At 37.5% G+C, this 72089-nt stretch overlaps 1 protein-coding gene across 1 annotated transcript; it reads right to left on the reverse strand.

The window, feature by feature from the left end:
- Nucleotides 1–40329: 40329 nt before the first annotated feature.
- Nucleotides 40330–41925, reverse strand: LOC126603245 (homeobox-leucine zipper protein HAT22-like). The gene is made up of 3 exons (XM_050270023.1): nucleotides 41212–41925; nucleotides 40874–40953; nucleotides 40330–40754 (listed from the first exon to the last, which is right to left on the reverse strand). The coding sequence occupies exons 1-3, from the start codon at nucleotides 41716–41718 to the stop codon at nucleotides 40472–40474; spliced, it is 870 nt and encodes a 289-aa protein (XP_050125980.1). The 5' UTR covers nucleotides 41719–41925; the 3' UTR covers nucleotides 40330–40471.
- Between the last annotated feature and the right edge of the window lie 30164 nt (nucleotides 41926–72089).

Here is a 72089-nt window from a genome sequence, read left to right on the forward strand (position 1 = left end):
GTTTGTATTATTTATTTGTTACCTAATAATTTGATTATTATTATTTGTTTGTATTATTTATTTGTTACCTAATAATTTCATTATTATTCATTTGTAGCAACTTCAAGCATAAGCATGGTATGCTGCCAAAATCAAATTAAGAAACAAATCATTCAACCAGTGGGAATGTTGGAATATTGTTAAAGATTGTCCTAAATTCAAAGTTGTGCATGTTCGTCTAGAAGTATGCATGAACAGCACCCCTCCACACTCTACACTCGATCATGGCTCCCATGTTGATGAAGAAGAAGGAGAAGAAGTGCCTGAAACGCCCATTCCTGAACAAGCGTCGGGGTCGACCCGTTATGCAATTAGGCCTCAAGGTAAGAAGGCTTTAAAGAGGAAAGGGAGTGCTTTCAAGAATGATTATGGAAAGTACATTTAAGAACTTGCTCGTCAAGGTGAATTGACGTTGGCGCGGGAATTGGCGAAATATGAGGCTGAAAAGGCTAGAGATGAGGCAAAAGCTGCAGCTATTCAACAAGCATTTCAAGCTGAACAGAGGGAAAGAGAGCTACTTAGGCAAGAAAGGGAGTAGCTTAGAGAAGAAAGAATTGCACAATGAGATCGTGACATTATGAACACGCGTTTAGAAGGGATGTCTCCAAATTCTAAATATTTTTGGCAGTTGGAGAAAGCGGATGTGGTGCAAAGGAGGCGTGAAAGAGAAGCGAGATCAAGACAAGATGGTCCTAGCACAACAAGACAAGATGATCCTAGCACCACATATTGGTTAAGTGATGATGAATAGGGTACTTTTTGTAATCGGAGCCCATAGTTTTCCAATCACTTTGGGTTGTTATTTATTATTTATGTTGTTTCCAATTTATTGAAGTTAGTACTTTATTTAAAGTAAGAGTACATTTATTTAATTTCGTAATATATTTATCCTAATAATAGAATCTTTATTCATCAAATTGTTCACGTATAATGAAATTATAAAACACACCAAATAAAACTAAAAAACTCACCAAATGGAATTACATAAACACACCAAATAAAATTACATAAACATAGCAAATAATAAAAAACTCACTACAAAAAACACACCAAATAAAATTACATAAACATACCAAATAATTCACACCAAATAAAATTACATAAACATAGCAAATAATAAAAAACTCACTACAAAAAACACACCAAATAAAATTAAATAAACACACCAAATACAAACAAACATACTAAATAAACTTAAGTATCTTCAGTTTGTTTCAATGCCCACTGGTGCTCTATAAAGTCAATTTGCGATCATTGTGCATAGATGACCTTTGAAGTGCAAACCAATTCATTGTAACGTCCATCCCTTTCTAATGGCTCGTGTTGCACGGGTTCTTCGGTGGCATCATGCGCACAATATATCCGTGTTCTTGAATTGTTCATCGTGTCTGCCTTTGGCTCATATTCATCAACCGCATCATAATCGAACTTATCTTCCACAATCATGTTGTGAAGAATGACGCACGTCATCATGATGGATCGAAGTGACTCTACATCGAACATTCTGGCAGCACCCTTGACGATCACCCAACGAGCTTGAAGGATACCAAAACAACTCTCCACATCCTTCCTGCAGCCTTCTTGACAGCTTGCAAAGTGTTTTTCCTTTGCACTTCGCGGACGTGGCACTGTTTTGACAAATGTTTCCCACCGTGGGTAAATGCCGTCAGCTAGGTAGTATGGCCCGTCGTACTTACGTCCGTTGACGACGTACATGACTTTTGGTGCCTTTCCTTGTAGGACGTCGTTGAACACTGGGGATTGGGCAAGAACGTTGAGATCATTTTGAGCCCTCGGAACCCCAAAAAAGGCGTGCCATAACCATTTATTAAAAGATGCCACTGCCTTCAAAATGATAGATTTTGCTCATTTTCTGTCCCCATATGCGCCTTGCCATGCACTTGGACAGTTTTTCCACGTCCAGTGCAACAATCGATGCTTCCTATCATCCCAGGAAAACCTCGCATCTTGCCCTTCTTCAGAAGCCTTTGCAAGTCCATGTGCGTAGGTTTTCGGAGGTATTCTGCGGTGTACAAAGATTCGACTGCTCTGCAAAACCTCATCAGGGCCTCAAGAATGGTTGATTTCCCCATCCTCGTTATCTCATCCACTTGGTCTGCAAATGCTCCATACGCAAGCATCCGCAACGTATCAGTGATTTTTTACTGAGGCAGGAGACCCATAACACCACAAGCATCCTTTTTTTTGCACAAAGTAAGAATCATGGTTGCAAACATCAGTCATGATTATGTTGAACAAATGTCGTTCCATTCTAAAACGGCGTCTGAAGTACGTATCAAGAAATGCACTGTTATGGACAAAGTAATCGTCCAACAGCTCTTCACACCGTCGTTGCCTGCTTCTAGATAGAGATGTTGAGAAAATTGGTGTGAGATTTGTGAGGATGGATGGTGGATTATATGGACGATTCAGAAAGGATTGGATTGTAGATAAGGCCACGTGGCATGCCGTCATTCGTTAAAAATCTGATCGAAATCTATCCTCAAAGATTTTGAAAATATAATGACACGTGGTACGATCGTATTGGATAAAAATCTTATCGAAATCGATCTCCAATAATTATCTTTTCGGACAATGACACATGGCATAATTTTGAACGAGTTAAAATCTGATCGAAATGTTTAGACAAGATTCTCAAAAGATAACGACACGTGGCACGATGACATTGGATAAAAATCTTATCGAAATCCATCGCTAAATAATTGTTTTTTTTATAAAATGACACGTGGCGCAACGAGAACGATTTAAAAAATCTTATCCGAAATTACAAATAATTTTATTTTGTATTATTTAAACAAACAAAAAAAACTAATATTTTATTGCCTATTACCAGGGGGGAGGGCTCCAAGGGTGGAGATGCAAATGGCAATTATTGTTCATTAAGGGCAGTTACTATTCATTAAAGGCAGTTACTGTTCAATAGGGTGGATTCAATAGTGGATTGCCAGGGGGAAGGCTCCATGGGTGGAGTTGCTCTAAGGGTGAGAATCCTATGAGCAAGCCCATCGGGCCGTTCAAATTTTATCCAACAGCTACAAATAAGAGGCTCTCGAAAAATTACAATAATTGTAGCCGTTGGATAAAATTTGAACGACCCGATAGACTTGCTCAGGAGGATCCTCACCCTTAGCTCAAGAGAGGATCATCCTCGCTTCAGGACCTCTAGGTGGGTGAGACATTTGGTGAGACATTTAATGAGATATTTTTCAATGTGATAACAACACAGCCTGCTACACTGGTTGTCAGAAGACAACTGTTATATTATGAAACTTGGTGTCCTGTGTTGTATTTCTGACACACTGAAGAATTTCTTCAGGTGTTTGCTAGAGCAACACAATGTAAAAGCGATGGGGAAATTTAGAGTTTGATCAAGGGTGATTGTCCAGTAGGAAGATCTTATTGAGTCATTTTTTTGAGATTTTCTAGTTGATTTTGGTGTACCTAAATCGATTAATTTTTTAAAGTCCAGTATGTAAATAGGCATTTCAAATGTCGTAAATAAATAGAGAGACAAAAATATATATCATTTTCTCCACTTGAATTATAACATGCAGAGAATTGCTTATATATTCGATACTTAAAAAAATCTCTCCCAAACATTGGGCTTTGACCATTAGATTCTTGTTCAAAGGTTCAATCATCAAGATGTAATGGAAAAAATTTATAGGATATTAGAGTATATTAGAATTTTTGGTCATTGTGCTAGAAATTAGTTTTCAATATGTCACAGGAATAATAAGATATTAGGATTATAAATTCAATAAACCGAGTTACAATAAACCAATTACATTTAACTTATCTGTAGAAGAGAAATCATTGCATGCATAAGAATGTCTTCTACTCACTCCAAACTAAATGTTCTTGCTATGAATAGGGTTTAGCACATAATAAAATGATTATTGTGAGAGCATGGCAATCCTTCTATAGTTGCTAGGATATCTTTCAATCAAGTCTATTATCAAATGAGAGATACTCATAACCACAATTCCAGAATTTGTCCCACCATAATAAGTCTTACCAAATAGGGATTACGTAATGGTTAATCAGAGGTTAAGACTCTACTATTTTAACCATATTAGGCCATAAGATCACTTTGAAAATCAAGTTACTTAAATAATAAGTTATTCAAGAATCAAGTGATTTGATTGACAAGTAATTAATACTCACAATTATGTTTACATGCTTATACTCGAATGTCAAGCTCAATTTTATTGTATTAGTACTCTATAATCACATACACACTCAAAATAATAATACATGTTGCCGATGAAGAGAAAGATCAGTGCCCATCGAATAAACCTACACTCAACATTAATTGCATCAACGGAGAATAGGAGCACCAGGACAATATTGAGGCGCTTGAAGATAGCAAGGCTTGCATCCTTGCATAGAGGAAGGGAACTTGGATCACCATGAGATGGAATGTCATCAAGCACCAATAGTATCACTAAAAATCCTTGAACAAACTACATGTGGTTTTATTCTTCCTCATCATAAGAATATATGTAGGCCGTCCATTACGATTGACCTTAAGACTATTGTCTACGCATAAACTGGGATAAGCTTTTCTAAAGCTTGCCTAAGTTAAGGCACATTTGTCAAAGATGGACCTCAATCAATGTAAAACACATTGTTTCATCGTTTATTAGAACTACACCAACAATTTGATTCTCCTTCTTGGAGATATGTAGGTAGTCCCATACAGATTCAATAAAAAAATCCCATCAAACTCTCATTCTTTTATAATAAGAATTTAGTTTGATTTTCGCGTGACTTTTGTTTGTTTGTTCTTTCTTTTTTTCTTTTTATGCTATAAGGGAACCCCCAGTATCTCAAATATCACACATCTTTGAAACTTTGCAAAAATCCAAGTCTAAAAGTTTAAAAGTATTAGTGTTAAAATAGTATATTACAGCTCATTCCATAGTCTATTAGCAACTTGAGATGCTCGAGCTATATCAAACGTGGTTATGAAAGGCTACTATGACATAGGAACATAACATCTTGATCTGAAAGTTTCACCATCTAGCCTCCGTAAAGTTTATGCAACCTAAGGGTGATAGGTTTAACATTCAAACCTAGGCTATGGCTATTTGAGAGAATAAGCGAAAAGGCTATCCAGAAATCATTCGAGTGGTGGCTCTAAACTCCAACCCTAAGTACTTCTATCATGGACTAACATATTAAGTTAAATACGTTCTGCAATGATCTTGTGCCTAAACAGGTTTGAATGAGGCATATAGACTAGGAAATCCTCAAGAGGAATTTTATTCTAGTGGAACTCCGATACGTGGAAATACCTTAGCTAAGTCAACTAAGCCTAGTCCAATTGAAAATGCTCAGGTCCGATGCATATAGGGTGTGATAAAAGGATTTCAAAGGTGTTTTCAATCTATATGAAAGAGACCAAGTCCCTAACTAACTTTTGTTTAAGATTCACTAGGAATGAACATGCAATTCGGATTGAAAAGAAAGCCCCTTCTTGATGACACGATGTTATTATTAAAATCCTTAGACCCAAAATGAGGCAAGGTGAACGAGCAAGTGGACAGAAAGTCATGCTTAAAAGAAGAACTCATCGCAAACACTAAACTTAATCTTCCACAAGTGTTAGAAATTACTTTTACTTGGCCAACATGGCAATCTGATATGTCAGTCGGACATTAAGATCTAGAGACTATACTAGACACGAATCTCCAGTTTTCATTCATACTCCATTCTCCATTCTCTTACACATTGCTTGGGTCTCATATATTTTGCTTACTAACTTGACCATTAGAGAGCTATGGCTGGTACCTCACGTTGCCATGGTTGTTTTATGTGTAATTACTCTTTCACAGGTTGTCGAGTGTGTGCATCTCTTCCGCACATAATGGTGCACGAATTTGGTTCCAACAAGCTTGGTTTGGGTGATTTACTTAAGCTATGAAAAAGTTTAGGTATCGACAAGGGAATACAGATCACACTGTGTTTTTCAAACGCAAGGGTAGTAAGGGGACCTTGTTGATTATCTATGTTGATTATATAGTAGTTATTGAAAATGATATGGAGGAGATTGACAAGCTACAAGGGTATTTGAATTTTGAGTTTGAGATGAAGGATTTGGGTGCGCTTAAATACTTTTTGAGGATTAAGGTGGCTCGGTTGAAGGGAGGAATCTACTTGTTCTAGCATAAGTATGTGCTGGATTTGCTATCAGAAATGTGTAGTTAAGATATACACCTGCAAAAACTCCTATCATCCAAAACCATCGTCTAGGTATACATCCTAACCAATTTCCAATGGATAAAGGGAGATATCAAAGGTTGGTTGGTTGTTTGATTTACTTGTCTTTTACTCGTCTCGAGATTGCATATGCTTTAGTGTTGTAAGTTAATTTATGCATGCTCCTAGTAAGGATCATATAGCAGTTATGATAAGGATTTTGAGTTACTTGAAGTCTTTTCCTATAAGAGGTTTAATTTTTTGGAAGCACGTGGACATATGGAGGTTAAAAGGGATACTGATGCCGATTGAGTCGGCATTATAACTAATAGGCATTTGATATTTGATTATTTCATTTGGTTGGTGGAATTTTGGTTACTTGGCATAGTAAGAAGCAAAATGTCATTGCTCGGTCCATTGCAAAGGTTGAATTCAGGGGAGTGGCTCATGGTAGTTGTGAGCTTTTATGGCTTCGGATTTTGCTGGCAGAATCCAGTTCAACATGACCCTATGAACCATGTTGAAGTTGATATACATTTTACCAAGGAAAAATTGGACATCGAGTTTATTGATACTCCGTATGTAAGATTTGAGGAACAATTAGTGGATCTCTTAATGCATGCAATGTTCGCATGTTTTTCATGACTCACTTGACAAGTTGGGCTTAGGAGATACTTATGCACCAACTTGAGACGGTGTTGAAGTGAGTCAAAAGTCAACTATTGTAATTGTTGTTTAATTGTAACTCTTTATTACTTGAGATTTCCTTCTTGTTGGTATTTTCTTATATCACTAGTCAATTATGTAATATATATATATATATATATATATATATATATATATATATATATATGTTGTAGGCATATTTTACTGAACAATTATGGAGGCCATAAAGAGAGGGAAGGTGCGGCATAGAGAGAGAAGATAGAGATGTGTAATTGTGAGGTGTATTCTATTCCACCCCATTGTGCCTTTATTTATAGTAGTAGGGAAGGTTAATTCCTTAGCCTTTTAGGATTACAACTCTTAATAGGTAATCAACTCCTAATAGGAATATAAGAGATATTCCTAGATATACTAGGATTTACACAATCACATTTCTAACCTAATAGGATTGCAACACTCCCCCTTGGGTGTGTAAATACTCAAGTAAATGGCGCTGTAAACACGAAATTTTCCTGAAACAAGAGAGACAAGAATACGTGTACAAAATAATATTTGTATTTGATGATTTTGGGTTACAATCTCTCTCAAATTTGATCATCTGATTCAATCTCTGTAAGGTGTGTATTTGTGGATGTGCAATTGATCCAAAGGGCCGTTGGGCTTAATCTAAGGATGAACGTTCTTTAAGGGCAGTGGGCTTGATATTTGAAGGTGGATTTGAGCAGATCTTCAAGGAGCCGTTGGGGCTTGATCTTGAGGATGAGTGTTTCTTCAAGGGCCGTGGAGGCTTGATCTTGAATAATGGTGATGAATGGATCTTCAAGGGCTTTTGGGCTTGATCTTGAAGAACAGTGATGAATGGATCTTCAACGGCTTTTGGGCTTGATCTTGAAGAACGGTTGGATGTATGGATTTGTCGACGTTGTTGATCCAAAGGGCCGTTGGGGCTTGATCTTAGGATGAACGGATGATGAACGATGAACACTTTCTTCAAGGGCCGTCGGGGCTTGATCTTGAATTGGTGGAAGTTCTTCAAGGGCCTTTGGGGCTTGATCTTGAATTGGTGGAAGTTCTTCAAAGGGGCTGTCGAGGCTTAATCTCGAAGGTGGATGATTGTTGATCCAAGGGCCGTTGGGGCTTAATCTTGGAAGAACGATGAACGAAGAACGAAGAAGGCTTTCTTGATTCTTCGGGAACCCGGATGCTTGAGAGCTTTGGAGTTTCAGGGCTTTAGAGCTTCAAGGTGTAATATCTCTTGGTTCATTGAAATGAATGAAATTGGCTTCTATTTATAGAATTTTCCAAGGCCTAATTTTGAATATAATATTCCAGATGAAATAAGTCGTTTCTGCCAGGTGTTGACATGTGTCCTGTTTGATGACTTTTCCGACTCATTTCAATTTTTCGTCGAGTCACACGCTACGTGTAAAATTTATGTAATACATGAGCGTTGAAACTTTGATTTATCGGTCAACATTTATTTACCAAAATTTTGATGTCTACAAATGCCCCCACTTCAAGGTGCGTCGTACACATGTGTTTGTCACGTGTAGGAGATGCGTTTTGAAGTCCCTTAGTGTAGATGTCGATCCAAGGGCCGTTAGGGCTTGATCTTGAATTGGGCTGGAAATTTCTTCAAAGGCCGTTGAGGCTTGTTCTTGAACTTTGTTTGAAATTTGTTTAAGGGTCGTCGAGGCTTGATCTTGAAGGTTGAAATTGTACCACAAGGAGCTTCATGTGGTAGATGATCTTTGGCTTTGGTAGTGGATGAATTGGCACGTATTTGTTTTTGCGCTTGTTGACTTTCCACAGCTTGATTTTGAACTGGGTTGGAGGATTTTTTGGATTTCTCCAATTGTTGGCTTTCCACAGCTTATTCTTGAACTAGATTTGATTCAAGGGTGGTGGACGCTTGATCTTGAATCGGACTTGTGATTTCCTCAAGGGCCATCGAGGCTTGATCTTGAATTTGGCTGGAGATTTCTTCAAGGGCCGTTGAGGCTTGATTCTTGAAGGTTGACTCGAACACATGGCAAGCAGGCACGAGGTGAAGGTGACGACTTGTTGCTTTGTTCAATCTTTCTAATTCACACCTGAGCAGTTTGGTCAACGGTATGATCTTCAAGATTGATGGGCTCTTCTTCCAGTTGGTGATTTGATCTTTAAGGATGTGATTCAAGGGTGGTGAATCGACACGTGCAGCACACAACGCTTAGCGAGTCGACCCAAGAATTTGAGGGTCAAAATGAGTCCGCCACCTAGAGTGATCGCAACCCTGATGATATGAGATATTTTTGATTTTGAAGAAGTAGCGGATGAATCGGCACGTGCTTTGTTGTGCTTGTCTCCACATACTTCAATGTATCATTTTCCCTTCCTTATATGTTCTCCAGGCAAATGTGGCATCTTCTCGAGTTCCTCAGCTCAGACTCCTTCTGCTGAGTTGACTGTGCAGGCTGCATTCTTCTCTGCTTGTTTCTTCTGCACATTGTCTCCACATGCTGTAAGGTATCATTTTCAATTGCCTTATCTGTTCTCCAGGCAGATGTGGCAGCTTCTTTGGAAGTACAGCAGCAGTGGAAGATGAGTACTTGAGAGCAATGCCAGGTAAGCAACCAGGCAAAGGTTCTAGGTAGTCGATTCCTTACCCGAGTTTGAGTGGAGGTTCTGGCATATTGCTTTCTTTATCCTTGTCTTTGTAGGTAAGAACAAAGACAAAGGAAAGGACATGGAGGAAGCATGATATGAGATACTCTTGCTTTCTACCCTGGTGATATGAGATACTTTTCCTTTGGTGTCATTTGCTTGCAGAGGTACCCCAAGGAATAAGGAACACTGAGTGACTCGAGAGGTTTCGTTAAGAAGACATTCTCGAAGATGAAGAAAGGTTCTGTATGTCTGCCTTGCTATGGAGGGTGAAGGTGGATAGTTATAGGAAGTTCTTTAATACTTGTAGATGTACTATTCTTTCACTCGTGTCGGCAACTATTGAGTGATTGATCAGTATGGCTTCACGTGCTTTCTTCTTCATCAGAAATCTTCAACAAATTGTCCGTAATTTCCGCCAAGCTGAGTATGCATGTGACAGGTGTTGACGAGGCTGAAAAAGACTGGCGCATTTTCGATATCTAGGATCGGCGCTTCGACAAATTGCCCGTGATTTTCGCAAAGCTGAGTGTGCATGTGACAGATGCTGACACGTCTGGAAAAGCAGATGGCTCTCCGATTTCTGACCTTGCCTCTTCGAGTTTTGAGCTCGCCTTTTCGAGTTCTGAGCTCCGTCGAGTGCAGAGGTTGCATGTGACAAGTGCGGACAAATCTGGAAAAGAAGATTGGCCCGTGGTTTCTGAGCAAGCCCAGCTTTTGAGAAAGCTAGCGCCTCTTCATTTTTTGAATTGGCCTTTTCAATTTCTAAGCTTGCCTCTTCGATCTCTGAAATCCCGTCGAGTACTGATTTTTATAGAGGCACGCAGTACGTTTCAAAGAACACTTGAATTTCTGCTTGTAGAAACTCCCTTCTCGCACTTCTACGATCTTGACTTGTCAGACCTCTTCTTTCTTCAACACTTTTGAAAATGTCTGGCCCTTCCGACCGTCGTTTTGACTTAAACCTTGGTGAAGAAGCAGCCATGCCTTCTCCAGACAACATATGGCGCCCATCATTCACATCCCTACTGGTCATCTTACCATTGGGGATTCGGTGTTGAAGAATGATATGACCGCTGCGGTGGTGGCCAGGAACCTTGTCACTCCCAATGATAACAGACTACTTTCCAAACGGTCTGATGAGTTGGCTATTAAGGATTCTCTGGCTCTCAGTGTGCAGTGTGCAGGTTCTGTGTCTAATATGGCCCAACGCCTATGTGCTTGAACCCGTCAAGTTGAATCATTGGCGGCTGAAGTGATGAGTCTCAAATAGGAGATTAGAGGGCTCAAGCATGAGAATAAACAGTTGCACAGGCTCGCACATAACTATGCTACAAACATGAAGATGAAGATTGACCAGATGCAGGAATCTGATGGTCAGATTTTACTTGATCATCAGAGGTTTGTGGGTTTGTTCCAACAGCATTTGCCTTCGTCTTCTAGGCCTGTACCGCGTAATGAAACTCCAAATGATCAACCTCCGGCTCCTCTTTTTCCTGGAGTTCCGTCGAGTGATGAGGCGCCACCTGATCATCCTTGAAGATCCCCTCCTGTAAATTTGATTTGACTTTTTTTTTTAAAGGTATGTATAATGCAAATTTATGTAAAATTTTTAGAAATAAATAAAATGGACTTTATTTCTCTTAATGCATTTGTTTCTTTCTTCTTTTATTTTTTTTGTATACATACATATATTATGTGTGTACACACACACACATATATATATATATATATATATATATATATATTTTTTTTTTTTTCTTTCACGTGGACTGATCCACCATTCCAAAACCCTTTCCCCTTTTTTTGCATGGTGCTAGCCACCAAGAATCCACTTTCTTCTTTTCTTTTTTTTTTCCTTTTTTTATATATTTTTTTCTTCTTTTCCGTCTGCTTTCGATGCCAGATGCACCCCCTATTTTTTTCACGTGGTGCCAGCACCACTTTGCTCCACTATCCCTTTTTTATTATATATTTTTTTATGTATAAATTTGGGTGATGGGTAGAGGAATTTGCAGGGAGCGGAGCAAGGAAGCCGAGAAGATGGTGCTTCAAGCTTCACGACCGGCTAGTCATTTGACGGCGATCGTTGAAGTTCTTTGCTATCATGGTGGTCATAGTGACGAGCTTGAGGTAGTGCAAAGCGTCGAGCTTCGCGACCGGCTAGTCGTTTGACGGCGGTCACTGAAGTTGGTGGATGCTGAGGAGGAAGGCTGAGCTCAGAAGATGGAGCAGATCTTTGGAGCATCGAGGGAAGAGCTGAGGGGTATGACAACTTGGGCAATAAGGAGTTCCATGGCAGCTTGGGCGAGGAGGAATGCCACATTGTCAACATCTTCAACTTCTCTGCAATCTTTCACCAAAGTTTACCACGCCTGCAACCTCTTCACTGGGTATAGTGATGAGTTTGAAGTGGAGGAGTTGCAGCGGAGGTGCAGCACTAGGCGATGAGCAGATGGCAGATCATGGAGGAGAACTTCGTGCAGGTTCTGAAGTCCCAGGGCTTAGAGTGTGTCAAGATCTTCAATTCCAACCCGGCTATGTTCCGGCGTCGAGGTCACCGTCGACCTCTTCAACGAGCTCCTCTTTACCCAGCGAGAGCACCATCCGTGAGTCCAGAGACTCCTCATTGCTTTCTGCCCGACGAGAGTGCAGAAGAGGAGGCTGTAGATTTTCTTGCAGTACAACTGGAACAAAATCAGAGACCACGAAATCAGCTTTGATGGAGGTCAGCCACTCCACTTCCGTTTTCAAGATTGAAGCCCGAGGCACCATAGCCGTCTCCGAATACTTCGCCAAGGAAGCAAGACGATCAACTGTTAAGGCATCTGCCTGAATAGCTTCACAGTCCAGAAGAAACATTCGAATGAAAAGGCGGGGCGCTTGAATCTCGAAAGTGAAGACGAAGTCTGGAGTTCCAGTGACGACGTAGACATCGCTGCTGCGTACAGGGATTTGGATGAGCTTCAGAGATTGATCAATCTCCTAACACACCATCATTGCTCTCATTACGTGAGCTGGGACATGTTGCTGCTGACGCTGTAGAGAGAGACAGGCAGTGGTGACGTTTTATAGTGGAGATGAGGAATTCGGTTGTTCGTAAAAGTCTAAAGCGGAATCGAGCCACCATCGATGGTCCAGAGCTCTTCTCCAGTGGAAGATAATCGTTTCCAAAACCTCTATCTTCTTCAATCCTCTTGCGTTCGTCTTCTCTATCCAACTTCTGATCGACAATTAAGGGAATTGTTTCAGCTTATCATCAAAGAAGAGCCCTAGAGTCACCACAATTAGGTGCGATAATCTACCAACCACATAGAACATTAACAACTGCAGTTGATCCAACCATCTCTCCGGCTTGCACTCTACCCAGATCTCCTGGTCGATGCCGCAGAACGGCAAGGAAGTGACCGGGGCAGGTGAACTCAGATCTGGAACCGACACTTTGTCATTCAATACGGGTCGAGCCATCTGGTTTGAAATCGCTGCTGCGAGAAGGAGTGTCATCGGAGTTGTCCAAACCCAAATAAGTAGTCAGGCACTTCGGAAACGATAGAGGAAGACGTCGGGGAGGATGACGTGGCAGTTTGTGGGCTTCTTCTGGTGTCAATAACAGAAGTGGGCTCAGAAATGTAAGATTTGGGAATCTGGGATGGATGGGGAGGAGATCCGATTGGGCGTTGAGGGAGAAACGATGACGGTTCTGTCCCTCGATCCTTAATCGCCGTCGGTAAACCAGATAGCAACATTTCCGGTCATCGGCCCCGAGAGACTGGAATATGCAGGCCAAGCACTCGTCGGGAAGATCGGAGATGAAATCAGACACCAGGTCGACGATCTCAGAACGTTCCTCATCGGGCTGCAACATCAGGGAGATCGCAGCCGTTGCTTTGGACTTGGATCGATGGCTGTGGTTGTTGCTGTCACGGCTTTCCTTCTTCTGCTCGATGGAGGAGATGATGCGCCAGAAGGCACGAGCTCATGGAGTCTAGAGGGTCCAAGAGGCCATCCCAGTTGTTTGGGCCGAGAAGGAAAATATGCACTCATATATATATATATATATATATTTTTTTTTTTTTTGAAAATTGTATCTTTCTTCTTTGTTTATTTTTTTTATATTTTATTTTTAAAGAAACTGTAATTTAATTTTGTACAAAGAAAATTGCAAATAAATTTGTAATAAAATTGACCTTCATCAATGAGACTTTAATAAAGCCTTTTTTTTTTTTTTAAAAATGTGCCGTACGCAATTTATGCTTTTGCGGGCCAGGAGCATTGGTGTTGCCTTTTATGCTTTTGCAGACCAGGAGTTTTGGTTGGTTCGTCAAGCGATCTGGGAGAGTTGTTCCTCGCAATCTTCATAACAAGGAGCCTTGACTGAGTAGTTGAAGAAGTCTTCTGGGAAGATGTTACACATTGTGATGGGGATGGATGATCTTCGTGTCAAAGTTTCATTATATTCAACACTTTCACATTGTTCTGGAGGTTGACAGGAGCTGCTTTGCCCCCTTTCCTATTGGTGAACTTGTGGAATAGATGGTTGCTGCCTGGAGAGGCGTTCCTCGCAATCTTTATAGCAAGGAGCCTTGACCGAGTAGCTGAATAATTTTCTGAGGAAGGAGAGATCGCGCATGGTCGATCTTTGTGTCGAAATTTCCTCATATTCAACACTTTCACATTACTTTGGAGGTTGGCTGGAGTAGGTGATGGTGCGCCTCCTGACCTTCAGTGGTCCTTTTGTGTCGACTTCCAAAGTTGCTTGACGCTTTATCCTTGAAGGAATCAAGCTTTGAACATCGTCTTTTCCTGCTAGACTGTCGAGCTTTTCTTCCTTTGGCATTGTCTTCCTGTTTCTAGAAGGCTTCTTAATTTCTTCAAGTCTGTCCGAAGCCGATAGTTGTGGAGGAGATCTAGCTGTGCCGCTTTGTTTCTTGGGTTTTGATAACCTTTCAAAGATAGATCTTTGCGGTGTTGGCGTCTTAAGCCTTTTGAAGACGGAAGTTCGGTCTCGACCACTGATGCGATCAAGCACTGAAATTCTAGGTTTTGAATGATTCAGCCTGTCGAAGATTGAAGTTCGAGGGGCGGGTTTAGGCTCATCTTTTGGCCTTGTGGCTTGTGGTCTTGGCTTCCTCGTTTTTTTGTAGGTCGCCGATGTCTACCTTTTCTTATCACCAGTAGATGCATCTTGGTTACTTGCCCTCGGTGATGGTGGTGTAGGAGGTGCCCTATGACTTAAACATTGACGGGAATGGTCATGCATGCTTCGGAGATGCACAGGATCGAGTGATCCAAACATGATAGTAATAGTATGTGCCGCAACCGTGTTTTCGAGGTCAAACTCGATTTTCCCTTGTTGTGCTAGCTTCAGGATGAGATCTTTCAGTACGAAGCACTTTTTCGTTGGATGACTGATGAAACGGTAGAATTTACAGTACCTTGGACTATCAGTACGATTCCTCTCTTCCGGCCGTCTGCACTCAGGTAGGTCGATCACCTTTTTATCAAGCGAGTCTTTCAACATGGCAACTACATCAGAGTCGAGGAATGGATAAGTTTTCTCTTCGAGCTCCTTCAAAATGCGTCTACGCATCTCTTGATCATGAAAAGCTTCGGCTTGAATCGCCTTGCCTCGTGTAGGGATTTTGACGGGAGCTGTGTTGACCGTCATTGCTTCCTTGGTAGGTTTCCACGCAGTCTTCTCCACCTTTGGCCCAACAACTTTGTCATTCTTGTAGTCGGCGATTGGTTCTTTCTTCCCATGATGGGCGATGCTTAACTCCATGTCATGGGCGCGAGTGGCCAATTCCTTGAAGGTCCGTGGTTTAATGCCTTGAAGGATGTATTGCAAACCTCATTACATGCCTTGGATGCACATCTCAATTGAAAAGGTTTCCGAGAGCCTGTCTTTACAGTCGAGGCTTAGACTGCCCCATCTGTTGATGTAGTCAATGACTGGCTCGTCCTTCTACTGCTTTGTGCTCGTTAGCTCTAGCATGCTTATAGTGCGGCGGGTGCTGTAGAAGCGGTTGAGGAATTCCTGCTCCAATTGCTCCCAACTATTGATGGACTCAGGCTCTAGGTCCATGTACCACTCAAAGGTGTTTCCTTTCAGCGAGCGCACAAACTGCTTGGCGAGGTAGTCCCTTTCGGTCCCTACGTTATTGCAAGTTTCAACAAAGTGGGCAACGTGCTATTTCGGGTTTCACTTTCCATCAAATTGCATGAATTTTGACGGTTGATAAACCCTCGGCATCCTTAAGGTGTCAATCTTCTTTGAATACGGCTTCGAGTACAACCTTGAGGCATTTGAGCTCCCTTCGTACTATGCCTTGATGGTGTTGGTGATCATCTCCTGCAGCTGCTGGATAGAAAGAGATCCCATGAGTGCCGCTGCTTAGTCTGGCTCCGGCTTCACATCGATTCTCTTCACCGGAGGCTCATCTTCTTCGCCAGCTCCTCTTTTTAGTGGATCATCTTCTGGGTTGGGGTTCTCGCCGTCCTATGGCTCCAGTTGGCTGACGAGTATAGCGATTTGCAAGTCTTTTTCTTCCACAATCTGTGTTAGCCTTGCAATCGCTTCATTCATTTGAGCCAGTTGTTCTTCGATGGAGGTAACGCCGATGGTCATGACTTGTGCAACCAATAGACGTGACTTTCCTTTAGACATCCAGGATGCTGACGAAGAACGTTGTTGGCTGCTTTGGGATGTCATCTTGTGTGCCTCAGCATTATGCTTCGGTGCCTCCAGCGAGGTTAGGTTGATGATGGACTCGCGCCTTTGATGCTCCCCTTGCTCCTTTAGCGGCACCAACTTTGAAGTGGCATGTTGAGGAGCGGTTGTGGCGCCAATGGATGCTCCGTTCATGGCGGAAGTGCTCAGGCTTCTTCCCTTTGTGAGAACGGCTTGTCCTTTGCTTGATGCCATTGATTTTGGAAGTGTGCTTGAATTTCTTGAACGGAGAAAGAGATAAGAGGTAGAGATTGTCCTACTGGGCGTGCCAAATTTGTAAACACGAAATTTTCCTGAAACAAGCGAGACAAGAACACGTGTACAAAATAATATTTGTATTTGATGATTTTGGGTTACAATCTCTCTCAAATTTGATCCTCTGATTCGATCTTCGTAAGGTGTGTATTTGTGGATGTGCGATTAATCCAAAGGGCCGTTGGGCTTAATCTAAGGATGAACGTTCTTTAAGGGCTGTGAGCTTGATCTTTGAAGGTGGATTTGAGCTGATCTTCAAGGAGCCGTTGGGGCTTGATCTTAAGGATGAATGTTTCTTCAAGGGCCGTTGAGGCTTGATCTTGAATAATGGTGATGAACGGATCTTCAAGGGCTTTTGGGCTTGATCTTGAAGAACAGTGATGAACGGATCTTCAACGACTTTTGGGCTTGATCTTGAAGAACAGTTGGATGTATGGATTTGTCGACGTTGTTGATCCAAAGGGCCGTTGGGGCTTGATCTCAGGATGAACGGATGATGAACGATGAACACTTTCTTCAAGAGCCGTCGGGGCTTGATCTTGAATTGGTGGAAGTTCTTCAAAAGGGCCGTCGGGCCTTGATCTTGAAGGTGGATGATTGTTGACCCAAGGGCCGTCGGGGCTTGATCTTGGAAGAACGATGAACGAAGAACGAAGAAGGCTTTCTTGATTCTTCGGGAACCCGGATGCTTGAGAGCTTCGGAGTTTCAGAGCTTCAGAGCTTCAAGGTGTAATATCTCTTGGTTCCTTGAAATGAATGAAATTGGCTTCTATTTATAGAATTTTCCAAGGCCTAATTTTGAATATAATATTCCAGATGAAATAAGTCGTTTCTACCAGGTGTTGACACGTGTCCTATTTGATGACTTTTCTGACTCATTTCAATTTTTCGTCGAGTCACACGCTACGTGTAAAATTTATGTAATACATGAGCGTTGAAACTTTGATTTATCGGTCAACATTTATTTACCAAAATTTCGATGTCTACAGGCGCATCAAGTCTTTAGCGATGAGGTAAGTAAAGTTGATGAAGTCGTCAACACAAGGAGCGAATGCAAGTCTCAGATCAACGGGAAGAATGCATAAAAAGCGTAAAACTCACAAAACCTTGCTATGGTAAACCCCAAGGTGGGAGAAAAACCCATAGACCAAGGTGAAAAGTAAGAAGTTGCATTAAGTCAAAACTATACGTCTTTTGGATGCAAGTAGAAGAGCTCACAAGGGTATGATCAGCCCAGGATGAGTGCCTCGTTAAAACCTCGTTAGGTAGCGAAAACCCAATGGGAAAATTGCTCATAATCATAGGGAAAAAAAGTACATTAAAATCTAGTGAGTATACTTCTAGATACTTCCCCTGAGTTTGACATAATTTCCAAATGAGAACAACAAGCATTGCATATGATAGTTAGGCATAACAATTCCTCGGAAGGTTGACTTCGACAGTGACGTCATGTAGAGGTCGGCAAGGTTGTCTAGGATCGGCTTGCATAACTTCAATCTCCTGATGCTTTGCTGATGTCGATGTAGACGCAATATGTCTTGGCGTTGACTTTGTTGATGTATCATGTCTTGGTCGGGTGAATACATGTGGCATAGTCTTCATGGATCGTTGTTGGGACTCAACGATGGATGAAAGACAACAAGTACTTCGAAATGCTCAACAAGCACTCCTAATCATGTCTCACTTGTGGCGTAGTGAAGTGAGGTAAGTCTTGGAACGATTCGAATATTTCACAACTAAGGTCATATTATAAACCTCTAAGATATTGTGATATCCTTAACTGTAAAAACATAACCATTTGGGGATTTTGCCTTGTGCTGGTTTGATAAGTAACCAGCGTCAGCATAACAAATAAGGCAAGTATTATTTCGAAGATCAGAGGGGGTTGGATCCGCTTGAGAAGCATTGGGATTTGCCCTCGTAGTACTTTTAGGGTACGTCTTTAATACTAATTCAGTGGTTGCGTGTAGGTGCGATGCTGCATCTCAACAGCGAAGAAAATGTTATGTCTAAATATAATGAGCTAAGTACAATGAAGCGTAAAGTTGAACTCAAGTATGGAATTTCGGATTCCATAACCTCTTCAAGGGTCTCATTTGCATATAACATATGGGCGATCATAGGTATACTTATAAGTAACACCTTCATGGTGTAGTTCGAGTGGTAAACCAAAATACCATCAGAACAATGCTTCAACTTTTGGTCAAGTCATAAACGAGTTTTCCTAAGATCATTCATCTCAAATTCCATCTTCAGGTGCGAGGTAGTTTTCTCAAGCTCTTCCTGAATCTTAGTGAGATTCATGTCAACGACATAAACTGTAACTCTAAGACTTTATAGTTTAACACGTAAAGGCATAAATTATCCCTGATTGATCAAATAATCACTTAGACGGGTAGACCACATCCGTCAGATAGTAAGTGAATGCCTCAAACAAGTTAAGAGGGTGTTCCGTGATTTTAGAACTATTTGAACCAGTCCATGTAATTCTTCGGGAACTTACATGTCAATCTCTGTATCTATATCCCCATGGAGCAAACACTAACCACATTTCATAATGCTGCTATCAATTATATGATGTTTGAGAGAAACCTTGCGCCGTAAAGTGTGCATCATATCACATTATTTCATTCATCTCATAACACTTCCTTTCCCACTTGTAACATAACAGGGTTACCTTGGGTAATGCAGGAACGACAGGTCCAAACACACTTTGGTAAGGAATTTGACCTAGATTGTAATTTCGGTTGTCCAATCAATTTTACATTGTCACTTGATCAACGGAACACAATTTGATATCATCACTTTTCATTTATGTCGGTAGCTACCATATAAGTGAAAACATCATCAATGGTAATCTCATTTCAATTCCATTTAGCTTATCCAAACTAGTATGCTGGACCAAGAACTTTTAAGTCTCAAGAGTAATCCGGATTAATCTTATGAGATTGAAATGACTTGAGGCAGCGATCAAGTAATTCATTATTGTGCCGTGTCTTCCTTTTTAAGGGAAGTGAATCCTATGAACCGAGTGATCTGTTGTGCTCCAGGCCAAGACAGATTGATTGGCTATCCGCCGATGTACCAGACCATCCAACAGGGGTGGCATAACTTCAAGGGATGTTGACTCAACGTTCGTTAAGTACGTCTATCCTTGCAGGCATGTTTGTAGCTGGTATATGATCTTGTCACTTTAGCTAAATCATAAGAGTCTAGAGCAACATTCTAAAAGCTAGAATTCATCGCACTTGCTTATCATACTGGTGCGGTACAGGGATCAAGATGAGACATAATGGGCAACGTCCACACAAATTAGCGCCGTTCTATAGGAACATTGACGCTTTTATCTCCCCCTAACAGTGGAAAAACTGTCTCAGTAAAGTGACAACCTGCAAATGAGCGGTAAAAAGATCGCATGCAAGGATTTGAAGAAAGCTAGTGTGAAGGAGAATCATAATCGACAATGATCTATTTCATCAAGACGGAAGTAGATTCTGCAGGGTTAAGGTTTAGGAATACTATATCTTATTCTTGAAGTTTTAGGTCTTAGGTGCCAAGGATCATGCTTCGGGCATGATGCCACACCTTGGCAGGCCCTAATTATACCATATGTTGTAAAAACAAACTCAAAATTGGATTGTGAGAGAGACAAACCCAAACTTGGGTTCGGAGGTTCCAGCCAAAGTTGGAAGTGTCTGTTCGGTAGGTCTCTACTGAAGCAGAGTACTACCTTTCGGTGAACTTCTGCCGAAGCAGAGCATGCCCTTCGATGCATCCCTGCGGAAGCAAGGCATCATCGTTTGGTAGACTTTGACTGAACTGGGTCGAGCCATTTGGTAGACTCCAGTCGAACTGGGTCCATACCCTTCTCTAACGTTTGTGGTAGTAATCAAATTCGAGAATTTGGTAAACTTTTGTTTTCTACATAAATACTTCAGGAACAAGTTAGAAATATGGAAGGACGAGAAAAGTATTCTCCAGTCAAAATTCGATCGGATTTATAAACTTCAGAATTGTACTCATTCATGGACATAATCATGTTGTGCTTTAGGCAATGTCTTTTATGATTAAATAGTCCATAGAAGCGAGCCAAAAAGCCATAGAATCCTCGTTTGGAAGGTACTTCCGTGGGTAATTCTTCGGGCATAAGTCTTCGAATGAAGAACATAGAGGAGGCTTATTCAGCTCTTTCATGCCATGGTTAGCTTAAATGGTTTCTCAACTTCTTGATAGTTAAGTGGAGATTCACGTCTTGTACCCCACATAAAGTGGTTTCTATTAGAATTGTCCAAATAAGGGAAATCGAACTTGTGACGGTTCGACAATCCACAGAATCAGAGGAAACAAGATTGTGATTGGTGCTATGGGAATGAATCATCCATAAGTATCAAAGTTAGAACATTTGAGCTATATGACATGGTTTTAATGAAAAATATCGGGTTTTCATGGGTGTATTGTTTTATGAAAACTGTGGGTTTCAAAGGCACTAAATTTGAAACTACATGTTCAATTTAGTTTATGAACGTTTAGTTCATAAAAGAGAGGTTCTTGCAAGAACACATAATGCAATATGTTGATTTAAGTGTAGTGGATTTGAGTTTCTTCGGGAACTCAGTGTGAGAGTTTTGTTACTACGAAAGTATGTCAACGGTTCAAAGTATAAAAATAAATTATTGAATCGTTAATGTCTAAAAGTGATCTTCAGGTCAATAATTTTGGATTCATTATTAGATTAATGGACTGCATGTCACTTTTAATTAATTTAATAGATTGGGACCAAACAAGGTCGATCGTAGAAGCAAAAATAATAATAACATTCAGGTTAAAATGATTTAAAATGCTAAATAATAGCATTGGGTTAAAAAAACCATAGCGCAGTGGTAGGCCTAGAGGTCTACGGGTGTGAGAGAAACCTAGCTGTAGCTGGGTGTCTGGTTTGGGTCGAAATGGGGGGCATGGGTCAGGCCCAGCGAAGTGTTGGCCTACGGGTTTGTGCGTGTAAGGACTAAGCCCAGCCCTATAGGCTAGCTGACTGAGGCACGGGCCGTGGGAAGGGACCTAGCTAACTGGGCTGGTGGAATGGTTGCGGGCTAGGGCAACAACAAGTCCCAGAAAGCACAAAGGCTTGCTGGCAGTAAGGCTATAACAGTTTGGTGGGCGCGGGGCTTCAGGCCCTGTTGAGATTGATCTCAGGTTGAGGCCTGGTTACTGTGATGGTCAGCTGGGCTTCAGGCCAACGACTTTGCCGATGGTGGTGGTGTCGTGGTGTCCAATTTTCCTTTTTATTTATTTATAATTATAATTATATATATATATATATATATATATATATATATATATATATATATTGTTAGGGTTTTACAAACCCTAGATTTGCTTCTAATTTATGAATATACTTTGACTCACATATTCCACATAGCAAATATAATTGCGTGATGCATGAAACTAATATATATATTGACAAATATATGAACATATACAATATATATATATATATATCGGAAGGAAAATATAAACGTAGGGGGTTCATGCATCATGGGGAACGTTTTCATGCTTCAAGATCGTTTCAAATATCTTCCTTTATTTTAAGCGTACCTGATTGGCAGAAAACTACAAAAGCCTTTGAATTTGTAGGAGATCTTTCTCAGAAAAGTTAGAATTTCATTTCCAATGCGTTGTATCACGTTCAACACAAAAAATTAAATTGAATCAATAGCATGTAGATAAATTCAATAAAATAATAAATTAATCATAAAAAGAATATTTAAAACTTAATACTCCCTTGATTGAAAAATAATTTCTCTTTAGGCCAGTGTCAAAAGTGTGCTGATAATGTGTTGTAGGCATAATTTACTGAACAATTATGGAGGCTATAGAGAGAGGGAAGGTGCGGTATAGAGAGAGAAGAGAGAGACGTATAAATGTGAGGTGTGTTATATTTCACCTCATTGTGCCTTTATTTATAGTAATAGGGAAGGTTAATTTCTTATTATTTTAGGATTACAACTCTTAATAGGTAATCAACTCCTAATAGGAATATAAGAGATATTCCTAAATATACTAGGATTTACACAATCACATTCTTAATCTAATAGGACTGCAACAATATATATATATATATATATATATATATATATATATATATATATGCCTCCTAGAGAGAAGAATATACACAATACAATTAAAACTCAAATATGAGTAAATTACATAAAATTACCTCAATTATGGGTTACACCACAATCTCATACCTCATGTTTTAAATATTGCAATGTCATATCCCAGCTAATGAATTCATTGCAATGCCAGACCTTCGTTAGTGATTCTGTAAGATTAGCCATTAAGTGATAATTTGGCAAATGGAGGGCCCATATATTTGCTGATGTGGCAGTTAACTTGTGGCATTAAAAATAAATAAATAGATAAATCATTTAAAAAATATATTTTTTATATTAAAAAAATAAAAAAGAGTGGGGCCCTACCCCCTTCAATTCACAAATCCATTGTCTTCTCCGACGCTCTCCGCCCTCGCCGACTTCCTTTCTCAGTCTCCGACCTCCCCAATGTGCGGTGCAAACGCCGCCTTGTATTTCTTCGTTTGCTACACCTACTACTACATCGCAATCGCCTCCCTCAGCGGCTTAAACAACCCAAAAAACAAGGTGTTCACGTACGTGAATTCGCAAACCCCCAAACTTGAATCCCCAAAACCCATTTCATCCTCAAATTCCTTGAAGTAGGTATCAGTGTTTTCTGGGTATTCGAGGATCAACGGCCATGACAAGAGGTGGGAGTTGAAGGTCTCGTGAGAAAACCCGACGGAAAGCAGGGAAAAAAGAAGGAACATTTTCAAAAACTTCATGTGGTCGATGGAGAAAGATTGCAAATTTGGGTGAATTTGAAGAAATTAAACTCTACAATGGGCTTTTCATGGTTAAGGTTTTGCTTCCACTCTTTTTCATATGTCAGATTTTGTGTAAGGCAGATTGATATCTGCAGTGGGGTTTTGGGGAGATCGGTGAGCGCAAAGGGCGTCAAAGAAGACAATGGATTTTTAATGGTTCAGGTTTTGCTTCCACTCTTTTTTATTTAATTTTTACATAAAAAATATTTTTAAATGTTTGATCTATTTATTTATTTATTTTTTAATGACACAAGTTGACTGCCACGTTAGCAAATATATAGGCTCTCCATTTGTCAAATCATCACTTAACCGGTAATTTGATAGAATCATTAACAGAGGTCTGACATTGTAACGTATTCATAAGTTGAGGTATGACATTGCAATATTTAAAACATGAGGTATGAGATTGTGGTGCGACCCATAGTTAAGGTAGCTTTGTGTAATTTACCCTAATTTTATCTGCATGCTACATAAAAAACAAGGGAGTTCTAATAAAAAAGGCTTTTCACTGTTCATTCTTAATCAAAATAACATTTTATGCATGAAAAGTCTATAATGGGTCGAGCTATTTTCTTTATTTACTCTATACCATTATTTCATTACTGTAGCGGGATCCACAATGATGTTGACATTTTTTGTCTGATTACAATACATTATTTTGATGATGCTATTCATCTTATGCTACTTTTGCTAATTTGTTGCCAGCTCTTCAAGCTTCCATCATGTTGTCAATGTTATGTAGCTCTTCTTCTGTCAAATTGTTCCAGTACTGTTCATTACCTTCTATTAGCTCTGCATCTCTTTCTCTATCTTTTTTCACCTTGTAATACATATCTTATATTTCTCCTTTGAAATTTTGAGGTTTCCAGTATGGCTGATGGCGTGCTTTTGATTTGCTGTAAATATGCATTTCTTATTCTTCTGCTACTAATATCATATCATACCTAAAATCTTCAAACTCATCTAAGGCAAACATTTGGATCCCTCGAAATTTTAGAATATTTTTTGTATGAAGGAGTCCACTTATGTGAGGAGATAGGGAATAGTCTAAATGACTCTTCATTAATCATGGCTATGTGCCTAGCTTTTTCCTTATGCATATGGACATACCAATCTGGAGGACTAATAATAAAACTTGTGCAAATTTCTTTCCACCTTTTTAGATAATCTTATGCTACTTTTATAAGCTTTTCAGGAAATGATTCTAGTTGGGAAATACGGTTAATGAATATTTTATCAAGATAGCCATACTCTAATAGTAAGGTAGGGGTAACTTCTATCACATTATGCTTTTTCTAATGCTCATAACTAAAATGTCATGGTCTAAAATCTCTTATGTTAATCCTGGCCACAACTATGCTAACATTTGGTTTATAAATACAATTCTTTGTACTATCACAAAGACATGGTGGATACATCTTTGTAATAATATTCATCCCCGGTTTTGGATCAAAGATGGACTGATACAAAGCACATTGTAATTGTAACTCTTTCACTAACTGTGATGCTTTGCTCAGGATCTCATTTTGCATATCTGGTGGCATTATCCTTAATTTTTCTTTTGAAATTTCTTCAAATAAAATATCATCTAATATTAAGTCTAAAGATATGTTCTTAAGATAACTTTCATATCTTTCTTGTTTTTCTTTGTCACTTAGGTGCTGATGCTGCTTGTTATTTTGATGCTGCTCCATTTCAATGTCTTCTTCTAAGAGCTCAATCTTAATTTCTTCTATGGGCTTATTAGCCTCATGTTCTATGGGTTCAATAACCTCTTTTTCTTTATTATGCCGATCAATTTCTAAACTAATTTTCAATTCCTTTTTCAGGGTGTGACTTGCATTTTGTTTCATTATAAGAGATTGGAGTTCTTGGTTTATTTTGGTAAACTTACCAAGTAATGACTCATGGTCTCTAGAAATGGCTTGAAGTTTGTGCTCAAGAGAATGAATATGTTGCTGGCTTTGGTGGAAATTAAAATTAAAACTATCAAACTCTTGTTCTAAGATATTCCAAAAATTATCTAAGAGAACTTGCTGCCTATCAAAAAATCCTGGTACTCATGGCCTATATCTCAGGGTTGGATTTCTGATTCATTCAACAATATTGCCATTAAAGTTAAAAGTAGGTACTGGTGGTGATGCTGGTCTACATATGCTATTTTGAAATCCATTGAATGGTGGAGGTCCATGGTGCATCATTATGCTATTGAAATGTGCTCTTCTACCTTGTGATCTTGTGCTATTTGAGGATGATGGTCCACGATATTCCATTCCTTTTCAGCAAATTAATCTTGATAAGATATCGGCTAATGTATTGTCATTACCTTTTATATGTTCAAAAATTGGTTTAAAACCATTTCCCGTAATTGAATCAACAAAATTAACCCATCTTCGGGCTGCCTGTTTATTAGCATGTATCTTGTTATAATGAGAAACTATATTTTGACAGTCTATTCTCATCGTAAATACTTCATTATGTAAAAATAAAGAAAATGCCTCTAGTGAATTAATTATTCCTAAAATTTCTAAATTTGTTGATAGTAATCTTGACTGTACATCACTAAATTTTCCTGATGAATATCTACAAACTTGTTCGTCAAACTTTGGTGACTCCTTATGCTTTTTCTGGTATAATATACCTGCCCATCCTACTGATGAAGCATTTGTTTCAACTATTTTGTAACTATCATCTAATTGTAATGTTAATGACTTAAGTTTAGTAATTTCTTCCTTTATATTTTGAACTAATTTAATATTTTCACTATTAAAATATTTTTGTCATGTTTTGCTAGTTTTACTATGTAATACTACTATTTTTCTTCCTAAATCAGGGATAAAATTTCTTTCATAATTTAACAATCCTAAAAATGCTTGTAACTGTTTCTTATCTTCTAACTTATTTGGAAATTCTAAAACCTTTTTAGCTATATGATTTTGTAATTGTATTGTACTTGACTTGATATACATTCCTAAAAATTCTATATCTTGCTTTTCTAATGCTATTTTATTTTTCTAATCACAATTCCATTATTGATAAATTCTTGTAAAACTATCTCTAAGTATTTCCTATGTTCATTTCTATTTTTACTATGTACTAAAATATCATTGACATAAAGCTACAAAATTTATCATATTTCTTGAAAATTTGGTCCATCTTTCTTTGAAAGATCGATAAAGCATTTTAAAGTCCAAATGGCATAACAAGCCACTCAAAATGTCCTTCTGGACAAGTAAAAGATGTCCACTTAACTAATTCTTCTGCTAATCGTATTTGCCAAAATCATGATTTACAATCAAATTTGCTAAAATATTTACTCTCTTGAATTTTATTTATAAGCTTATCCTTATTTGGTAGCTTATAACTATCTTCATATGTATTATCATTTAATCTCTTGTAATTATAAACTATTCTAGCCTTACCTCTCTTAAGTTCTGAATGTTTTCTCACAATAAATGTTGCTGATCTATGTCTAGACTTAGAATGTCTAATTACTTTTAAATTTAACAACTCTTTTATTTGTTGCTTAAACTCTTGTTTATCTAATAAACTACAAGACATATTAGTTGTCTTAATGGTTAAATATGGATTAATTATATCTAATTTTGCTAGTATTTTATTTTTATTCCAATGTAACTGTGGGTCTTCTCCTATAATTCTTGTTTGTTCTGCTAATTGTAATAATTCTTCTAAACTCTTTGGTTTATTTAACTGTAATATTTCCATATGGGTTCTTTCTTCTAAAATATGATATTCATGTTCAAATATGTCTTCATCAAACTCTTCTATATTATTATGCTCATCATTTTCTTTTGAGTTTTCTGAATAATAACTATCTTGGCCACTAGACTCTTTTATACTTATGCTTTTGTATGCTTCTACAGTACTACTTTGGTCAGTTATTGTAATACATCTTTTGAAAAATGTTATGTTAGGGTTCATAAATAAAAAACCTTGTAAACTTTTCAAAAAGTTTAAACCCAGAATGAATGGGTATGATTCTACTGGTGAAACAAATATTAATGGTAAATTATATTGTTGTTTTTCTACTTTAATAGACTCATTATTAATACAATGTGATAAGTAATATGGTCTCTCATAAAATTGTATTATTCTTACTGGTTTTGCTAATTTTTGTCTATATCTTTCTGTTACTAACTCTTCTCTCATAACATTCTTTGTACTTCTTGTATCTATCATAGCTATTGTTTGTATCTTATATTCTTTTGCTAATTCTATTTCACAATTTATGGTAATTAAAGAATTTTTTTTTGGCTTTTCTATACTATAAACAGTATTTCCTAATATTTTAGTACTTTCTTGTGATTCTGCTTAATTAACTTCTAATAACCTATTACTATAACATTTTTCACATAATATTGAATATGTATTATAATATTTATTTGCAACTAATTTACTACACTTATGACATTTTTTTGGCCAACCTAGATTAATGTATTTATATTCTTCTTCATGTTGCTCTTCTATGAATGCACACATATACTATTCTAAATCACTATTTGTGCTACTTGATTATTCCGAGTCTGAATCTATCATATTTATACTTTGTATACTATAAATATTCTCATTATCACTTAAATCATCTAAACTGTATATTGACTGAATATCTTCATCTTCTTCTAACTTAAACAACTCTATTAAATGTACTTTTTCTTTGGGTTATTTTCCTAATTTTGGACATTTAGATCTAATGTGTCTAACTTGTCTACATGAATAACATTTATAGCTACTCTTATCTTTTGGTGCTTTATATTTTCTAATCTAAGGTCTACCACTTCTTTTCCTAAATTGTTTTGGAATATATTTTCTCTTCCTATATGTTCTTGAAGGTCTTATGTTGAAATTCTTGTGTTGTTTGTATGGTTTGTATGACCTATATTTCTTTTTGTATAGTTTCTTATGCTTATTTCTCTTATGACAATCATACTGTTGTGGTAAATCTATATTTTTACAACTCATGTAAACTTGTTTCCTAATCTGTCTCTTATCTTTTATTTGACTACACTCTTATCTAAGTATATCATATACATGTTGAATTCTAGGTCCTGTTGCAATATCATTTTTCTTTGGATGCTTTTGCCATTCATTCCAAATCTTTTCATATATTGGTCCTTTTATTTTTGTCATATAAGTATCTAATAAATTAATATCACTAATTCTACCCGTTCTTCCTAAATATTTAAAGAAATTTGTGGTATACTTAGCTATATATTGTACATCACAAATTTGTAATTGTTCTAAGTTTCTAATTGCTCTTATTTGTTCTTGTTCGCTTCTGCTATCTAACCTATTATGATCTAAAAACTCTTGTTTAATCAAAGTAACAAAACCATCAATATTAAAATGTGTTTTAGCTGCTTGATGCTGTTTTGGATTTTGAACTTTCCATGACTGGAAATAATAAAAAACTAAACCATCTAAAGTATGCTCAAAGTAATCTAACATATTTTGTGAATTACTAAAATCTGCTGCATGTACGCAACCTTTGTCCCATCTCTCAATCGTTCTTTCCAAATCTTGTGGATCTACATTATATTAATTTAAGGGCAAAAGACTGTTTACTACCCTCATGTTTCATGGTTTTCAACATTTAGTACATCAATTTTTTTTCGTCTCAGAGTTATACCTAAAGTGTAAATTTTGAGATAGTTTCATACATCTGTTAGTCAAACTGTTAATTCTCCCATTAAGTGATGACGTGGCTCCCATGTGGACAATGACTGGGCGCCACGTGTCATTAAAAATATTAAAATATTATTATTAAAAAAAAAAAAAAAAAAAAAACCCTATCATCTTCCTCACCCCAAGCCCCCCTCCCTTCTCTCTCCCTTCTCTTCTCTGCACCTACCCAACCCCTAACCTCTGCACCTTCCCCCACCCCCTATATTCCCCCACTGCACATCCAAATCAAGTAAATTAACCCGTCTTCCACCTCCCTTCCTTCTTCCCTCTGCAACATTCTCTTCGGCTCCCCCTTTTCTCTCCCCTATTTTTATCCCCCATTCTCCACAACCACCACCTCCTCCACCATTCCTCTCCTAACCCTACCCTCTCTTCCTCCTCATTATCCTACACCCCAACCCCACCCCCTGTCCCTCTTCCCCGATCCCCCTCATTCCTCCATCTTCACCTCTCTCTCCCAAGCACCCTCCCTCTTCACCTCTCTCTCCCAAGCACAATCGATTGGAGGGTCCATCATCGAGTTTGGATCCGAGCTTCTCCATGTCCAGTAGGTGTCGAAGATTTTGTCCTCAGAGCCGCCCAGCTCCTCGAAGCTGCAGGACGGGCTTCGAACGGGTCCTAGAGTAGATCCAGGTCGTCAGGATCAGAAAATGGATCTCGGATTGGGTTTGACAGTGGTAGGAGCCCCGGCACGGGGCGCTCGGAGTTGCGTCTGGCAACGGCTACGCCATGTGTCTTGAGAGCTGGAGCTCGGATCCTGTTTCGGGTTGGCTGGATCTTGCATTTTGTTAAGTCCAGTTTCAGGGTGCAAAGAAGAGAAGGGTATTTTGTCGAGTCCAGTTTCTAAGTGGGGGAAGGTGCAGAGGTTGGGGGTTGGAGAGAGAAGGGAGGGGGGGTCGGGGTGGGGAAGACGACAGGTTTTTTTTATATATATATATTTTTTATAATAATAATAATAATATTTTAATATTTTTAATGACACGTGACGCCCAGTCATTGTCCACATGGGCGCCACGTCATCACTTAACGGGAGAATTAACAGTTTGACTAACGGATGTATGAAACTGTCCCAAAATTTACACTTTAGGTATGACTCTGGGACGAAAAAAAATTGATGTACTAAATGTTGAAAACCATGAAACATGAGGGTAGTAAACAGTCTTTTGCCCTTAATTTAATATATTACCAACTATATTAATTTGTTCTAACCCTCTCAAATATGGAATCCTATTTTTTCTCGGTGGTTTTATCATACTTTCTTTTATGTAATCTACTTTTGCTTTTTCATTATATTGTTTATTTGTTGGTCTCAAAAATTGTTGATCGGTTCTATTTGCGTGTCCTGGATTTTCTACTAATGATGTACTACTTTCTTCTGCTGGATTACATTCTTCTTTCAATTCTAATAAATTATTATATTCTTTTGATCCTAAAATATGTTCTACTCCTATTTCTAAAATTAATTTTTTCATCTCTTCATCTGAAATTCTATGTAATTCTAAATCATATATCTTATATTTTTCTAAGTACTCTTCTTCATCTAAATGATCAATATCTTCTATAAGCTATCTACTGTAACATCCCATATCGCCCAGGGGAGTGGATTCTCGAAGCCTTATATGTATATTGAAAAAAAATAATTATATATATATATATATATATATATATAAGATTTGGTTCGGTTTGGTTTTCGAACCTCAAAAACCGAAATCGAACTGGCCAGATTCGGTTCGGTTTGGTTTCGTTTTTTTGGCCTCAATCCAGTTCGGTTTTCGATTTTTGGCTTTTTGAACCCACCCCTAATCAACACACTTCCCTCCCATGTTCGTGAGAGTATTTCAGTCTCACTGACAACCTTTTTCTCCGTTTGTGTGAAGGTTATTAGTTTTTTAATGTGTTAGCCGTCAGACCTAGCTATGACCAGAGTCGGTGGTAGTCTCCTTCTTTTTATTTCTAATTTCCCTTCCTTCATTTCTGTTACGTTTTCTCCCCTGCTCTTCTTCTTGACCAGCGTGGTCTTTGCATCCCTCAAGTCGTAAATCCTACTAAACTATGTCTCCATACTTTTCTTTTCTATATTCCCTACTATCCCTTCATCTTCACGTCCCTCATCCTTCTACAATTCCTATCTCTCTTTTCACCCAAATCATTCTTTTTGACTTGGCTACGTTTTTCCTCAATTTTGGTCCAAATTTAATCCAATCTACAATTACTTTTAACCCCTTTGTTGCGGCTTATTGAGAAGATGCGTAGAGTTCCAGTGTTCACACCGACTTAGGTATTCGTATCACCATCTTCTTACAGTCTGCTTTTGTTGGCAGTGCTACTTGTGAGAATCCCACTAGCTTTATTGTTTCCTTCTACCTAGTGGCTACGATTGGAGAGGATTTCTATTCCTTCCTTCCATTTCTGAAGCATTGTTTGGTTCATTTTTTGGAGTTCGTTGGGTTGTTGTTCACGTTGATCTTGAGGTGTTACGGCTCCAGTTATAGCAGAAACCTAGGGTTTTCGTCGGTTTGCTATTTGTTTGTGGGCCTAATCTTTTGCTTAGGCTTTTGGTGTGTTGTTTGGTGTGTTACTTGTTGTTGTTAGGGGACTTTTAGGTCGAGGTGGACTTGGGCTTTGAGAATGTCCTCTTGTCTCCCTTGGTGCATATTTGTACCAAGTACTAGAATATCTCGAAAGAGTTAGCTTGTCTTAGGAAATATCCCGGTAACATCAAGGGCTCGAAGATAACATGATTGATCAAGATAATGACTTGTTCAAGTGAAGCTTGGTGTGGAAGTTAGAAGATTATTGGTTTAACATGAGAGAGAAGGGATTTGTATGGCTGCATGATTTGTATGGCTGCATGGCATTCTTGACTGGATGGTTTGGGCTTTCCTAGAGTGATAGCAAGGCTTCTAATGGCGGTGACGTTTGATGGAAGGTTGTGGAAGTTACTAAGGTTGAATGGATGATGATGCTTAAGGCTTGAATTATGTTTCTAGGTTAAATACAACTCTCTGAGCTTACTTAAGGTATGAAAGTAATGTCCTAACTCTTAAATGAGGTTAGGGCAAGGAGACTTGTATTCCATAGTCACTTAGTCCTTAAACAAAGTTCCTAGCCGTTTGGAAAGTCAACTGGACATTAACTATCTGGAAAGGTTGGGGCATATCCCATTAAGGCTAGCATGGTCTAGTGCTGCACATGTTGGAAAGGTGCTGGATATACAGGTACACGTATAGATGCTTACCACATGTCAAACGTTACAAAGCTTTTTGTTGTAGTATGCAAATAGTTCTTAGACCTGAGGCATCATATGTACCTTGTTTTTATAGATATGAACTTTGGTTTCATCACCTCAAAGCCTTCATTGTTTCGCAGGCCCAACAGTGTGATAATTGGTTTCATACATATAAGTATGAAAATACATGAATTTGAAATAAGGAATCTATGACCTTCTAGTAAATTTTCATAGAAGGAGACATCCCTCAAAGCCACTTGAAGATCCATCTTGGAAATATCTGCGGAGAGTAATTGTTGATCAAAATACATTTGTAAGAAGAGGGCTTCAACAAGAGATACATCATAGTGGTCATAGATGACTACATGTGATTAACATAAATCTTGACCGGAATATGGTGTCACTCATGGTTTATGAACTTAAATAAATTTAATTAATTTCTCTGTCTGCTTTAGTTAGAACTTAAAAGGTCAAACACCTATGATAAGTTTTAGTAACATTGTGCGGATGATGATAAGATAATTCGTTGTTAGTTTTATGGATTAATTATTTAGTCCTATTAGACATAATTTTAATTAAATAGGTTTTGACCTTTATTTAATTAAAAGGAATTCAAGTCACAAGCCTAAAGTGACCAAGTGTTTGAGCAACGTGCATGGGATAAAGCCCATGGCACCAAACACAGGCACGATATTTAATTTCATCCTGAAACTATGTGATATTTAGATTCAATTATTTAAGATCAAATATTGCCAACCCTAGCCAGTCCAGCTTTTCTTTCTCGCAGAAAACCCTTCAAAATCCCATCCTTCGTCATTGACTCCTTCCTCTAGTTGGAGTCAGCCGAATTTCTCTTGTTGCTACCCCTTTTCTTTCTACTCTCTAGCCCGTTACCCTCGCCCTTAAGTCCTCCTCCTTCCCCCTCTGCCCTTTTCCCTCTTGCCGCAACCCAACCCGTTACCCACACCCTCAAGTCCTCCCCCTTTCCCTGTAAAGCTTTCCTTCCTATGGTTTTCTCCTGTGATGCTTTATTTCTGTTTTCCTTTTGGTTTTCTTTGAGCTTTATCTCCATTTTCTTAAGCTTTGTCTCAATTCCCAGAGCTTGTCTCAGATCGGAACCTTTAGACACCTCTCTTGCTTTGATGCTTCCTTCTGTCGAGTGTCCACAACTACCAACCACTGCTACCAGGCCCCGAGTGCTTCTCCTCGGTGACGCGCTTGGGTTTTGGGTGGCTGTTAAAGTGCTTTTTGCACTATTTGGTAGGATTATGGGAGTGCTCACTGCGCTAGTGGCTCGCTCACCCCCATTTTCCGTTGATCCTGCTGCTTTGTTTAGTTCGTTTTTTGGTGGTGGTGGCCTTCCGATGGTGGTGCGTCAAATTTGGTGGTGGTTGTTGGTTTCCTCTTTAATTTTAGGGTTTTTGTTGTTTTTTAGTTATGTCTTTTGGGTTTTGTGTTGTATTTACTTTTTCTTGATGGACTTGTATTTAGGTTATGGGATGCCTTTTGGACTCTCTTTTTCTTGTATTAGTCTTTATGTTTAATGAAAAAGTAACTTAGTTTGTCCAAAAAAAAAAAAATTTATATAAGATCAAATGACGACTAGGTCGGCTTCCCATCTATAACAAGTGCCCATTCTGGTTATCCAAAGATGAAACATTTGCCAAACTCAGCAGACGAGCAGTCCTAGTCAAACAAACCTACATATTTCTGTCCTCAGATTGAGGAGCAAAAACCAAAGTCTCTACTTAGGAAATGTCAATGCCCTATACTACAGTATCTTTAGAAGTCAAAATAAAAAATTAATATATAATATTGGAATATATTGTTATGTTGTCATATAACAAATTCACACGTAATAATATATGAATAGTCAATGAGTTTATATTTTAGACTACAATATTGATAATCAATTCACGTTGTAAAACGCAAACACAAATGGAAAAATTATTTTATAGTATCTACTACAAAATAACTTCTCAAATGGAAAAATTATTTTATAGTATCTACTACCCACTAGTCAAAAGGAAGTTTAAATTATCTGTTGAAATTTGGCTAATTGTTAATGAGGCATGTTGTATTTCTTCACGCGTGTACTAACTAGTCACAAGCTGCCCAGCCCATGACTTGTGATTGATAGCCATGTTTATTTTCTTTTTCTTTTTTCTTACTGCTGACTCATGTACGATGGCCACCATAGCATACGTATTTCGTGTTGATTTATACCCATGACGCAGCCACACTCAAGTTTGAATTCAGCTTAGTTGCTTTCGAGTGACTAAATTATGTAATTGGAAGTATTAATTCTAAATAATTAGAGCCGTGGGAACATCGTCTTTAGGTGTATTTGTGTCATGTCATCTTCATGCATTAATTATCAAACAAAACCCTAAATATAAAATGTGTAGTTTCATGTTTTTCTCGGTTCTCTCCCTCTTTATGTTCTAAAAGCTACAATATTGAAATAATATTACACAAAATACAAGTTGACATAGTTCACGTAGAGATGGCAATGGGGCAGGGCATGATCAGATTTCCCCTCTCCATTTCGATCCCCAAACCCAATTTGGGAAATACAACATTCTAGGGTGAGTGTTTAGATGCACGTATTTGCCTCCACATATCCTCCTCCCCCTCTCTTATTTTCTTCTTGCATACGTTTCTCATTTGAGGCGAGTCCCAACTTAGATCATATTTAAAAAAGAAAAATCATCCCTATAATTTTACACTGTAAAATAAATTGTAAAAGGCCTCCCGTGATTCAACATTTCATCCTAATAGACACATTAGTTTTTGAAATTGGTTAGTTCAACTCTTAAACGTTGTAGAATCATTAAAAAAAAAAAAGGAACTTTAACGAAAAGCTTCCAGTACTGTTCATTTTAACGAAAAATCACATTTTTTACACTAAAAGTCAATCTTGGTACTATTCACTTTACCCTTTATTTTGTCCTTATCGTTAAAACTAAAAAATTTCAAGCCATTTTTATTAGTTTTTCTTAAAAAAAAATGATTTTCACAAAGAATGTTATCTTTGTTTTGAGATGAAAAAGACTTTTGTGATATAGAATTATATATAGACATGTGAGTTAGACCTGACATTCGTGTCGTTTTCGTGTCATACCTGATATCTTAACGGGTCGTGTTGTGTAACACCTGTTAAAATAAACAGGCAAAATGACCCGACCCAAAATCGACCTGATAATATTAACAAGTAATATGACCCAACCCGTTATCTGTTAAGGAAAATATATTTTAAACCAATAAATAATCAAATGAAAAAACATAATACTAAATAAGTATATACATACTATATTGTCACATCCAAAACATAAAAACGCAATTTTCTTTTAAGTATATTTTCACTTACCTAAAGTCTTTAATAGTTTTTTAAATAATGTAGAAGTGTAAAAAATATATAGAAAAAAATATATAAACGCTCGTAATGACAAGCTTTACAACTTTCATGAAGAGCGTAACTTCGAAATTCATCACTATAATCATATAAATCATAGATCAAAATTTAACCGTTGATTGTTGTTTACATTTACGTTTCATTGTTATCATCAAATTTTGTTTTTGTTTTTTTTGTTTTTTTTTAGATTTTCTTTCTTGAAAATTTGATCTATTAGAGGATGCAGGAAGATGAACGGTTTGGATCGTTGATATTATATTCAGAGTTTTATGGTTAGTGAAAATATTGCTTGATGTTTATAAAGTTTCTACAAATTATATGATATCGACTCATATTTCAGTTAATCGTAAATATCGAAACGTGATATCAAAGATCTGAACCGTTCATCTTCTTACATCCGCCAGATGATCATGTTTTCAAAAAAGAAAATTTTAAAAATGAAATTTAGTAAGAAGAATAAAGTGTAAATAACAATCTACAGTTAAATATAATTTAAGGTTTATGAATTATAGTGTTGGATTTCGAAGCTGACCCCTTCATGAAAGTTGTAAAGTTTGTCACTATGAGTGATTGTATATTTTTTTTTACATTTTTACACTTCTACAATAATTATTATTAATTTTGTCCTCAAATAAAAAACATTATTCATGAAGGTTTGGAGGATTTTAAAAATCTAGACGATAATGTAAGTATAACCATTATCTACTCGTGGAGGAATAATGATGAATCGCGAGTGTTTATATATTCTTTCACATTTTTTGTACTTGTATGTATGTCTTCTTAGTTCTTGCCTATACAAATACTATATTAGTTTATTTTAATTTTGGACAACAACATGTTAAGTAAAATTTATCCTAGTAATGATAAGAAGGAACTCTCATAATAAAAATAAATAATGACTAAAACTTTTTTTTTTTTAACTTATATAGAATAATAATACAAAACTATATATTTAATATCGAATATATTGTATATATTAATATGGCTATTGTATTTTATAATAAATCTTTTAGTAATTAAACTTTAAAATTATCAAAATAATTTTTTTCTTAATGGGTCGAAACGGGTTACCCACGTGTTACCCGTGTGTATACCCGTTAAGAACCCCGTTATTAACGGGTCACCCGATAATGACCCGATAAGTTATCGTGTTGACCCGAAACCCGTTATTTTCATGTCGTTTTCGTATCGTGTCAAAAATTGCCGGGTCTAATGTGAGTCTTTAGTGCATAGACATAAAGTTGCATCTTCACACTTTTTTCTTTAGATTAAAAGTTGGAGCAAATCGAATTTTTAACCTAACATATTCATAAATACATTATTTATCTCATAAGGAAAAATGAGTACTTTAAACTCAAGACTAAATTTCAATCTTCCCTTCCTGATACAAGTAAAAGTATAGTCAAGTAATATATATTTAGTTCTTTAAGAAGACGGACAAGAAAAGTAAAACAGAACAATTGATTATCATCATAATCAAGGAAAACAATGAAGGAAAAAAATCAGCATCATAAAAAGAAGAGAAAGAAAAAAAAATATAGCGTGTTTAAAAGTTTATTTCTTTTTTATAAATTAGGGTAGTACTATTTATACACGAATTTTTTTTTCTATCAAACACTTTTATTATTTTTTGTTCATTAATACACTTTAATTCTCTTGATCTGATAGTTGAAAGTTGAGAGAGAGAATATGAGAGTTAAAAATGAGTGTGTGGACACCATTCATAAATTATTATTGAACTCACTATTTGCAAGATGCTTATTGCACATACGACTTTTAACTTATAAATATAAATAAAATATCATTTTATCATTGACGTGTTTAAACTTTTCATTAAGGTAGCATGATATATGTATTTTCAGATAAAAGTTCGCAAATAAACATGTAAGAGGGAAAACAATATATAACGGGTCACTACTTTTTTTCCTCTACCTATCATTGGTAAAGTTCTAGAGCTAGTTGGTAGCTGGTCACAAACCAACCTAATAAACACACTCAAACATTAGTGTAATATAATTCCTGCGTAAAGTGATGCAGAATTTTGTGTGATTTGGTAATTTTCGAAATAATATCAACCTATTAATCACAATAGAGTGGTTTAGTAGTTGTGGATGAATTTTAAATTTATATTCTATACGGTACGTTTTAGGTTCGATTTTTAACATTTATGAATTGCATAATAATGATTATAAAAAATTAAAATGTCTTTCTGAACTTTTCCAACACTCAGAAGGATAGATTGTGGTCGTGAATCACCAACTAATCACTTTTTGAAAGAGAAAATAATATCAAACAATTCCTTGTATATAAGTCGAGAGACCGGCATATCATCCAATGGAAGACAAGTGTTTTCTGGTCCGTTTCTTTATTTACTTACGTATGCGCACACGTAGACATGGGATGCTTTTTATAAAGCATATGACCCTACGGGTTTTTGCCTTCAAATAATTTGATTATGATTTTCTTACTCTAAAACTTTTGTCCCATTACCATCCCCACGCGGTCGACAACAAGTAATCCCCTTAAAATAGCATTTAACAACCCTAAAATCTCCCGAAAAGGCAAAACCGGCAAAAACTAACCAGTGCAAACCCCCCCCGCCCCCCCGCCCCCCCGCCCCCCCGCCCCCCCGCGGCGCCCATATAGCTTCGCACAGCTTTCACACTCTTTAGCAATCAAAATATTAATTATTTCAAGCTTGGAATTTGGAAGCTTTAACAAAAAAAACTTCTAGTACTGTTTATTTTAACGAAAAATCATATTTTTACACTAAAAAGTCAATCATAGTATTATTCATTTTACCCTTTATTTTGTCCTTATCGTTAAAACTCAAAATTTTCAAATTATTTTCTTTAGTTTTTCTTTAAAATTTAAAAAGGGTTGAAGGGTTCGCATAAAATTATGATCGTGACAGAAAAACTGGGTGATGAAAGTGATGATGAGACCACAAGACAAAGAGGTTTTCCCGGAAACTGTACTCTTTTCCTAGAAAGTTCCCCTCATGATTTATTTGGTCCACACTCTACACCATCCATTATGATTGATGTGTGGACTTGTATTCAGAACAAACTTTTCTCAATATCGTTCATCATAGCGTGCCTATAACGTAAACATGTAGTAAAATTTTCTTTTTCCTAATCAATCTGAACCCTCTATTTATCTGAATATATAGCTAAGCTACTCTCAACTTATTGCGTTTGTGTGTTTCATTATTGTAAAGGTAGAATATACGTTTTTTTTTTTTCTCGTGGACTCTATGGTGTAAAAAAATAATAGTTACTTTACGTTTGATCTAGTCTAACAGATGATTTAACTTAATTTTATTTTCTTTTGCACTGCTACATTAGATCGAACTATAGGTAACCATATTTTTATTGAATTATAGGGTATATAAACGGAACTTAGAATTTTTAGAGGGGATTTAGGAATTTTAATCCATAGGAGGGGAAGGTGGATTGGATCCTTGTTAGGGTTGGGGTCCATGCATCAAATGGGGAAGTAGATTCTGACTTTGATACAAAATCTCTCGATAAGATTTTGTGAAAGAAATAAGATTAAGAGAGCCATTGGTATATCACGTGGGTTGTGACCCCATTGGTCCTTAGTAAAACCATAGCATGTCACATGACTATAATCCTTCACTAAAATTATTAATTTTTATATGTTGAATAAATTATATTTTGCACCTTCAATTTTGAATCATATAACAAACTCATACCTTATTTTTTGAACATTGTAATATTATCTATTAACTTTTGAACATTGTAATATTATCTATTAACATTGTAATATTAGATGAAAAATCATCTAAAGTGCGTTATATGCAAAAAAACATATGCATGAAGCACTTCAAATGTTTTTAGAACTCAAAAAAATGTTCTTTAAAATTTAAAGACATTTCCCAAATGAGCCCACAATATATAGTTAACTCGAATTAATGAGTTTATAGCAAATTCAAATTTTCTCAAATAATATAAGAATATACGTACATGTTTACTTCAAACTTATGGTTTGCAAGTGATTGCTATTTTCTTCTAAACCGCTTTTATCCTAAGAATTGATACTTCTGTCATATGCATTGTTTTTCTTCTTCTTATTTTTAGTTTCTTAAAGATACAAAAGGAAAAGAATTTTGTGGTGGATATTGTATTTATTCCGATAATTACGATTCTTCCAAAAACATAACCTTTGTTTGGTCGAGTGGTTCGAGATTTCAATCCTATCTGATATTTCAAACATCAATGCCAACCTCTTTCACTAAGTCATGCATGAGGATTGTGGTTTGTTTAAATTTTCATAGATTATCAGATATTTTCATGCTTCCTTACGTAAGTTATGCACGCCTGGTACAAAAATCAACTCCTCCAAGAAACCTTTTTTTAAGCATCGATTAATCAACAAATAAATAAGCAATAGTAATCCCTTCATGGATATATACCCTTCATAGATATATACCCTTCATAGATATATATTTCTTGACGATTTACAAACATATATAATTAAAAAAAAAGTATAAGTAATTGATCAGTAACAACTATTTTCTACATATTAATTACACTAGTCCTTCGTTCCACTACAAAGCCCTTAACCAAAAATATAGGGATCATGAGGGTTTGATTTCTCTTAAATCCATTTCTAACACAACAATAATTAATTTCCTAATCAACAAGCTGCTGAGGGATTGGTAAAGTGATTGTAAAAGTGAGGTTTTGGAGCCATAGAAAATGGGCTCTTGGATGATCCCTCGCTACCCACACCTCCGATTCTTTCACAAGATGGACACATAGTGAGGGTGGCTGCTGGCATGTGCATGTACAAAGGTTGGCTTAATTTCAGTGCCTTGAGTTCTATCAGCTCTTTTTGTAGCCTCCTGTTCTCATCTGTTAGTGTTTCACAGCACTTCTTCAAGAACTCACAGTCTACCTCAGTTTGCTTAAGCTTTGTCCTGCGAATTAACCAATCAAAGCCAACATAATCAATTTCTGTGTATTAATTACTTTCTGGACCTATTGGAAAATAACCCAGAAATTTTTATTTGGCCTGAAATTAATTTTTAATAGATACCTGGCTCTCCTATTTTGGAACCATACTTCCACTTGTCTTGGCCTCAAGTTTAACTGCCTGGCTAAAGCTTGCTTTTGCTTCTGTAAATAAAGCCAATGAAATTAATATATGTTTTCCTGGAGACAATATTAGTAATAAAAGATAAATGATTTTCTGACATGTTTCCTTTCTCGTGCGCATTTTGTTTATTTCTGGATTTTGAATTGAATAAAGTAAAAAAAAAATCAAGATACAAAAATAAATAGCGACCTGCAAAATCTTCCTCTGATCAAATAGCCAACAAAATGATGATTAGAGAGAGAGAGAGAGAGAGAGAGAGAGAGAGAGAGAGAAATTACAGGATTTAGAGTGCTATGTTGTTTGAAGCTTTCCTCTAAGAGAGCAGATTGTTCCTTGGTGAGCCTAAGCTTCTTTCTAGGATTAGAACCGTCTTCATCTTCATCACTCACTCTTGAGGAAACTTTCTCATCGACCTCAACCTCTTCACTGCTGATGTCTCTCTCCCTCTTGACCACTCTACCACTAGAGAAGGAGTTAGAGACTGCGCTATGACTGTGAGGAGAGGACGCTGCTGCAGCTTGCCTGTACAAATCAACTGTTTCCTCCTGAGAAGAATTACCAACCTTGTAAATATTGGAGGCTACCATTTGTTGATGATACGGCTCACCAAAAAGACCTAAAGTTAAGGATGGCTCAAAAGCACCACTCGTTGGAGCAGAATTTAGGGAAGGCTTAATATTATTCTTTGCAAACTTTATAGGGTTAGAACTCTCCAGAGAAGCAGACGATGTGAGACCTAAGCCTAATACAAGGCCTGTGTTACAAGCATGATCATCAAAACCCATTTGGCAGAAGAGGAGAAGAAGGAGGAGGAGATGTAATTGGTGGTTTGTTATGTGAAGTGGGGGGTTGGGAGAGATAATATATATGGTTAAAGTTATGGGAGTAGAAGGGTGTGCGTTATGAGTTTGAGAGAGAGAGAGAGAGAGAGAGAGAGAATTAGGAATGAGACTTTTGTGGGGGCGTTGGGCGGGTGTGGGTGGGTGGCTATGATTATTAATCAAACGAAGGAATGAGTAGAGAAACGAATGGGGCATTGGGAAATTATGAAGGTACCTCTCTTATCTATACATAGGTTGACCATTTGAGTCCCACTACCATATAATATTATACATAATATTACATAAATCTCCATTCCGCTATTACATCCCCCCCCCCCCCCCTCTCTCTCTCTCTAGAACTCATACATATGCTATTGCTTGCTGCTAGAATCCCATGGCAGTGGGAAACACATCAAAGAGGATGATTCGCTTGTGCTTCGCCACCCATTAACGTACCAATTCTAACTATTGCTAGCTACTACTTAAATTTTCTTTTCATATATGCTTCCTCTTGCGTTTGTAGGTTCTTACTTTACAAGTATATCAATTATTGGGCACACTTTTTCTGTTTGCTTTCTTACTTGTAAGGTTCTAAAAGATGCTAGACACACTAGATGCTAGTTGGGCAGCGGATTGAGGTCTATATAGTGCCTAGGAGACTAGGCAGGACCTCGGCAGATTTAAGTAAATGTGTTATATATCGTATAAACAAGTATATGCTTATACTTAAAATTACATAATTTCATTGGGATACGTAAATTACAAATAGAATGACATATATAGTATAAAGTATTAGAACATAATGAAAACATGGGGAACAATCATATAATATGTGTTCAACTAAGTATTTAATAAGTCTCTTATAATTTATTGAAAAAAAAAAAACTGTCAAACAAAAGTTATCTATTTTATGTCTAAGTGAGAGTTGCGACCGAAGTGGGAGCCTAGGCGGGTTTGGACAGGCACCTACACAGGTCTAGGCGACCTTTCTTAATTTTCAAACGCCTAGGATTAATTAGGGTGGTAGCTAGTAGCCTAACGCCTAGGCGTCATTAAGTGAGGATTTATAGAACAGGTGTGTCCTAGCAGAAGTAGTTCGTGACATGTTTTCATCAGAAAAGAAAAATGTTCTCTTATGTATGGTTTGCGCTTTTAGATTTGATATTGAAAATGTATATTAAACAAATATGTTTTTAATTTCATCATCTCAAGTCATGATATCAAATTCAACTGTGAGTGATCATATATTCTTAATTACTAGATAAGGAAACGTGACTCTAATATTTATGCCAAATTAGCTAGTGTGGGATTTGCTCATTCAAAGGTTGCTTTATCTGATTGGAAAAGGAAATAAATAAATATTGAGAAGATCATGATTGGATATTAAGAAGTTCTTTTTAGTTGTAACAGCCCACATGAACTGTCTCCCACTCCATGCTTGCTTCATTCAAATGGCTAGAGAGACGGACATGCATCACATATGTGTCACCTCTTTGAATATTGCATTCCAACTTTTTATTTAATGGGGATGGGTGGATATTATAGATAGGTAGGTGGTTTTTAATTTTTTCTTGGTTAATTATGATTTTAATTGAGAGAGATTAAAAAGAGATGTCCACTAATATAAATGTGTACACACACACACACATATATATATATATATATCTAGCATTGCATATATAATTAGTGTTGGATTAGCAGTAATTTCCTTTGTTTTCTTTGTTTGTTTTGTGAGAAAGATAAAGAGAAAGGGAAAAAAGAAAAGTAGGTCGAAAACATCCCATTGGAGGAGTACTACTGCTAATATAATTCAATTCAAAAAGTTATAATTGTGCCACGAGAATATGATTCATCAACAAGAATCCGGATTTTTGCTTAACTAGAAAGTTGATGTGGAGTGTGTGGGACCTACTCCTCTCTGTTCATACAAATACAAATACAAATAATAGTAATTAAGCACTCTCTCAATAATATTATTGCTTTGTCGGCGAACGATTTATGCTGATGAGGGGAGCTGAGTAGTTAGGTCACCTATAAAACATGATAACCCTAAAATAATACAACGCAAGACAACAGCAATACAAGCTTCTATATTGCATGCTTATTAACTCCAATTACAATGTTAATTTAAGGACAAATAATTAGGGTTTGAGAGAAGGAGGATCACTGTTTAATTATTAAGCTTAGACATTCATTGACGAGAATAGTGTGCTGGCATTAGTACTGCTCCACCGAAATATAATGTCCACATATATATATATATATATATATATATATATATATATATGGGATTAATTCTTCTTACTTTTTAGTTGTTCAAGATTGAAGCATGATACAAAGTAGTACTTTCTTAATCATCAAGAATTCAAAGGGGATTTAATTATTAAACACTTGCATTATCACATGATTTTGTTTTGAAATGCCATGCGTGCAATTCTATATATTCAATGGTGCACATGCACCTAACTCTATAAGAACTTCAAAATTTAGATCCAAATAATAAAGACTTTTAACGCGCTTCGGATTATCAAAGATACTTATGAAATATTTGATAATTTTTTTTAAATGCATTTGGATTACAAAAAAAAAATACTTGAAATGATTTCTAGAAAAAGCATCTATGATGTGTTTTTTTAAGAAACTTTTCAAGTACTTTTTAAAGAAACACTTGCATTTTCATTTAAATATTAATATTATTATGATACAAGCGTTTTTTTTTATTGAAATCGCTTCTGAATAAAAGTGCTTTTCAGAGACCCTAAGATTATTGGAATCATATACATTTCTTAACCTGTCGAATTAGCTCGAGACATTTGATTAGCAATATATGATTCACAATGTATTATTGTGGTGCTATATTCATTATTCAACTTGCTCAAAATATCAAACATGGATTGAAAACGTGGTTAAACTTATTCTTTATATTTCGGCTAAAGAATAATAACATCTTAGACAGAGGAGAAATATTGACTACATATGGTTCATTTGAGAAAACAAAAATGGTATAAAGAATATATGGGTGAACCTAAACTTTCAAAGAACGTATAAGGTTCCGTATTTTCCACTCTTGACCCATAACATCCAAGGGTCACTTTATAATTTTATATACAAATAACTAATAATTATTAGATTGAAGAAAGATCGATAAAATGATTAGAGTTCAAGAAAATTATTTAGTATTGTTGATGCACAAAATCAGTGAGAACTTTGGTACAACATAAAGTGTTGAGTTTGTAACCTTTGCTAGATTGCTTCGGTCACAAGTGTGGATAAGTATGTAAATAGATAGGGACAGGGAAGCAAACACAAGATGTACGTGGTTCACCCAGATTGGCTACGTCCACGGAGTAGAGCAGTTCTCATTAATTGTGAAGGGTTTACACAAGTACATAGGTTCAAGCTCTTCTTTAGTGAGTACTAGTGAATGATTTAGTACAAATGACATTCGGAAATATTGTGAGAGAATGATCTCTATTTATAGAAGAGAGTTTCTAGTTTCATTCTAACATTGACATGTGTCGTGTTGTGATTGGCTTCTGATGTTAACACGTGTCGCGTTATGATTGGCTTCTAATGTCGACACGTGTCGCGCTGTGATTGGCCTCCTGGTTGGAGGGAAACTCTTCTGGGTCCTTGACAGTATAACGTTGACCGGTGCTCAGTAGTTTCGGGATTGGTCAAGTATGGTACAAACAGTGCTCCCCTAAGTTCCCGAGTGAGGGAAGCTCCTCGGTTGGGGACTTGCAAGATCCAAGTCATTGAGTAATCACGAAACTTCTAAGTACCGAAGTGTGGTATCATTTTCATTTGGAGCTTACTTGTAGTTTCGGGCTTGGTCAAGTGCGATACAAACCCTATAGTAGGAGCCCCCAAGTTGTCGAGTTAGGAGATTTGCTAAAGGAGGTAACAGACAAAGTAAGCAATCAGACTTCAAAGCAAGCAACCTGGATCGGAGGTTCGACTTCGGCTTCGGGTTGATTGTTCTCTTTTTCCTTGTGTCGTAAACAGTAACAAGGATAAGGAGAAGCAAATGGAGAAGAGATGATATGAGATACTTTTGCTTTTGAAGAAGTAACTTTCCACAGGCTTATTCTTGAACTGGGCTGGAGGGTTTTCTGGTTTCCTCCAGAGTATAAGGCCGACTCAAGAATTTGAGGGTCAAAACAAGTCCATCAAATCTAGAGTACGTTCGACCTTGATGATATGGGATACTTTTGCTATCGACAAAGTAGTGGATGTATCAGCATGTGTTCTTTTACGCTTGTCTTCACATGCTTCCTTGTATCTTTTTTACTTGCCCTATATGTTCCTCAGGCAGATGTGGTATCTTCTTTGGAAGCATAAAATGTTGAAGATGAGTACTCGAGAGCAATGCCAGGTAAGTAATCAGGCAAGGGGTTCTAGGCAGTCATTTCCTGACTGGAAGCTTGATTCCAAGTGCTGACTGATTGCTCTTTTTCTCCTTGTCTTGCAGGTAAGAACAAGGCGAAAGGAAAAGACAGGGAAAAAGCATGATATGGGATACTTTTGCTTTTAACCCTGATGATATGAGATACTCTTGCTCTGGTATGGCTTGTTTACAGAGGTATTATCGAGAGGAAAAGAAGCTGAGTATTTCGAAAGACTCTGCTAAGAGTGCCCTCTCAAATGTGGAGAAAAGTTGATCATTTTTTTTATTTGCAGGTCTTCCTGGCTGTGGAGGATGGAGGTCGACATATATAGGAGTCTCCCTAACAACAAGTAGTAGTGTTATTCCTTTACCCTTCTTAGTCATAGCAATGTAGTAGAAGCTGCAAGTTTCACGTGTTTTAACTTTGTCAGAGCACTTTGAAAAAGTGGTTTGTGGTATCTGGAAAGCTAATGTTGCGTGTGAAGATTGCAGACAAGCTTTATCCGAGGAAATCTGGCTCTTGAAGTTCGGAGAGCGGTGCCTCATCAGTTTTGGAACAAGCAATCCTGTCAGGGATCTGGCTCTCGAGATTCAGAGAACGATGCCTCTTCGATTTTTGAGAAAGCAATCCTGTTGAAAGTCTGCCTCTTGAGATTCGGAGAGCAGTGTCTCTTCGATTTTTGAGAAAGTAATCCTGTTGGGAGTCTGGCTCTTGAGATTCGGAGGGCGGTGCCTTTTTGATTTTTGAGCACGTAATCCTGTTAGGAGTCTGGCTCTCGAGATTCGGAGAGCGGTGCTTCTTCGATTTATGAGCAAGCAATCTTGTTAGGAGTGTTTTCTCGAATGTAAGTAAAGGTTGGGCATTTTTGCCAGTCTGCCTTGCCACGGAGCACGGAGGTTGACGCACATTAGGACTTTCTAGTTATCAAGCAGTGGTGTTGTTCATTTACCCTTGTGGGTAATAATAGGGTAGCTGGACCTTCAAAATTTATGTGTCTAAACTTTGTCAGAGATCTTTGGCAAAGTTATATATGGTACCCGAAGAGCTGATGTTACATGTGGAAAGTGGTGTCTCTTCGGAATCCGGAGAGTGGTGCCTTTTCGATTTTTGAACCAACGACCCTGTTGCCCTTTCTTTTATAAAGGCACCAATTGTGTGTAAGAAGTACATTCAGAGAGTTATTGCTTGTAGGAATTTTCCCCTTACTTTAGAGATTTATTGCACCTCATTTCTCCTTCATCATTTCTGAGAATGTTTGGCCCATCCGATCGTCATTTTGACTTGAACTTTGGTGAAGAGGCATCCATGACTTCTCAAGACAACATATGGCGCCCATCCTTCTTATCCCCTACTGGTTCTTTTACCATTGGGGACTTTGTGATGAAGAATGATATGACCGCTGCGGTGGTGGCCAGGAACCTTCTCACTCCCAAAGATAACAAACTACTTTCCAAACGGTCTAATGAGTTGGTTGTTAAGGATTCTCTGGTTCTCAATGTTCAGTGTGCAGGTTCTGTGTCTAATATGGCCCAATGCCTATTTGCTCGAACCCGCCAAGTTGAATCATTGGTGGTTGAAGTGATAAGTCTCAAACAAGAGATTAGAGGGCTCAAGCATGAGAATAAACAGTTGCACAGGCTCGCACATGACTATGCTACAAACATGAAGATGAAGCTCGACCAACTGCAGGAATCTGATGGTCAGATTTTACTTGATCATCAGAGGTTTTTGGGTTTGTTCCAAAGGCATTTATTACCTTCGTCTTTTGGGGCTGTACCGCGTAATGAAGCTCCAAATGATCAATCTTCGGTGCCTCATCCTTCTGGGGTTCTGCCTAGTACTGAGGCTCCGAATAATCACCATCTGGTGCCTCCTCTTTCTGGGGCTCTGCCGACTGCTGAGACTTCTCCTGAGCAACCTTTGTGAAATTTCCCTCTTGTTTGTTTATTTTGATTCATGTATATGTACATATTTGTAACTTATCGGAGATATCAATAAACAAGCTTTGCTTCATTTCAACGTATTGTGTTAAATACACGAAGGCCTTCTTCACTAAGTTATTTGAATTTTTCCTTTTGTTGAAGCTTGTATGTTGAAGCTTTGTGAGTGAAGCATGTAAGTTGAGGTAGTGCTCCCTTAATTTCCCGAGTGAGGAAAACTTCTCGTTTGGAGATTTGAAAAATCCAAGTCACTAAGTGGTCGTGAGACTTCCGAGTATCAAGGTGCAGTAGCATATGGTAGGAGTCCCCCAAGTCTCCGGTCGAGGGAGTTGACGAATGAGGCATTTCCTTTCTAAGTGGTAGCCCAAAACTCCATATATATTTGTTATGAAAGTTGTTAGGCCCAAAGAAGAGGAGGCCTAGGTAATTTTTTTTTTTTCGAAATTTTTTTTTCGATTTTTTTTCGAATTTTCGAATTTTTGAATTTCCGAATTTTTGAATTTTTGAATTTTTGAATTTTTGAATTTTCGAATTTCCGAAATAAAAAATATATATGTATATTTTAAAGCTTTGTAGGTGAAGCTTTGGTGTTGAAGCTTTGTCGGTGAAGCTTTGAGGTTGAAGCTTTGTTGGGTACTATGAATTGATTTTGCTTCACACTATCTTGATCAAGATAGTGTGAAACTTCTGTAGGTGAAGCTTTTGTGTTGAAGCTTTGTAGGTGAAGTTTTTGTGGGTGAAGCTTTTATGGTGGGTGAAGCTTTTGTTGGTGAAGCTTTTATGGGTGAAGCTTTTGTGGGTGAAGCTTTTGTTGGTGAAGCTTTTATGGGTGAAGCTTTTGTGGGTGAAGCTTTTGTGGTGGGGGAAACTTTTGTGGGTGAAGCTTTTGTTGGTGAAGCTTTTGTGGTGGGGAAAACTTTTGTGGGTAAAGCTTTTGTGATGGGGGAAGCTTTTGTGGGTGAAGCTTTTGTTGGTGAAGCTTTTGTTGGTGAAGCTTTTATGGGTGAAGCTTTTGTGGTGGGTGAAGCTTTTGTGGTGGGGAAAACTTTTGTGGGTGAAACTTTTGTGGTGGGGGAAGCTTTTGTGGGTGAAGGTTTTGTGGTGGGTGAAGCTTTTGTTGGTAAAGCTTTTATGGGTGAAGCTTTTGTAGGTGAAGCTATTGTGGGTGAAGCTTTTGTAGGTGAAGCTTTGGAGTTAAAGCTTTGTAGGTGAAGCTTTGGAGTTGAAGCTTTTGTTGAGTACCATGAATTGATTTTGCTTCACACTATCTTGATCAAGATAGTGTGAAGCTTTTGAGAATTTGTGGTTGTCCTCCATTAATGAAGCTTTTGTTGGTGAAGCTTTGGAGTTGAAGCTTTTGTTGGTGAAGCTTTTATGGGTGAAGCTTTTGTTGGGTACCATGAATTGATTTTGCTTCACACTATCTTGATCAAGATAGTGCGAAGCTTTTGAGAATTTGTAGTTGTCCTCCATTGATGAAGCTTTTGTTGGTGAAGCTTTTGTGGTGAAGCTTTGTTGGGTACCACGAATTGATTTTGCTTCACACTATCTTGATCAAGATAGTGTGAAGCTTTTGAGAATTTGTAGTTGTCCTCCATTGATGAAGCTTTCTTGAATTTCCTTTTTTTTCTTTTTTTTTTGTTGGGAAACTAGAAATTTGAAAATGTGGGAGAGACAACATATACAAATTTTGTTTCCACATTGTTGAGCAAAAGATTGTGATGCAAGCCACACCTTGTAGTAGTTGAATGTTTGGATGAACCATATAAATTGAATTTGCTTCGAACAGTCTTGAATTTGCTTCGAAGGTTTGAGAATTGTTGTTGCCTTCCATTGATGAAGCTTTTGTTGGCACCATAAATTGGTTTTGCTTCACATTGTCTTGATCAAGAGTGTGTGAAGTTTTTGAGAATTGTGGTTGCCCTTTATTGATGAGGCTTTTGTTGGCACCATAAATTGGTTTTGCTTCACACTATCTTGATCAAGAGTGTGTGAAGCTTTTGAGAATTGTGGTTGCCCTCCTTTGATGAATATCTTGTTGGCACCATAAATTGGTTTTGCTTCATACTGTCTTGATCAAGAGTGTGTGAAGCTTTTGAGAATTGTGATTACCCTTTATTGATGAAGCTCTTGTTAGCACCATAAGTTGGTTTTGCTTCACACTGTCTTGATCAAGAGTGTGTGAAACTTTTGAGAATTGTGGTTACCCTCCATTGATGAAGCTCTTGTTGGCACCATAAATTGGTTTTGCTTCACACTGTCTTGATCAAGAGTGTGTGAAGTTTTTGAGAATTGTGGTTGAACTTATTTGATGAAGCTCTTGTTGGCACCATAAATTGGTTTTGCTTCACACTGTTTTGATCATGAGTGTGTGAAGCTTTCTACGAGTTGTAGTGTTTGCATTGTTACAGAGGGAAAATGTCTGAAGCAGATGCAAAGTGGCTGAATAGCTTGATCTTCGTATGCCATGCACTGAAGTTGTTGTTGGTTTGCAATAAGACTTTGTTGGTGACTATAACTCTTGTTGGGCATAAATGCTCCCCTAGTTGAGTTGTCAAGCTTGAGGGTTTTTGATTATTTGTGAATGCTAGGAGTTCACATGTACAAGTTGTACCACTCGTCTTCTGGTAGGTGGAATGAATGGTGAGTTGCTTTCATCACTTGGTTAGTGGTACGAAGGTGAGTTCCTTCATCACTTTTCATCACATTTCATCACCTGGTTGGTGGCACGATGATGAGTTCCTTCTTCACCTGGTTGGTGGCATGAATGACAAGTTGCCAAATGATATTAGAGTATGGGTTGTACATTTCATCACCTAGTTGGTGGCATGAAGGAGAGTACGGGTTGTACATTTCATCACCTGGTTGGTGGCATGAAGATGAGTTGCTTCTTCACCTAGTTGGTGGCATGAGTGGCAAGTTGCCAAATGATATTAGAGTACGGGTTGTACCTTTCATCACATGGTTGGTGAGAATAAGGGCAAAGTGTCGAGGCACATTGTAGCAAGTGTCGAAGACACAAAGTATGTTGAACCCCTTCGAAGCACAGTTGGCTTATGTATAGATGTGTTAGAATGTATGATGTTTATGTATGAATGTGTTGGAATGTATAATGTTTATGTATGAATGTGTTGGAATGTATGATGTTTATGTTGATTGATATGAGTGATGCTTATGAATGTTTTGCTATGCATGAAATGATCCATGCTTTTGATATGTGAACCATGTTGGTTGTAACCCTTAGTATCACATACTTTGTGTCAAAGTATGCATGTTGAAGCTCTGAGTTGGAGTATAAGGGTAGGTCAGTGTAGACCAAGTGTTCCAGTGCTATGAACACAAAAGACTCAGAAGAAGTTGTCTGAATTCCCTCTTCTTTAAATATTTGCCGAATGGCTTATGTGACAAAATATCTCAAGTGGTTGAAAGTCAAAACATTAGTAATATGTATGCCTTCTTATAATAGCATTTCCTTTAGTACCTAGTTCTTCACTTTGAAAGAGTGAGGCTTGGCCTCATAGTCATTATAGTCGATGGTACGTTCACCCCTGGTTGTCTTGATACGAACTTTTATCCCTCTTGTTCTAATGGGCTTGCTGAGAGTAAAAATCATTCCTCTTACTAAGAGACATATACGTTTGGTGACTTAGCGAGTAGCTAAATAAGGCAGGAGATGATGCAATGGGTGTCTGAATGGCCAATATCTCCTCACTTGGTAAAACTTGACTTCCATTTCCCACTTGTTGATAGGGGTTAATTATATAGGGGTTCCCTTGGTATGTCCTTGCTTCAGCGGAGGCATGGTTGTAAGCCTGTGCCATCACCTCAGAGTAAGTCTTCCAAGTGTTGGCATTGATCATGTACTTGAAGAAACAATCACATAGGCCTGCCGTGAAGGCCTTGAGGGCGGTCTTGTCATCTGCCTTAGCGCAGCGAGAATACTCATGGCTGAAGCGACCGACATACTCTCGTAGTGACTCGTCCGGCTTCTGGCAAATAATGTACAAGTCATCTGCAGAATGCAAACGATCGGTCTGGAAGATGTGTTGAGAGACAAACAGTTTCCTCAGTTCCTTAAATGAGTCTACTGTCTCAGGTGGAAGATGGCAATACCAGTTTAAAGCTCCGCTAGAGAGGGTGGAGGGGAAGAGAAGACATCGCTCTTCGTCGGTGTGCATCCGATATGCCATGGTGGACTCAAAGAAGTTAAGGTGTTTAATTGGGTCATCCCTTCCAGTATAGAGTTGTAAACCAAGATTTTGTTTTGTCTTCGCTTGAAAGGGGTGTCGAGGATCCTTCTTGTGAGAGGGCCTGGCCTGGGTTTGTTCCAGTCAGGTATCTCAGCCTGACGTTCGGCCTTCAACTCGTTTACTTCCTCAAGGAGCTGTAGGACAAAAGGGTCCTGAGTGGAGTCATGTACCACGGGAATTTTCTTTCTTAAGTCTCCATTGCCTCTTGGAAGTAGGAAAGTTTGAGCAAGGGCATGTGGTTTTTTCTTGGACTTGCCGTACTGACTTATAGGGCGAATCTGTCGGAATACCTCAGAGTCCCCTGTACTTTCATGTTCCTTTGGAACCTGTCGTTCTTTCCCTAGATTGGCAGCTGGCCTGGGTCGTGAGAGGGGACCGAGTCTTTCAGAAACCCTTGGGTTATTGATCTTCGAGCATATGTGGAGGGGATTCTCTCGACGTTGCTTTAGGAAGCCTCGGCAGTCATGATGAACGGCTTTCGATCCTTCCACTCATTCTATAAGGAGATGTCTTCCTCCACTTCTCCAGCTTCGGGTCGAAGCAACTGGGTTGAGAAAAGTCTCATGTTGATCAATGTTTTGATGATTAGCTCGCTCATCATCAGGGATACCCATGTCAAAGGAAGGTGACCCTCCGTGTTGGGGGGCACCCAGATGATGTTTGATGTCCACAAGGGTAACGAGCTTGCGTGTTTGAGTACGCCTAGTTTCGTGGAGCTTCTCATACTGCTCGAGGATGACCTTATTCTTCTTCGCTATCTTGTTGTTCTATGCCTCCAGCTCATCGACTTTAGCCTGAAAAGCAAACTTCTTTTGTTCATTCTTTCATTGCTTCGCACCAGGTGCAAGATGTGTGTTATTCTGTGTGCTATGGCTTCCTTCGCTCCCCATGTTGGAAAAGGATGCTGGGTCAAAAGAAAGTGTACGAATGGTGGAAACCAGCTTAACAAAGCTGAAGAGAGTGGGAATAAGTGTCTTTCCCACAGACGGCGCCAAATGTTGATGCACAAAATCAGTGAGGACTTTGGTACAACAGAAAGTGTTAAGTTTGTAACCTTCGTTAGATTGCTTTGGTCTCAAGTGTGGATAAGTATGTAAATAGATAAGGACAAGGAAGTAAACACAAGATGTACGTGGTTCACCCAGATTGACTACGTCCACGGAGTAAAGGAGTTCTCATTAATTGTGAAGGGTTTACACAAATACATAGGTTCAAGCTCTCCTTTAGTGAGTACTAGTGAATGATTTAGTACAAATGACATTAGGAAATATTGTGAGAGAATGATCTCTATTTATAGAAGAGAGTTTCTAGTTTCATTCTGACATTGACACGTGTCATGTTATGATTGGCTTATGATGTTGACACGTGTCGCACTATGATTGGCTTCTGATGTCGACATGTGACGTGCTATGATTGGCCTCTTGGTTGGAGGGAAACTCTTCTGGGTTCTTGATGGTATAACGTTGACCGGTGCTCAGTAGTTTCAGAATTGGTCAAGTATGGTACAAACAAGTATTATAATTAAAAGTAATCCTAGTCCTAGAGGCATTACCTTTTTTTTTCTTTTTGGCAAACGATTATTTATTCCAAATTCATCTAAACGGAAATAAAACTTCAAATCTATATGCATATGGTGAAAGACACTGCTTTAGCCAGTTTACTAAACTTAAGACTACATCACATTTATGGTCTGATAAAACTATTTGTACTATATAATAATTCTCCACAACTCATTCCTCCTACATACATGGCATCATCTCTATTAGTAATGCCATCCAATATGTGACCTAAAAATAGGATATAAGGAGTCTTTTATTAAAAGAAAAAAACAATGAGTCCATTACGTGTTTGTAATTAGATTACACCATGGCTCATCATGAGAGATGTCTTTGAAATGTTTCAACTTCTCCCTTAATTTCTTGTATTATATATATATATATATATTAACCTTTTTCTCGAAAAGAAACTTATAATTGAGTAGCATGGTCGTTTTCTCATTTTCAAATTATTATTATTATTATTATTATTGTCACTGTGATTGATAAAAGTAAGGATAGATATTTAGGAAAGGATAATGTAGACGGACTAAATTTTTTAAATTAAATTTGCAAGTCAAATGACATGACTGTAAATGATTGAATTATTATTTTTTAATTCTTCTATTTAAGAAAAAAGAAAATAAATGGTAGCAAGTCACGATTAACTATGTGTCGTACTTATTTTTTATTTGTGACACATTATTTTTAAATTTAATATAAAAATTTGTCTCCTTAAAATTATCTAAATCATTGTCGAAAGGCCAAAAGCTTTCGTCATCGATCTAGTGGCTTAATATCAAAATGATTTACAGCCAATATTTTTGGACCACAAGTTGATAGCCATTGACTTTGACATATTGTGAGAATATCAAACTAATTTATACGGGTCCAATATATAAGTAAAATGTACGTGTGTATCTTGCAACTTTCACTTTAAAAGCATGATTGGGGGCACATTCACAAATTAACATAAAACAAACTTTGAATTGATGAATTAGTTAAATAATTCGTACACCAAAACGAAGTGACATAAAACCAAATAAACTAGAGGTGGTTGTCGATCATGTGTCATCACCACCCTTATCCGGCCGTATTTGGATCCCAAGGAGAGGATTCTCCTGACTAAGTAGTATGAGCCGTTTGATTTTCATCCAATGACCCACACTGCTTGGACAGGAGGACCCTCTCCTTGGACTCAGGAGAGGATCCAAATCCTATCCGCCCCCCCCCCTCCGCCTCATTTTTTCTTTTTACTCTTTTAAACAAATAGCAACTGCATAACATATTGATATTAAGTTTGATATCTAGTTACTATTTAGTACTACAGTCTAGTAATATTTCTTTTAATTTGTACGTGAAATGTTACTTAATATACATATTATTTTGAACCACATCATTACTAGCATATTATGAGACAAAACCCACCCCCAGCCTCCCCTTAATATAGATGTTGTTTGTTAAAAAAAAAGTTTGATACCTGGTTATCGTCTGACTCGTTATGTTACTTAATGAATATATTATTTTGAACCACATCATTACTAGCATATTATGAGACAAAACCCACCCCCAGCCTCCCCTTAATATAGATATTGTTTGTTAAAAAAAAAGTTTGATACCTTGTTATCGTCTGACTTGTTATGTTACTTAATGAATATATTATTTTGAACCACATCATTACTAGCATATTATGAGACAAAACCCACCCCCAACCTCCCCTTAATATAGATATTATTTGTTAAAAAAAAAGTTTGATACCTTGTTATCGTCTGACTCGCTATGTTACTTAAGCATCATCTTCATTAGACTCGTCCCGTGTGATATTGTTGTATAACATAATAAATAATAATAAGAAATGTGGAGCGTAGAGGGTGACACGTGGATGGGTATAAGGGTTAGGACATGGAGGGCCCACCAATGATTTGGTATGATAGGGCATTTGATTCCATGGAGGGCAAAGGTTGATGATTGTGGAGCGTAGAAGTTGGCAATGATGGAGGGAGAGAATTTGGGATAAGGTTTTTGTGAGATGTCTCCTCTTCCTCTCCCTTTAAAGCCCAGCCGACCATGTTGCCATTTTCTGTTTGTGCGTGCGTACGGTGGAGGCTGTAAGCCTATGTATATCTTAGTGATTACACAATAAAGCAACAGATGCTTCTTTAAGAAACGGGTTAATTTACATATACGAGTTGATAATCTCGTAATATGTAATAGAAAACAATTACATACAATTAAGATTCTAAAAGGCATTAGGCCCTAGTCGGGCGGGCGCCTAGGTGAACAAGACGGATTTAAATAAGGGAAAACTTGATATAAGTCCAATTTTTTTAGCCAATAATAGGAATAGTCCAATTTATTAAAATAAGTCCAATTCCATAAATTTAATTATTCATTATCAATAATTATCTATTCAATGATAAGATTTATTATAAAAATCAAATTTCTTCATAATTATCTCTTTGATTATTTATTTTTTGTTACTTCTTGTTCTTCCTCCTGCTTTAAACCACATTTATAAATTTTATTTTTAATTTTTATAATCAACCTATATCACAGGTTAATTATTTTTATGTATCTATATGATAGATTCTTTTTTATAATCAACATGTCACAAATTAATGTGTCTTGCTTGTGTGTATATTATGTTTTTTCCTACCTTTTAGTTAGGTTTCATATCTCGCTTACAGGTATAATATATATTCATATATTTGTTACTTGAGTTAAGGTAGAATGTTTTGTAGATAATTTATGTTAGTATTAGTTTTTGTTGTTTCAAGATATTAATTAGATTTTTTGGAGTTGAAAAATGCATAATATTAGAAGATTTTAATTGATTTTTAATATTTTAAAAAATATATAAAATGAGTATAAAAGAAATAAAAACATGTAATTAGATAACTGGACTCACTCCTAAAAACCATCTATGTTTTTGAACCTAGATCTAAAAGCCCCTTTTGTGGATGAAAATTTCCGCCTTCTTCTTCTTGGATAAAATTGCACCTACAAAACAATTAACACCTTAAGTTAAGGCCAAGAGCCTCACGTGCCCACGATGAATTTGGGGGGGGGGCTTTGGCCGAAAAACCTCCGATGTCAAAGTTAAAATTTAGAGAGAAAAATATTTTGAGAGTTTTTGGGAGTTTTGCAAGAGTATGGAACTAGTCTTTCAAAGAAAATGGAGTCCTATTTATAGAGCATGGCCGGCCCTTGGATGTTTTTTGGGGTGTAATGGTGATTAATTTGGTGATTAATGGATTAATTTGGAATGAATCCATTAATTAGTCTAATTAATTTAATTTATATGGAAGGTTTTGAAGGTTATGGAATGATTTCCTTGTAGAGGATATTAAGTAAAGATGGGTGAGATAAATTTGAACTTGTTACCTATTTTGGGCACTCTTGACTCGGTTGATGGATGATTCTCCACTGCTAGCGTGTAGGAAACCTGGTATGTCTCGAGGGCAATTTTTTCTTCTTCACCTAAAAATCCACGTGTGGCCTCTTGATTATTTTTGGCTCCACAAATGCCCCCATACCTGCTGGCTACTCGTAGGAAAGGCCAGCAGGTGTAGAGATATTCTTGCTTTAGGACTGCTTCAAATTTTAATGTAGATTCCCTTTTTAATATGAAATTAGATCCTTCCAGGAAAAGGAAATAAATTTCTCTCAAAGCGTATTTAAGCCCACCTTAAGTGGGTTGTTAAATCAACTTTGGAGAGCGATTTATTCTACCCTACAAGAGAGAGAAAGCTTAGAGGATATGTGTTCCCCTCCCCTAGCAATCTTCTGCACTTGCCCGTGCAAAGAACAATCTTTCGTTGCTTTCTTCGTCTTTTCCGTGCCGCACCGATGTAAGGAAAACTTAATTCTCCTTCCCTTCTTCTTGGGAGGTGCTGCCACAGGGTAGCCATCGGGGTGGTGTGGCACGTCGGCTGGCAGGGGCCAGGAGTCGGCTTGTCATGGGCCAATGAGGTGGTGTGGCATGGGCCATTGCTTGTGCTACTCGGCTTAATGGATTAGCTCGGCATAGGCCGAGGAAGTGGATTGGCATGGGCAACGGTTTAGGCTGCCATGTCTGGGCTGCTTGCCAAAAATAAGGAAACTGCTTGAGTTTGATTTCTCAGCTGCCGTAGATGAAGCAGTTAAGGATAAAGCTGCCAAGATCAGAGCTGCTGAAGATAAAGTGTTGGATGAGTGAACTGTTAACTGCAAAAGTGGCTGCTGCCCCTGACCATTTGCTTCCTAGTTGATCTTCAAGCATTCAATCTTTTAAGCTATGTGGCTTTCTTGCACTGGAGAGCTTACCCAGATGGGTGTCGGGGAATTAGTTTACCCTCTCGCGCTGGAGAGTAATTAGTTTACCTTCTCGCGTTGGAGAGTAATTAGTTTATCCTTTCGCACTGGAGAGCAAACCCATATGGGTGTAGAGGAATTGGTTTACCCTTTCGCACTGGAGAATAATTAGTTTATCCTCTCGTACTCAAGAGTAGACCCTTTTGGGTGTCGGGGAATTGGTTTACCCTATTGTACTAGAGAGCAATTAGTTTATCCTCTCGCACTGGAGATGATACCCTTTTGGGTGTCTGGGAATTGGTTTACCCTCTCGCACTGGAGAGCAATTAGTTTATCCTCTCGCATTGGAGAGCAAACCCATATGGGTGTCGAGGAATTGGTTTACTTTCTTGCACTGGAGAGCAATTAGTTTATCCTTTCGCATTGGAGAGCATGGAAGTCGTTGTCGTGAGTGCAATTGAGGAAAGCTGGACTACTGGACAACTGAAATAATCCTCATGCTGCGAGGTCTTGTTTGGCGAACTTCTTGAGACTTCGAACTGCTTATGGAACCCACGTAAGGGTGTAAGCGCAATGAGCTGCTCCCTGAATTATTGCGCTATCATTAGGTGCTTTATCTTGTGCCCTTTTGAGGCTTGGTTGGCGCAAGAAATTGCGCAATCGCTTGGTCAAGAGCCTTTCTACTTCTTCATGAATTTTCCTTTGTTAGGGTGGCAGAGCTCTCGACTGCCTTCGATCGTGATGTGCTGGTCTAAGCTGTTCTTCTATATGTTCAGCTTGTCTATGTTATGGTTGCAGTGGGTGTGGTATGTTCCTAACATGCGAGCGTATAACTCACAGGCTACTGGTTGAACTTGAGCCGGATTGAGTGACTACTTCTTTCCGTCTGCTATGCTGTCTACTCCAATGTGATGTGAAGGATATTCCTTGCAGTCTTAGCCGCGAATGAATACTTCGCTTAGAAGGCTGCTCATGTTGATTATCAAAGTACGTCCTCAACCGTGAGTGTATGCTCGTCCGTGGGCCTAGTCGATAGTGCACGCTCCTCCGCGCACTAAGACGAGAGTATACGCTATCTCAGGGGCCCAATCAGGAGTGTACTCTGCCCAAACGCTCGGTTTGTGGATGGTCGAGTAGTTGCTTGCCGGGATACTGCTGGAGAGGTTCTTCATCTGCCCTTGTCCTACTTTGGGACACCTCGTTTGGGGCATGTTGCATCTTGGTGCGCTGCAAGAGCTGGTTCACCAAGGTCGTCTACTGTGCTAGGGCGTTTGTTAACTCTATGACTTGTCGAGACAAGTGTTGTTCGCCATTTGGATTGGAAGAGCTTGGAAGGAATATGCCTCCTTAAGCAGTGGAAAGATGGTAGACTCTGAGTGCGAGATTTAAGTTGGGAAATGTAAAATCCACGGAGAAATGTGGTGAAAATGCCCTCGGCTCAATGGTAGGTCCAAATGGTTAAGATAGTTTTGGGCCGACTTGGGCTGGTTGGAAGGCCACGGGAGCAGGCTGGGCCACGAGAACAGGCTGTGCCGCAAGAGTGGGCTGCTCTGCGGGAGCAGGTTGGGCCACGAAAGTAGGCTAGGCCACGGGAGTGGGTTGCTCGGCGTGTGATGCACGTGGGTGCGATGCTTGAGCTCTACTTGGCAACGCATTGGGCTTGGAGTGACATGGCTTGCGTCATGGCCTTGGTGCCGTGGGCCTTGGATGACACGGCTTAGGCTTGCTTTGGTGGCACGGCTCGGGCCGTGGTAGTGGTGTCATGGACCTCACCGTGGGTGGCCACCATAGTGGCCATCGCAGTGGTTCCCGTGGTGGTGGTGCCACTCCCCTTAGGATCACATTTAGTCTCGTGGATCGCCACGATCCCATATCTTGAATATTGGAATTTTCACTCATGGAGTTTTCTAAATTTCTAGCCATTGTATTTCTCTTTTTCGTTTTATCAAAGAATCTTTGCAAATAAAAAATTCTAATAATAAGAACGTACGAAAAATACAAGTGGACTAGAAAATAGAGAAAAAGCTTTTTATGCGAGAGTCTGCTACGAATGTGAATTTCAACTCTCAATGAAAGCACCAATTTATGGATGCAAATTTCCGCCTTCTTCTTCTTGGACAAAATTACACCTACAAAACAATTAACACTTTAGGTCAAGGCCAAGAGCCTCATGCGCCCACGATGAATTGGGGGGGGGGGGGCTTTGGCCGAAGAACCTCCGATGCCAAAGTTAGAATTTAGAGAGAAAAGTATTTGGAGAGTTTTTGGGAGTTTTGCAAGAGTATGAAACTAGTCTTTCAAAGAAAATGTAGTCCTATTAATAGAGCATGGCTGGCCCTTGGATTTTTTTGGGGTGTAATGGTGATTAATTTGGTGATTAATGGATTAATTTGGAATGAATCCATTAATTAGTCTAATTAATTTAATTTATATGGAAGGTTTTGAAGGTTATGGAATGATTTCCTTGTAGAGGATATGAAGTAAAGATGGATGAGATAAATTTGAACTTGTTACCTATTTTGGGCACTTTTGACTCGGTTGATGGATGATTCTCCACTGCTCGTGTGTAGGAAACCTGGTGTGTCTCGAGGGCAATTTTTTCCTCTTCACCTAAAAATCCACGTGTCACCTCTTGATTATTTTTGGTTCCACACTTTTAAATAAGGGGTGTGCTATCCACACCCCTTGATAATTTATATCCGTTGATATTCTTTAATTCATTTGATCCGACGACTGAAAATTAAAAAGGTGTGTGAGAAGAAAAATGGGGTGTGTGGATATCACACCCCTTTAAATAAATGTATTGCATTTCGTGTAAATAAGTGTCTGTTTATATTTAAAATATATGTAATGTCATCATAAACTAGAAACTAGAATGACATACATATTATGAAGTATTGAAACATAATGAAAACATGGGGAGCAAACATATAATGTGTGTTTATTTAAGTGTTCAATAGGTTTCCTACAATTTATTGGAAACAAGAAAATGCAAAATGAAAGTTATCTATTTTCTAAGTGAGTCGCAACCTAGGTAGGTGTTTATGCGTGTTTGGGCGGGCTAGGTGGGTGCTTAGGCGGGCGCCTCAGCAAGTCTAGGCACCCTTTCTTAATTTTCAAACGCCTAGGCATTAATAGGGACGGTGGCCAGCCACCTAGCGTCTAGGCGGGGAGTTTTAGAACAGTGCATACAATAAAAAAGCATACGCTTCTTAAGAAAACAAGCTAATTCACATATCCGAAAACCATTCCTCTCTTTGGTAATAATAATAAATTAAAAAAAATGTGTACTAAAATTCTTATTTTACACACAGGCCAAAACAAGGGAGGTTTAAACTCTGGCATTAGCTGATGGATATGAAGAAAAAAGTCCGTCATAATGTAGTCTTACGAGTTTTGTAGTTTTCTTGGCATATCTTGTAATGTTTCTTCGTTTTCAATAACATTCATAGTTGTGTAACTTGTTTATTCATTCGTTGTTATGTGTACTCTAATTTTCAACTATCTTCTAGAAAGAGCGATCCCTCCTTTGTCCAAATCCTTGCCTTCCTTTCTTAAACATGACATTTTATTCTTTGAGAATAGATAGTTTGATTTTCAGTTGGGACGAGAAATATCATTTGATATGTTCTTCTACTTCTTCTCTTTCCCTCTCCGCTGTTGGAAGTTTTGAGTTTCTTGTCTCATATTGGGGAAAACAAGATTCCCAAGGACCTTTATATAGATTTAGTGCTTTAGTCTAGTAATTAGAACATGGACCATTTGGAAATGGATTGAAGGCTTGGGCCTTATGGCTGTGTGGACTAGGCTTGTATAATATAGCCTAAATACAATTAATATTAATTAATCAAGACAAGGGCCTTGGGGCCTTGGAATTTAAAATTAATCTGATTCATTAATTTTAATTTTTGGATTAAGTTTTTAATTAATTTATTAATTAAAAACGTTTTGATTAAAAGATACAATTCTTAGAAAGAGTTGTGTACTTTCAAATACACTGAACAAGTATTTGAAAGGGTGTGAAACAACCTATATATTTGCAATCACAGTATCCAAGTGGGATCATCATTTCATACTCTTTTTCTTCCGTACGAATTTTCTAGAGAGTAAACACACAAAGCAAATTCGCTAGAATTCTAGAATCCAGTGCGGGTTGTAGAATTAGGTAGTTGAATCCTAGTCGAGCAGACGTTGTAGAACCACAAGCACAAGAGTGTGACGAAAATATTGTTCGAAGGACATAGCTTTTACGCTAGCCTCTACCTTCTGTAATCAAGTTAGTAACATTGATATTCTTAAATTAATTTATGTATTTATTATGTAATTTCATTTTCCACAACAAGTATTTTTGGTTAATAAAATATTAGAATTTCAAGTTTTGTTTATTTATGTTATTTTTGTTTATTTCTGAATTGTTTTCCAACAATTTTCGAACAATATGGAACAATCAGGAACTAAACCTTATTATGAGAAGCCTGAGAAATTGAAGGGCGGAGATTTCAAAAGATGGCAGTAGAAGGTGCTATTTTATTTGACAACACTGAACTTGGCTAATATTCTGCGCGAGATTGAGCCTACTGCAGATGGAGAAAATATTTTTTCTGCAGAAGCTTTAACGGCCATAGATGCCTGGAAACATAATGATTTCCTTTGCATAAACTATATTCTCAATGCATTAGATGATTCGTTGTATGATGTATATGTGGTATTCAAAACAACCAAGGAACTTTGGGAATCACTTGAGAAAAAATATAAAACCCAGGATGCTGGTTCAAAGAAATTTGTCGTGGGCAAATTTTTGGACTACAAAATGGTGGATTCCAAGTCTGTTGTCTCTCAAACGGAAGATCTCTAGAAAATCATCCATGAGATTCATGTTGAAGGGATGGTGATCAATGAGTTTTTTCAAGTGGGGTCCTTTATAGAAAAACTGCCACCTTCTTGGAAAGAGTTCAAGAGTTATCTCAAGCACAAACGTAAGGAGATGACCCTTGAGGATCTCATTTAAGGATGAGAATTGAGGAAGATAACAGAAAGAATGAGAAGAGCCTAGTTTCGAGTAGGGAAGCCAAGGCGAATGTTGTTGAAGGAAGTTCATCAAAGCAAAAGCCGAAATTCCAGAAAACTAAAAAGAAGGAAAAACACTTTATCCTTGGTGCAAAATGCAAAGACTTCAAGAAAATCAAGGGAAGTTGCTGGGTTTGTGGAAAGCAATGCCATAGGGCTCAAGAATGTCGCCATTGAAGGGATCAAGGTCTTGGAAATCAAGGCAATAACAACCGCGCAAACCTGATTGAAAAGAACGTGGATGCCTTGGCTGCAATGATTTCTGAAATCAACCTTTTATCTGACCACGCTGATTGGTGGATAGATATCGATGAAACTCGCTATGTATGTGGTGACAGAAATATGTTCTCTTTGTACCAAAAAATTGAGGGAAATGAACAACTATTTATGGGAAATGCATCTGCATTTATTGTGGCTGGAATAGGGAAGTGTGTTCTGAAATTCACTTTTGGAAAGGAATTAACCCTCCTTGACGTGTTGCATGTCCCCGATATAAGGAAGAATCTTGTTTATGGTCCTATCTTTAGTAATAAGGGATTCAAATTAGTTTTTGAGTCAAACAAGTTTGTATTAACTAAAGGGGGAATGTTTGTGGGAAAAGGGTTACCTTACTGATAGATTATTCAAACTCAATGTACCTAGTAATGCTATGAATGAAATAAATAATGCTTCTGCTTATATTGTTGATTCTTCTAATTTATGGCATTCTAGATTAGGACGTGTAAATTTCCGTTCTCTTTTTAGAATGCATAATTTAGGTTTGCTACCCAAAATTGATTAACTAGATAATGTTAAATGTGAAACTTGTACATAATCAAAATTTGCAAGTCAAAGCTTTAAATCAGTGCATGAAAAATCCAATGATTTGTTAGATTTAATTCATAGTGACTTGTGTGATTTTAGATCATATCCAACTCGTGGTGGAAAGAACTATTATGTAACATTTATAGATGATTTCAGTAAGTGTTGTTATGTTTATTTACTTCATAGCAAAGATGAGACCTTGGATATGTTTAAGACATATAAGGCAGAAGTTGAAAATCAACTTAACAAGAAGATTAAAGTCTTAAGGTCCGATAGGGGAGGAGAATATGAGTCTCATGCTTTTGCTGAATTTTGTGCCGCGCATGGCATAATTCATCAAACAACAACCCCCTACACGCTGAAGGATTATTTTGAGAAAACATGTTCATTTGAATAACATCTATAGCATGCTAATAACAATTAAAAGGCGGAATCATGCTTGCATGCATTCAAAAACAAAACATTAACCAAGAAATTCAAAGCCTAGTAGATTGGTGAACCAATAATCAACTCAAAACAAAGTGAGTTGAGATTTATACCTTTGTAGATTCCTCTTTGCATAAGCAAAGGCTAATCACCCAAAGAGAGGGCCTTCATTCCTTGCATCTAAAACCTATGGATTTGGATGGAAGAATAGGTTTCTCCAAGTTCCCAAAATTGAGAACCTCTAAGTCTCTTTACCAAGGAGAGATTGGAGAAGAAATGAGTGACCTTGGAGTAGTGGGATTGCAAGATGCACCCCCAAGGTGGCCGGCCTCTTTAGAGAGAAATGGAGAGACAAGTTCTCACCAATTTTCTCCAAAACAAACCCTAATGAATTTTGGCTATAAAGTCATATTTATACCTTTATTCATTTGAGTGGCAAACTTGTAAATAAGTCCAAGTTCACTACCCTAAACATCATGGCCGGCCTTGGGGTATTTTTGGGTTGTTTGGGCCTTTGTGAATCATTATTCATTAAGTTGTCATACAACTTAAGTTAATGGGCTTGACGTTCGAAGCCCATTGGGCCTTAGTGTCCAAAACTATCCCGAGGTCTTTAACGAACTTATTCGTTTGATTAATTAACATATTAATTAATCATTGCCATAAATAAATGATTAAACCATTTAATCATTCTTACTCATCTCCATTGTTTCTTCAATCTCCTCCTTACACGGTGTGCGATCCATTAGGTTCCTTTTAGCGAGGCAGTGGGCGATTAAAACCATTTTACATCGATTGTGAATTGAAACTTACTTTCAATTCTCCCTTTAGTGATTACACACATTTAGGGCTTCCACAAACCATGAGTGACACCTTGCAGCATATCATGGTTACCCAAGCTAATCAGAAGAGGTAGAGAAAACCTATTCAGTTTGGGATTACAAATGCAATACGGTCTTTCTCTAATACAATACTTTTGACCACATTGTTTGGTTTGATAGTTTATTTATTCATGTCTACTATCCAATGTGATTCGTGTGCTTATATGATTACCTTGAATGTGATTTGGAACGTTTTCCTAAATCTCATTCATACATTGGCCAAAGATTCTTAATCATATCATAGAGTATTCTCCCTCAAACAGTTTGAAGGTTAGAGATCCCTTGTTGCGCATTCACTTGCCTCCATGACTAAGTGGCTTAACCCCAACGATGCCGTGGACACTCCAATGGAATGACGTTTGACATAATCAAAGATCAAGGACTTAACCACAAGACAACTGTGATGCCTCAGGTCAAATGACTACTTTGCATTATCCCAACCATGAGTTCTCATGTGACATGAGTATGAGAACTCTTCGTTGATCGCGTTCAGTGAACTCATTCTCTACTGAGCACCTACGTACTTGTCTTGATGTCACACACACCAATGACTCGAGACTAGTCACTCTCCCTGAGAGAAGACATAGCACGTACCGATCTTGACAGACTGTCAATGCCCAATTGGCAATCCTATGATCAGGAACATTTAGGATGTGTCTACGAAAGAATGGTCTCATGAATCTAACTTCATTAGATTACATTCTCCCAATCACATATTCCTTGGACTTTATCGTTTAAGCATATAACATTTATATGAGACGGCTCAAACAATAATCTTTGCCTTTTATAGTTAAACTAGATTAGTTTAACATGTGAAATGTCCGTAAAGTATCATCATATGATTGGATTTAGGGCACATTTCCAACACACGCCGCAACAAAACGGTGTTGCTGAACGGAAACATATGACTTTTAAAGACATGATCAATTCTATGTTGAATAGTTCTGGGCTTCCACACAATTTGTGGGGTGAAGCTTTACTTATTGCAAATAAAATTTTGAATCGAATTCCACCTAAAATGAGAAAGGAGTTACCATATGAATTATGGAAAGGAAGAACTCCAACGTTTAAATTACTTAAAGTGTGGGGTTGCCTTGCAAAAATACATCCCCTTGCTAACAAAATTAGGTCCGAAACTATAGATTGTGTTTTTATTGGTTTTGCATCTAATAGTTCAGCTTATAAATTCTTAGTTTTTCATTCCGAAGTAAGTGATATACATATCAATACTATTATAGAATCTATAAATGCAACATTTTTTGAGGATATATTTTCATATAAAATAGGCAAGTCTAATCTCTTGAAAAAGAGATTACATGATGATGTATCTGATGTTAACGACGAACCTAGTGAACATGGTGATGGTTCATCCTTTTCTAGAGTTCAAGAAGAAGAAGAACTTGAACCTAGAAGGAGTAAAAGAACAAAAATTCGAAAGGACTTTGGGCCTGATTTTGTGACCTTATTAACTGAAACCGAACCTCAATCATTCAAGGAGGCCATGTCCACTCCTGAAGCTCCATTTTGGAAGGATGTAGTTAACAGTGAGATAGATTCCATTATGCAAAATCATACATGGGAATTAGTCGATTTGCCCCCTGGCAATAAGCCAATTGGGTACAAATGGATCTTTAAGAAGAAATTAAAACCATATGGTACAATTGACAAATATAAGGCTTGTTCGGTAGCTAAAGGATACCGTCAAAAACATGGTTTGGATTTCTTTGATACATACTCACCTGTAACGAGAATTACTTCAATAAGACTATTGATTGCTATAGCTGCACTCCACAACATGGAAAAACATCAAATGGATGTAAGGACTACGTTCTTAAATGGAGACTTAGATGAGGAAATATATATGGAACAACTCGAGGGGTTTGTAGTTAAAGGTCAAGAACACAAAGTGTGTAAACTTGTGAAATCGCTATATGGGCTTAAACAAGCTCCAAAGCAATGGCATGAAAAATCTGACCATATTATGATCACACATGGTTTTAAGATAAATAAGTGTGATAAGTGTGTTTACACAAAAACTCAAAATAATGTTGCGTTATGTTCTGTTTATATGTAGATGATATGCTTATAATGGGAACTAACAAAGAGATAATAAATTGGACCAAGAAGATATTGAAATCAAGTTTCGATATGAAAGATCTTGGTCTAGCTGATGTGATTCTTGGTATAAAAATCAAAAGAAACCAATAAGGTTATATTCTTACACAATCCCATTATATAGAAGCAACACTTAGAAAGTATGGTCATTTGGAAAGTAAAGATGCAATTACTCCTTTTGATGCCAATAGCAAACTAAAGAAAATAAGTGGTGATGTTATAAATCAACGTGAATATTCACAAGTTATTGGAAGCCTTATTTACATTATGAACTGTACAAGGCCTGATATAGCATACTCAGTGAGTAGATTGAGTAGATATACATGCAATTTTGGGCATGATCATTGAGAAGCTTTAATTCGAGTATTGAGATACTTAAAGCATACAATGAATTATGGGTTGCATTATACAAGGTATCCTCCTGTGCTTTAAGGATTTACTGATGCGAATTGGATATCGGATAGTACTGATACGAAATCCACAAGTGGATATGTATTTACTTTGGGAGGAGCAGCAATATCTTGGAAATCTTCCAAACAAACATGCATAGCCCAATCAACTATGGAATCAGAATTTATAGCTCCTGATATGGCTGGAGGAGAAGCTGAATGGCTAAGAGATTTTTTGGAAGATGTTCCCATATGGCCTAAACCTGTAATGGAAATATGTATACACTGTGATAGTTTAGCTGCACAATATCGAGCTAAAAATAGTGTATACAATGGGAAGTCTAGACAAATTACACGAAGACATAATACAATAAAGCAATGGCTTTCTAGTGGTGTAATTTCTATTGACTATGTCAAGTCAAAAGATAATATTGCAGATCCGCTTACTAAAGGCTTATCTAGAGAGCAAGTTAAGCATACATCGAGGGGAATGGGTTTAAAGCCAATAGAGTAAAATGAAACTACCAAACGGAAACCTAACCTAGTTGATTGGAGATCCCATGGTCTAGGTTCAATAGGCAAACTGGTTTGGCTAGATTCAAGAAGAAACACACTTACATACCCATTCCTATGATGGAAGAAGTGTGGTGACTGCTGATGATGTAGGATCCATTAGTTTAATGATATTGATACTTGTAAATCAAGTGGAATAGTAGCAGCCTATTCATAATCAATATCACCTATATGAGAGTAAATGTGGGGTCGCATTTATGAGAATTACATGGCTACATTCTCTAAAACTCTCATGAATCCAGGATTTGTTTAGGACCAAAATGAACACAAACGTATGAATTTGTGATGTGTTGGTGTGACATATGTTTTGCTTATTGTCTTGGTTTACTGCGGAGATGAACAATTCAAGATTTTATATTCACTGCGTCTTTTAGTAAATCCGATAAGTATATACTAAGGTAGGTTCAAGTCCAAAAGACACCTCTCCTGATGTATGTCACATCTATTGTTTACTCTCGTATCTGAGTTTCTCTAGGACCAAATAGTTGTCTCAAAATGTGGGGTATTGTTGGAAGTTTTGAGACTCTTGTCCCACATTGGAGAAAATAAAATTCCCAAGGATCTTTATATAGATTCAGTGCTTTAGTCTAGTAATTAGAACATGGACCATTTGGAAATGGATTGAAGGCTTGTGCCTTATGGTTGTGTGGATTAGTCTTGTATAATATAGCCTAAATACAATTAATATTAATTAATCAAGACAAGGGCCTTGGGGCCTTGGAATTTAAAATTAATTTGATTCATTAATTTAATTTTAATTTTTGGATTAAGTTTTTAATTAATTTATTAATTAAAAACGTTTTGATTAAAAGACACAGCTCTTAGAAAGAGTTGTGTACTTTCAAATACACTGAACAGGTGAAAGGGTGTGAAACAACCTATATATTTGCAATCACAGTATCCAAGTGGGATCATCCTTTCATACTCTTTTTCTTCCATACGAATTTTCTAGAAAGTAAACACACAAAGCAAATTCGCTAGAATTCTAGAATCCAGTGCAGGTTGTAGAATTATGTAGTTGAATCCTGGTCGACCAAACGTTGTAGAATCACAAGCACAAGAGTGGGACGAAAATACTGTTCGAAGGACATAGCTTTTACGCTAGCCTCTACCTTCTGTAATCAAGTTAGTAACATAGCTAGCCTCTACCTTCTGTAATCAAGTTAGTAACATTGATATTCTTATATTAATTTATGTATTTATTGTGTAATTTCATTCTGCACAACAAGTATTTTTGGTTAATAAAATATTAGAATTTCAAGTTTTGTTTATTTATGTTATTTTTGTTTATTTTTGAATTGTTCTCCAACATCCGCTCCTCTTGTTCTTCCTCTCCGTTGCCTTGAGAAAGATCTCCGGCAGGAAAATCGAACAGTACCGCACCTACGATAATTTTTTAAGCAAAAATGTTGCACTAGCTACTTACAAGAACATGCCGTGCATTGTTTAGTTTACCATGAAAAACAACATGCATGAGTTGCACGCTATCTGCAAAATGTATCTACGACATACCATTATATATAGGGGTGTGATATCCACACACTCTTTTTTTATTTCTCTCACATCTTTTTGGTTTTCGGCCGTCGGATCGGATGAATTAAAGAAGATCAACAGATAGAAATTAACAAGAGATGTGTGGATAGCACACCTCCTATATATATGACAACTTGACATATTTCTAAATTTGTACAACAATCATAAGCTCACAACACTATAATTTTCTCCTAGCTCTACTATTTAATATTTCTTCTTTGACCATCCAATTGCGACTACAATAATAGTCTTCGACCGTGATATAATGAGATAGAGTGTGAGAATTTGAAATGTGATCTTTTTTAGGGTTATATAATGGGTTAATATTCTCATTCCCAGTCAATCGGTGGTTTTGAATTTGAATTTATATTTGTACTAACTTGTGTGACAAGTTCTCTTCACCTTTAACACCCCAACAAAAAGAATATAATAAAGAAACTATATAAATTGATGGAAACTTGAATTGTGGATTGTGTATATGTATGTATTTGTTTATAATAACAAGTGCATAAAATATGGTGGTAAAGGAAAACCATGTCTTTTTGCCTAGCCAGCAGGTGTGCCATGACTCACAAAAAGTGAGTTGAGATGAATACGGACATTACCATGACAAAAAAAGTCGAATACTCAAGGGGATATAAAGGATAATCTTTTGGAGTAAACTATATTTTTAAAGTATAGTTCTGAGGAGGTCGTATAAAAAACCGCACCAACTTTTGATAAAGCAAAAGTCAGAGGAGTAGGATTCTCTTCTCTCCTATTTTCATTCCCTTTCTTCTCCTCCTCTCACATATTATTTTTTGTCTTATTATCTTTATAAAAAAAAATTAATATAAGATGTTGATGTAGCTAAATCGTAACGGTTCAAATATGAGAGGAGAGAAGGGGAGAGAGATTAAGAGAGGTGAGAATCCTCCTCCAAAACGAAGGAGTAAGATTCTCTCCCCTACATTGGCTTGCCCCACTAGAACTCTCTTTTACAAGACTTACTGGGTGAGCCTTTTCCCACATAGCCATCCGGCTTAAGTTGAAAAGTTGTGAAAGCATAGAACCATGTCATCCCTCACTAATGGTGACTACCTTTTCTTTCAATCACCTAGGGTGTTGAGTCAGTTAGCATGGTTTATGACTTGTTTGATAACATGGTTTGTCGTGTTTGAATTGTTGCTCAGGTAAAATGCCTATTTAAATTACCATACTGTCAAAAGATATGGAGTGCAATTATCGATGAGTAGAAATTCTGTTTAATTTGAAAGAAAGACTTGCATACAATGACAATGCTGCATTTCGGGTTAAACACTATTATTATACGAAAGTTAAAACGTTAATTGTGCGTGATTATCTCCGCTCATAAACACTTATGCTATAAATGCTTTTATTATATATCAACTATAAAAAATAAAAGATCCAAGTTAACTTAAAAAAGCACTTGAGAGTGTCTGATGAGGAAGCATTTGATAGTTACTCTAAAAGTGCTACTATAGAATCACTTCTAAGTTTTTCAACTAAACATAACTAGAAGTGTTTTTGCTGTTAAAAAACGTTTATGACGGTTAGAAAAACAGTTCTAATATATTCAGAAGCAATCTCCTTTCATTATGATAGTACCGAGTAATTTAGAAAGTAATCACGGGAAAAGGTCCCCACAAGGGACACTTGGGCGTGGGGAGGCATAGCCAAATTGACTAGGGGGTTGGGGTAATGGGAAAAACGGTTAGAAGGATTTGATATGCCGGCTATACTGGGGCACAAAGTTAATAAAGGCAATAGGGTCCGACTATTGTAGGGTTCTTATACAAACAGGAAGGAGTCGCATCGGTATGTATGAAGTTATTGATGTTGGTGGAGGAGCATCCTTAGCTTGCCTGTGTTTGTGTGAGCACTCAGCACACATATTCCAAGCCAGCAAGGCACATGGGCATGGTCATTTGGTCATCAGCATGCCATGATCATCGATCCAAAGATACGAAACATTGCATGGAAGCTAGTTGATTATGTGACCGCATGCTTCCAAAAAGGTGCCCTATCTATAATGCATGCATGCCATCAGTCGGTAAGTAGGGTCTGAGCTTCAGCAATGGTACTTGCTAAGTTGGCCATGTGGCTGGTTGATATGTAGTCATAGTCTGATAATGGAC

This window comes from Malus sylvestris, chromosome 15 (assembly GCF_916048215.2).
Source record: "Malus sylvestris chromosome 15, drMalSylv7.2, whole genome shotgun sequence".
Classification (NCBI taxonomy): domain Eukaryota; kingdom Viridiplantae; phylum Streptophyta; class Magnoliopsida; order Rosales; family Rosaceae; genus Malus; species Malus sylvestris.

Bases quoted from the DNA above. Each gene is read 5' to 3' on its own strand.
- LOC126603245 (XM_050270023.1), bottom strand. From the start codon at position 41,718: ATGGGTTTTGATGATCATGCTTGTAACACAGGCCTTGTATTAGGCTTA. The intron at 40,954-41,211 runs GTAATTTCTCTC...CTTTATTTACAG, and splicing joins AACATAGCACTCTAAATCCT to AAGCAAAAGCAAGCTTTAGC. The intron at 40,755-40,873 runs GTATCTATTAAA...GTTAATTCGCAG, and splicing joins TTCCAAAATAGGAGAGCCAG to GACAAAGCTTAAGCAAACTG.